Raw genomic sequence first — 72,089 nt, 5'->3', positions numbered from 1 at the left:
GAAAGCATGGGGGATTTGGAATCAGAGATCTGGAACTGAACTGTGACTATTACTTTCCCTCAGTATACCTCGATTTTTTTCCTCTGTAAAAGGAGGGGTTTGCTATAGATGATTCTTGAGGTCCCTTCCAGTTTTAAATCTATGATATTATGCTTATGTTCATACTATAACAACAAGCAGGATTATTGAGTTTTTTATTGCATAGAATCAATAATTTCATGAACATTGTTTTCCCCTCCCTGTAAGCCTGCGTACATCATTGCAAAATAAAACAAAACTTCCCTGAAAATAAAACCTATGAGTAATAGAATCACAGGGGCTAGATATAACCAGAAGAGGTCCTGTGACCTATCTCCTTCCTCCAGACACAGCAATAGTCAAGCCATCTTAGAAAGACACCTAACATTTTCACAAAAATATTGACAGAAGACAGAACTAAAGGATGGTGGTACTTAGGTATTCGTGCTGCTGGTTATATCAAGCAGAGCTTGATAAACAAAAATCTTTTCAGGTCCAGAAATCAATTCATTCCATATTCAAACACAGCTTCTCTTGGCAACTCATGACACAATTTCATAAGCCTTGAATACAGTGTTCTTAATAAGGAAATAAAGTAGTGCAAAGAAAACAAATCCTTTCCTTTAGGGCAATGGGTTGTGATAGGCATGCTTCTAATCACAGGGAAAATTTGAGGTATCTGAGAAACACCACAGAACACCATTTCCAGGTCTACAATCTCATTATGTCCCTAGTGGCTAGGGATTTAAACGAAATTAGGATAAAGCAAAACCCTTATAAGGATATGAACAGATAATTTTTAAAGGACAAACCCTCAAATTATTACTAATGACCTGAAAAAATATTCAACTTCACTAATAATCAAAGAGTTGCAAATTGAAAGAATTTTGGGTCATCACCCCATGCCACTTAAATGGTTACCAAAATAATTAAAAGCAGGGAAACTCACTGCTTGGGTGTGGAGAAAGGTATATGCATGCATTGTTGATAGAATTGCAAGCTACTAGAATCCTTTTCAAAATAATTTGGCAGTTTTCAGTTAAAGTTACAAAAGCTATTCTTACCTTTTGACCCAACAATCCCCCTTTACGAATATGCCTTGGTACTATAAACAACTCTGTATTTTTTTAAAATGTCATAGAAAAATTTGTAGTTACTCCTCCCAAACAGTAGGGAGAGAGAGAGAATGATTAAATAAATTGTGGTTATATAATGTAATTAAGATAATCAAGTGATAGGAATATAGAGAGAGATGGAAAGACCTTTATGAAATAACAAAAAAAAATGAAGAGAAAGCAGGACTAGAAGGACAAAGTAAGAACTAAGATCTTCAATCAATCACTGTACTAGCATTTATTAAATGCCTACTGTATGCTGATGGAATTGAGGGGATTAGGACAGCAAGTGGCTAGTTATGTTAATTGAGTGAACCATCCTGACTCCATCTTGTGACTCAATTCTGGAGCTAACTCAGTTCCTTTCCTATTCAATTATGGATCTAGTTCAATTTCTGTCATGAGAAAACATTATTCAATTGTGGGAATTGGGAGAAAACCTTATATTGTTTGAACCTAGCCCTGTGTGGCTAGAAAGTTGGACCATCTGTATTTGCTATTTAGAGACCCTTAACTAAGGACCTGGGTTATGCTGACCTTCTAGAAACTCAATCAGATTCAACGATTGGTACAAGGAATTTTCTCACATCTCAAACAACCCATATGGCCCCTGAAAAGTGGCCTCATGCTTGCTCAATCAGGTATTGTTTCCATGTCCCTTTGATTGTCCATAGACACTTGGAGGGAGTGGGTTACCTCTTTTTCTGAATTCAGGGAATTGCAACTGTTCTCTCTCCTCTTTCCAACTTGGAAAGTCCCTAATCCTTCATCTAATTAGAAATCAGATTACCTAATGTTGTATTGTTTTCTTTTAATTAATTGGTCTCATTTGAGTAATTGTTTTTAATGTATAAAAGTCTTTCTCCCTTTTCCTTTGACTTCTAGCCCTAATGTAGGGAAGGGGCCTGGTCATGATTTGTTGAGTAACTGCCATGAGCTGCTAAATAAAGCAACATGCTCAGAAGATGAAACCTTTATTTCCTCAGTCATTACATCTTTCACTCACCATGATGCCAGGAACTGTGTTAGGCACAAGGGATACAGTGACAAAGCAAAAACAATTTCTGCCTTCAGGAACCTTACATTCTACTTGGGGCTGGGGTGTAGTGAGGAATACAAGCTGTTGTTCATTCTTCATTTTCAAAGAGGACGAATGACATGGTGTAATGTCTTAACTCGTGCGTGAATTGGATTTAAGTAAGGTAGAGTTGAACAAAGTCATAACCTTACATTCTCTTCTAGAGTCATCAAAATCCAATGGCAAGATGAAAGTAAGGATGTCTGAAGGTATCCTAGGATGCAGTGGATGACCTTGGCATCTTCAATGTCTGACAAAGCTCTAAAACAGGGGTGTGGCCTCAAGGCCACATATGGCCCCCTAGGTCCTCAAGTGCAGCCCTTTGGCCAAATCCAAACTTCACAGAACTAAGGACCAGACTTGAGGACCTAGAGGGCCACATGTGGCCTCAAGGCCACAGGTTTCCCACCCCTGCTCTGAGAGCTAAGAAGCACCTGCTTCAGCTGCCTTCATGGTCTTTGCAACAAACTGTTCTCATTCCCCCATTCTGCTGAGAGAAGTCTTCATGTCCTTGGGGGTAGACATCCTGCCAACTCATTGACAGGTTTGAGGCCTACTGGTTACCCTCAACCTGGCTTAGCTCCTCTGCTAAGATGGTTCTATGGGGGTGTAGCCACTGAGCACATTATAGCATTATACTGATAGGTAAGTAGAAAATATATAAGAAGTGTTAGTAGAGTGAGAGAAAGCACCAATAACTAAAGAGACCAAAGAAGTCAAAAAGTGACTGGAAAGGAATAAAGAAAAGAATCCTGATGGAGATCTCCAGCAATATAAGATGCTGTGACATCTAATCTAATGAAACTATTTTATTTTAATGTAAAACAAGTTTAGTTGGTTGTACCATTTTTATACTATGTTTATAACACATAATATATAAAAAGAAAAGGTCATAATTAAACTATAGGCTTTGTCATTTACTCAGTTCCTTTGAAGAATGACCAGAAAGCCATAATTCTGAAATCAACTTCAGCCATTCATTCAGTGTGATCAGAGACTAATGCAGAATGGGGACAGAGCATGGGATACAGAGAATGGAAGAGTCCACAGGTACCATTTTCCTTTCACTTTTGGGATACTTGCAAGTGAAGGTCCAAACTATATAGGCTTCATTGGTTTTTAAACAATTAAAAGAGCCACCCCAGGCTGCTTTAATTAATGTGCTGACAGGATAACACACAATTCTCCTGCAATCTTAAGTGACAAATAAGTTATATAGAATTTCAATACAGCAATTATCACCTTCAATTTGTACTTCAGACTGGCCATACAACTACTTTGGATAGGGGAAAATGTGCCTGGATGATAATACAAAGCCACAGACGTACACATCCCCCTGGAAAAGGCCCTGTTCCATTTAACATAGCGCATTTCAAATGGTGAAAGACTGCTTTTAAAATCCAGTGATGTCATAAAGTATCATTTTATAAATATACTTGGAATGGCTAAAATAGAGCCGAGCCATCCAGTTCACAGAACATCGTTGCATGTGAAAAAGAAGGAAATGCTTTGCCAAGACTAGAGGGTATGCTAATGAATGTAGGCAACCTAGGAGGGCCCTTCCATTATGGTATTTAAGGGATTAATTTGTTTAGATTAGTAGAAGGTGACAGATCAACAGTTCAGAGTCTAGTCATGAGACCTTCCATAGTTTTAAACTGAATATTTGTTCATATATAGCTGTCCTGGTTTATGGTGCCTAAGAAATCTGTTTTCAAAGCTTGGACTGAGCAAGCACAGGACAATGCCAGTGTATGTCATTTGCATTATAATGAGGGTAAATAATAATAGAGGCCCGATGCCTCTAACTCTTGCTTAAGGGGAGTAGTGGGAAGGGAGACGTGTTTGATAGCCATGGGGATTGGAAGAGGGTCAAGTGTAGCTTGATAAATATGAAGTCCTGTGTTTCTCAGAGTAGGGTGTTAGTCTTGCTAAACACTGGTTCCCTATGGGGATCCTGCTTCCCATAGAGACTAGCCAGAACAATGTGGGCCAATTAAGTGGTTAGATAAATTCACGTCTCCTCTATGTGACTCCCAAGCCTGGAACACCACAGTAGGGAAGGGAACAGAGGTACCATCCACTGATTCATGTATTCATTCATTCAACAAACATTTGTTAAGTTGTCTGCTCTGTATGAGCCATTGAGCTAGCCATTAGGAATACAAAGAAAAAAAAATTAGTTCCCTCCCTTGAGGAATTTGAATTCTTCTCACCCTTGGTTGCTGATGGGTTCCAGGAAAGGGTTATTTTAGTTTAATAAACTCTTCTTAGAATTCTCACGGAGGTCTTAAATCTTCTCCACATCCCTGGAAAAGCTCCAGACCTCTTCCCTTGTAGAAAACGCACCTCCACACACAGGGACAGGAGGTTAGAGCAGTTCATTGGGCCAACATTGCCTCCAAGAATTTTTCTCCAAGATACTTTCACCATGGTGCACCAGAATTTCTTCAAAGTTTAGAGGCCCAGGATAGGAGTCCCTGACAAATACTTCCAGAGGTTCTATGTGCTTGGATGGGATAAAGGAGTTTTGAAGCACATAGAGATAGAGACAGGGATTGGGCCTATGATTTCATCAGTATGGGAAATCCCAGGTGAGGAATTTCCTTTCACCAATATAGGTCAGTACCTTCTTTACAACTTAACATCTTAGAAAGCTGTTTAGAGCACTGAGACATTCTTTGACTAGCTCAGGGTCACAAGGTATCATATGTCAGAGGCAGATCTTCTTGACCCTGAAATTAGTAAGTATCCACTACATCAAAAGACCTCTCTTGAGGCGCATAGGTAGTATTTTTAGAAGAGTTGGAATCACAGACCAGTATGAGGCTTAGGGGAAAGGTAGGTCTTTCTTGAGAAACTGGCCAAGGACCAAAGAATTAGCAAGCAATACTAAGAGACTGTCTGAGAACTTCCTCTTTACAGAAACTGTTTCTTAAGAATCTTACAGACAGTGTTCCCTAATTGGCCAAAAGAACCATCTGAAAAAAGTATATTTAATTGTTGTCTTTATATTATAGTTACTTCTTATCAAAAATATACTTCCAAACTGAATCGTATATGGTGATAAACACAATTAAGGAAAAACACTGGATACAGAAACCTTGACTGACAATGCACACTATATTATGTCCTAGGAGAACCCCCACACCATTTTGTGAGGGAGGAAGTGAAAAGGCCACTCTTGCGAATCATTGGACTGGAAAGTTCATAGTTCAGGGAGTTATGTCTAATCAGACATTCAGTGGGACAAAGAGTATCAAGAAATAAAACCATTTTCTAGGGTAGAATGAAAAGAGAAAAGAAGTTTTAAGATCTCCCCCAAGAAGCATTTCCTACACAGCATGGTAGTGAAGTATACGTGCGTAATAGGGAAGAAAAGGTCATATATGAACTGGGAGCATAGTTATGAGTAATAATAGCTCACAATAGTTAAAATTTATATAACACTTACTAAGAACTGGGCACTGTGCTAAATGCTTGACAATTACTATCTTATTGGATCCTTACAACAGTCCTCAGAAGTAAATGCTATTATCATCCCCATTTTACAGATAAAGAAACTGAGGCAAATAGAGCTTAAGTGACTTGTTCAGGTAAGTGTGTAAGGTCAAATCTGAACTCAAGTCTTCCTGATTCCAGGCTTGGAGTTCTATCTGCTACGCCACCCTGTAGATGATGGGTGGAGGAAAGCTGAGCAAAAACCAGGAATTATTTCACCTAAGGCACAAAAGTGGAGCTGGGGTACTGTGAGAGCCTCTGGGCTAATCCTCTGGGCTAATCCAACAAATGCTATTTTATTGTAAGTAGAGCTGGTTTATGCCATAAGGAGTATGAACCCCATCAACACAGGATATGGAGAGGAAAGACATTATGAAAGAGGAGAACCACAGGGATGGGACCTGGGACCAGTTTGGGGGCACAGTGGTGAAGGAATCCTGATAAAGCTGCCCCCAGCTCCAACATTCTAACTTCCGCATAGGCCCCACTGAACAGCAGGCTCACTGCCCCTACCTAGTCACTCACCTCCACACACACTCAATATCCTAACTTCTTCATGTATGTCTCACTGCTCACTAGAACAACAGGTGTGTCCACGAACTCATATTTCTCACAGAACAGCAGGCTTGTCCATGTGATGGGATCCCAGCCCCTGCCTCTAGCTAGCCACTGCCCACAGACCCATTCCTCATATTTCCCACAGAAACAGCAGGTGTCAACCACTCAACCACAACCATATCCGTCAGACAGGACCACAACAGGCAGCCAATCAGAAAGCAGCACCACCAGAATGCCCAAGCAGGATGTGGACCCCAAAACAACAGAAGGGACTTTACCTAGGTAGGCACCTGCACAGTAATAGCAAAGAACTGACCTACAGTGAACTTATGATGTAGAGAGGCTTATTATAATATCATCATACATACATACCCTGCTCCCCAATGGGTTTTTCTGTATGCATTGTGGGTAATTGCATATGTGTAGTTCCACTGTGGCTGGGACCCCTCCTCTGTTACCTAATCTCTTAACAAACCCCCTCCTGCCTTTTTAATATTTATAATTTCTGTTATGTGATTGCATCTTTACCCTAAAAAATCCATCTTGCTTTCTCTGAAGTTGCTGGTTCCTCCTGGAACTTAGCCTGCTTCATGAGAGGCATCAATCTCAATAAATGCCTATACCAGGATTAGAGGTGGTCTGACTGAATTCTTTGAGACGGTTCCACCACAACACATCATGAAACCACAACAGTGGTGCCAGAAAACCAATAGAGATGAGGCACTGGAATGGTGATATGGGGAGTAGGAAGGAGTTGTGCCCCTGGGGAAGAATCCCATCCCCTCCAAAGATCCATTCGCTCTCATGGAGGCAGCTATGTGGCTTAGTAGCTAGGGCACTGAGTTTGGAATGAGGAAAACTTGAGTGTGAATCCTGCCTCAGACACCTACCAGTCATGTGACCTCTGACAATTCCTTTACCTTATCTGGGTCTGTTTCCTTATCACCTGTAAAATGGGGATGACAAACATGACCTGCCTCAAAGAGTTACTGTGAGGATCGAATGAAACATGGGTAAGGTGCTTTGCAAATCCTGTGGTGCTGTTCAATGGAAACTATTATCATTTCACTAGTGATGACTGGAGAAAAGGGTGGGAGGTACCTACATGTGCTTGGGGATGGCATTCGATGCCATACAGGTTTCTTCAACAATGAACGAAACTGAAATTGGGGTTTAGGATAAACATTAACTCAATTCCCTAGTGCCAGGCTGCCCACCAAATAGTACATAAAACTGTACTAATCCTCCATCATAGGCATCTAAGTAGCACAGTGGATAGAGGACTGGGTTTGGAAGCAGGAAGACTCATCTGCTTGAGTTCCAATTCAGTCTTAGATACTTACTAGCTGTGTGACCCTAAGTGGGTCACTTAACCTTGTTTGCCTCAGGTTCCTCATCTGTAAAATGATCTGGGGAAGGAAATGGAAAACTACTCCATTATCTTTACCAAGAAAGCCCCAAATGAGTCAGACAGCTAAAACAACACAACAAAATCCTCCATCAGAGACTCTTCACATTATTCTTGTTCTGGGTCATGGCAACAGGAATGAGGGGCATGGAGGGTAACACTGTCTGAGAAGCAGCCCCTTGGCTTATCCTTACCAACCACACAGACACTAAAATGGTGACATCCAGTGCCGTTTGCATTGTATCTAGTCGTTCTCACATAATTCCTCCCAACAGTTTGTATACCCATTCCTCCTTTCTTCCCAGATTTGAAAAGTTTCTTCTCTTAAAGTGACAACTATGATCTCATCTTCATAAAGGGCCCAACGGCACTGCTTTAAGCATTTGGCCATTAAACAGACGACACTCAGTCAGAGAGAGAGCCAAAGATCATTAGAGGTGACAGAGCATTGAATTTCTAGGAAGACTGCTTCCCATCAGCATCAAATATCACCCCATTCTTTCAAGCCTCTCTTGGTATCTGTGTTATACATCATTTATTTAAAACAGCTTTGAAAGAAGGTCACTGAGGTTTTTGGATTGTAGATTCACACTAAAAGTGAACCACTGATTTTCATTCCTATTATTGTCCATTTACTGAACACATAGAGTGCGGTGGGTGGCTGAAGACAATGGCCTTATTTGAGAATACCAAAAAGGGCCATGCGCCTCTGCACAAATAAAGATGAAGCCCATAATATTAAGGCTCTAAAATGGCTCTCATTCTTGAGAGACAAATGATAATTTTTGTGCCTGTGTTAACGTCTGCAGCCCATCTAAACTCTGGTACTAATGCCCTCTCTAACACAAGCAGGGACGAATTGCCGCAGCGGGCCAGCCTTAGTGTCTGCAGCCGTGGTTCTTGGTAATGAATTGGAGTGATCAGACAATCCGATCAAGCTTGTTTTAGCCTAAGTGGCAGCTTTATGGGGAAGAACAAGAGGAGGTAGTGAGGGATACGGGGATGCATCATAAACCTGCAGGATTTTTACAAGGCAAGATAGATGTTAAGATAATGAGAATAGACTCACTTGTCAGAAGCATTGCTGAATTTTTTTTAAAAGCTAAAGGGTTTTTATTGTTGGTGGTGGTTTCAGAAGAGAATATGTGGTTAATATGTACAGAAAACAACAGCCCTCCTGAGCAGTTGATAAGCCTCGAGATGGGTATAAATCAATAACCACAATAAGCATCTGCCTACGGTCACCAGGAAAGCCTGTGGATAAAATGAGAAGGAGCAACTTGAAGTAGTAAGATATTTTCATGCATTAACTTTTGCAGGCCCATCTGGAGTTTTCTCTCATTACCCTGGATCTAATTGAAGGATCATACAGAGGATGAGAGAAGCCATTCATTTGGGATTCTATACTGGTTTTTCATGAAACATCCTCGTGGGGATGAGACTTGGGAAATTTAGTAACCATAGGGCAAAAGGTAAAAAGTTGCATCATTAAAACCTGCTTGAAAGGAAGAAGGCAGAGAGCAGAAATAAATGACTGATGCTCAGAATAGAAAGAGGTTAATGGTAGGGTGGCCCCAGAGTCCAATTTTAGAGCTGATAATGTTCAATGAATTTATTAACCTGGGAGAAGGAATGGTTAGTGAGTCGGAAAGTTTGCTAATGTTAAGGAAGTGTTTAAGGGAATTGAAGATGGGGAAAATTGGGAGGACTTCAGAAGACTCTCAGCCTGGCTTATGTAAATTCAACTTGGGTAAAGAAGTAGGATGGGAATAACTAGGGAATAGTATGGCACTAAGCCCTTGGACTCTGAGCAAAGTTTCAAATCATGTTCACTGAGTTCTGGGCTATCGTAAGCTGCTTGTGTCCATCAATGAGTTATAAATGCAGTTTCCCGATTTGGGAAAAAGATCAGAAGTATGGAGTTATGACAGTCTAAAAGATCTATAAGCCTTTCTGAGACTTATTAAGCTAATTTGGGGCAAGAAATCTCATTTCAGTTATTCCAGTATTGGAATTCTCCTTTCTTCCTGTCCTTTTCTGGAAATGTTCATATACCATATCTGTATGCTCTGTTTGACTCTGTAGATCTTCCTACTCATAACTAGTAACTCCTTACCTGTGACATTAGAGGTGAAAACCTAATCAGAAGTCCCTGAGAGAAAACCTGGCCTCCTCCCTATAGTAGTCAGGACTTTAAGTGTCCCTAGTGAAATAGATACCCTTGTGTGAAGGTTGTTATCAATTTACTGGGAAGGGTATTAAGGAGTTTATTGAGGAGCTTGTTAGAACTGAGTATGTCAAGTCTGGGGACATCCCTTCCAAAGGCCCATCACTGACCCTCTTCCTCCTTTGTCTAATAACCATCGTACCCCAGGTCTCAGAAAAAGTCCTGGTTGTATCCTTAGTTTGTTACCCTCGTTCTCTCATATGCCTGCCCTCAAGTTTCATTTTAGGTCTTCAGCCTTTCTTTTTGTGACTTAAAACAAAAAATAAAGACCTATTCCTTTGTGCAACATAGCTCCATCTGTCTCTTTTGTGAAAACCCCTCTTAGTCCCTGACTACTATTAAAGCCTGGGACAGAAACACTCAGCAAAATCTGTTCACAAAATATCAGTGAACAAAAGGGATTGAAACAATAGTTCCAAATGACATCAAAGAAAACACAAGCATCCATTCAACAAGCAACAATAACTTCGCCTACATTATCTCATTTGCATCTCGTGACAACTTTTTCAAGAGGGCACTACAGGGATCACTATCCTAATTTTACAGAAGAGGAAACTGAGTCCAGAGAATTAGGCTGCTTGTCCATGGTCACACAGCTAATGTCAGAAGAAAGATTTGAGTCTAAGAATCTCCTACCTCCAAATTAATCACTCTTGCCACCACATCATGGAGGAGTACCTCAAAGAATGGCTAGAAATTCACTGGACAAGGAGTGAGAAGTGAACAAAGAGTTGGAGCCAAGATACTGTGAGGTATGTCTGTGGGACAAGGACTAATCCAGGTTGGCTAGATTATAGACTTCATGGAGGGGAGCAGTTAGACAATCCTGGAAAGGTAAGGACCCCAGATGCCTCACAGGAAAATGAGAGTATTCCAGAACCAAGATTCCCCTCCTCCTTCCATCACCCAATACCTCCAGCTGCTCCAAATGGAGCAGCAAAGTGAAATTAACAAATTCCCTTGAAAATGTGTAATGGTTCAGCTTCAGGAAGCTTGTTAATTTCTCTTCTCCTGGGGGCTCTGAGTGAGGCCTTGGAGAAGAGCAGAGAGGTAGGAAGAGTGAAAGGAGAAATTAACAAGGCCTCTGAAGCATTGCTTCCACTGGCTTTCCAGGGAATTGCTCATTTCACTTTGTTGCTCTGACTCAAACCCAAAGTTTGAGGAGAGCTGCGAACTAAATTGAGAAGTAGAAGATGAAGGCAGATTGGGTAGGAAAGGGAGGGATTAGAAAGACTAAAAAAAAAATGACGCACTCAAACATTAGTTTTGCCTGAGAATGCCCAAGGCAGTTAACAAATACGTAGCATGAACTCTTCTACTGAACAAGGTGTGAAATTCTCTAGGCAAAGTCAATTGTTCATTCCTTGGCAAGGTGTAAAATGGCCCTTTTCTTGAGTCTTAAAAAAGTTTTGATATTTTTAAGGGAAAAGAGAATTTAAGAAGTATTCATGTGTATAAAATTACTTAAGACCCAACTTGAATTATGAGTTCTGGGGATAAGGAATTTTTCTTTTTTGGCATTGATAATGTCCCCTTGACAAAGTGTGGACTTGCTTTGTCCTGGGTACTTTGTTACATGGGTAACAGCACATTAATGACTGATGTTGGGCAACACTTGCATATATCTGGGGAATATTCTTGGACTTTGTCTTTAAAGGAGGGCTAGCCTAGGTGGCACAGTGAGTAGAGCCCTGGCCCTGGAGTCAGGAGGACCTGAGTTCGAATCTGGCCTCAGACACTTGACACACTTACTAGCTGTGTGATTTTGGGCAAGTCACTTAACCCCAATTGCCCTGCCACACCGCCTCCAAAAAAAAAACCAAAAAACAAACCAAAAAAAAAACCATAAAGGAGGGCTAGGAGAGCCAGGAATACAAAAAGATATTTTAAAATAATTAGTGAGCTATGTGACTGGTAAAGGAGATGGACCCATCACAAAGTGAGAATGGAGGATAACAGATGAGCAGCAGTGGTACTCAGATAAAATCAGGAAATATGGAGGAGACCCATCAGGACCCTGGGTGGATGTCCTGTGAAAGATTTATGAGAGAACATGAACAAGTATGACAGAGGATGAGAAAATATGTATGGATTGTAGTCTTAACCAACAAGGGAGGCTCCACATGGATCCCCTGATGTACTGAAGTACATGAATTATTAAGAACAATATTAACCTATATCATACTTGGAGACTCGGATTGGATCTGCCTCTGACACCATCAGGTATGACCAAAGCCAAATCACATGATCTTATTGAGTCTTAGTTTATTCAACTATAAAACTAATATAATAGTATATCTGTAAGACCCACCTCTTGAGTCTATTGTAAGGATAAAATGGGACATTTTACATGAAGTGCTTCAGAAACCTTCCAGCATTATGTAAATGTTGGTTACTGTTATAACAAAGGCAACATCTCCCAAGTTCAGGGAAGGCAGTTTAGCAAATCACATCTAATTTGATTACAATCTTATTATAACACTCCTCAGTGTAAATCTTCTTAGACATGATCTTAATAATATCTTTTTTATTTTAGCATTTTCTCTTTTTTTGCATTTAATAGTATTTTTTTCCCATTACATGTACAGATAGTTTTCAGGTTTCACTTTTGTAAGACTCTGAGTTCCAAATTTTTTCCCTTCCTTCCCTCCCCAGTCCCTATGACAGCAAGCAATCTGATATAGGTTATATGTGTACAATCATGTTAAACATATTTCCACGTTAGTCATGTTATAAAAGAAGGAATCAGAACAAAAAGGAAAAACCATGAGAAAGAAAATACAAAATACAAAAAAAGGTGAAAATAGTATGCTTCGATCTGCATTCAGACTGCATAGTTCTTTCTCTGGATGTGGATAGCACTTTCCATCACTAGTCTTTTGGAATTGTCTTGAATCATCATATTGCTGAGTAGAGCTAGTTAATCATTGCACAATGTCGCTGTTACTGTGTACAAGGTCTTCCTGGTTCTGCTCACTTCGTTCAGCCTCAGCTCATGTAAATCTTTCCAGCTTTTTCTGAAATCCACCTGCTCATCATTTCTTATAGAACAATAGTATTCCATCACATTCGTAACACCACAACTTGTTCAGTCATTCCCCAGTTGATAGGCATCCCCTCAATTTCCAATTCTTTGCTACAACAAAAGGAGCTGCTATAAATATTTTTGTACATGTGGATCTTTTTCCCTTTCCTATGATCTCTTTGGGATACAGACCTAGCAGCAGTACTGCTAGATCAAAGGTTATACAGTTTTATAGCTCTTTGGATATAGTTCCAAATTGTTCTCCAGAATGGTCACATCAGGTCACAACTCCACCAACAATGCATTAGTGTTCCAATTTTCCCACATCTTCTCCAACATTTATCATTTTCCTGTTTTGTCATGTTAGCCAATCTGATAGGTGTGATGTGGTACCTCCGAGTTGCTTTAATTTGCATTTCTCTAATCAATAGTGATTTAGAGCATTTTTCACATGACTATAGGAAGCTTTAATTTCTTCATCTGAAAACTGCCCGTTCATAGCCTCCTTAATGATATCTCTTAAGGTCAAACAGTTAAGTTATCAGTTTTATTTTTGTTTTTCTAGTTGTGGCTTTTGGATTCTGGCCTCCTATCAGGCTTCCTCCAGGAAGAGGACATGAAACCCAACCCAATTAAAAATAGAATAAGCAAAAAGAAAATAGAAAGAAGAAGACAAGATTTGAAGATAGAAGAAACCAACAAGGAGGAAACACTTTGGAAAAATAGGGATCACCACCAAGGGTAAATCACTTAATTTCTCAGTATCCCCAAACAGTTCCCTAAAACTATAAATTATAGTCATTGACTGTCTCCATTTGGTAACCCCCCACCTCTCTTTTTGAATCCTTCTTGCACTGGCTAACCTCTACCTTTCACCCTACTAGTTCCCTCCTACCTCTTGAATTTTCCTCTCTAATTTGCGAGAGAAGCTTTTCATGAAGCTTTTAATTGACCTCCACTAAAGTGCTTCCCTGATGGGTCATCATAATGTGGGACATGATCCTGGTATTTGAAAATTGTGTCAGAACACAAGATCAGGCAGGTCTAGCCAACTGAGAAGGGTTTTGAAGATAGGCCTGGCTATGGACTCTGAGGAAAATTCACCTGAAAGAAATGGGAACTGGGAGCAGGGAGGAAGCAAAGTAATGAAATAATATATGTAAAGTCTTTGGCAAAACTTGAAGTGGCATGTACATGTCTATTATCATATCATCACTATCATTATCATCATCATCACAGTCTTCTAAATGTTTTCAGTGGAATTCAGATGAAAATCATCCTAGAACAAGTCACTATTTCGTTTTATTCTTTTATAGTTAATGTTTGGTGCATTCCTGTCTAGGTAGGAAAAATAACTGCTTTTTGTCATTGAGTGAGAGTACATTGGTTCATCCTTTAGGCTTGCTGACATGACCATGAGAATGATAGACCCCTCCTCCTTTTCTCACATGTATTTGATTTCTTCCACTAGGTTTATATATTTTGGAAGTGTTTTTATTATTATCATTCTTATCATCTGCTTCTTATTTTTTAATGGGTTCAGAAAAACATGGTGCTGGGTTGCCTGAACTTCACTCCCTCTTCCAGTTCCTTCTGCTTCCTCTAATTATTAGATTCCTTGGAGACTCAACTTATGTACTGTCTCCTACTAGACACCAGTACTGATTCTCCTACAGCCTGTTTTCTCTTCCCCTCCCATCCAAATTGATCTTAAGCTCCATGAGGAAAGGAATTGTTATGTATACCTTTGTATAGCTAGTGCCTAGCATAGTGCCTTATACATAGTAGGTATGTGATAATAATAGTCAGTCAAGAAGCACTTATTATGTGCCAGGTGGGGCCATCTCCACTCATCCTGATCTATATCTGGCCACTGGACCCAGAAGGCTCCAGAGGAGAAAGGGAGGCTGGTGACTTTGCACAGCCCTCCCTCACTTAAATCCAATTCACTTGTAACTTATGGCATCACCTTCCTGATGTCATGGTCCTCTTCAAGAGCAAAGGACAAACAAAAATTATGTGCTAGGCACTGTGCTACATTCTAGAGATATAAAGAAGGCAAAGAAACAGTCTCTGCCTTCAGTAAGTTTACATTGTAAAGGAGGCGAAAGCATGCAAATAATGATGTACAGACAAGGTATCTATGTAGGATATAAGGGAGATCACCTCAGAGGGAAGGCATTAACATTAAGGGACACCAGGCCAAGCTTCTTGCAGAAGCTGGGACCTGAAGAAGACTAAGAAAACTAGAAAGCTAGGAAACAGAGGTCAGGAGAGAAAGCATTCCAGGAATAGAAAGGGGTGGGGTGAGAGAGGGTGGTCATTGAAAATGAATAATAGTAATCATAGCCAGCATTTAGAAAGCACTTTAAGGTTTACAAAGGGCTTACATATATTTGCTCATTTGATCCCTACAACAATCCTGTAAAATAAGTATTATTATTCTCTTTTTATAATTAAAGAAACTGAGTCACTGCTCGCACAGGGTCACATGGCTAGTGGGTTTCTAAGGCAGGTTTTGAACTCAGATCACTACTAATTGTACCATTTAGTCACCTCTAAGAAGTTCCTGTGGAATTGGAAGGAAGGTTGTAGCAAATAACCAAGTTCTACAGATCTAGAACCTTTAAGGAACTGCACCATAACTAAGGTATGATGATGGAAAATTTGCTGTCAAGTTGCCAAAATTTAGAGGATGCTCACTTAACTAAGATTAGCCATTAGTTAACAATACTCATTCATTTGCCTAGAAAGCTACTGGAAGTCTCCCTCTCTTCCCAGATGATCCTCTTGGCCTCAACTCAGGTAAGTATATTTTCAGCCTAGACCCCTCCCTGTCTGTTTTTTTATTTTATTATTTTTGTTTTTTGTTTTTTGTGTCCCTGCTACACAGCAATATCTTAAGGACTCAAGGACACGCTTCCTGCTGCTTGCCCCAAGCAGGATTGTGCACTGCTGTCCCAGGTGCAAAAATTGCTAGCTACAGCTCTGTTAAGGAGAGATCTTTTCCTACTTATTACCCATGAACTAGCTCTGGCCCCCTCCCATTTTGTGCTTGATGGCTGACAGCTGCAAAACCTCATCATAACAACATGGTCTCAACAGCAAATCCCTTCTCAAACTGTCTCAGAAGCAGGTGATTTGTGTTCCCCCCTTCACTGTAAGTCACCAATATATCAAGTCAAGGGGGAAAGAAGAAAATCAATAGAAGACAAGAACAGGAGGTACCATGATAAACAATGGGCTTGCCTCCTACTTGCTTGTCATGTATTTGATCTCTCCTCATTTTGTTTGGATTGGCAGATTACAGTGGGACCCAGCCTGTTATTTCAATTTTAACATCAAAGACCTAGAGGGATGAAAGGAGACAGCTCTGAGCACACATTCATAAAACATTTAGAGCACCAAGAAAGTTGGGGATCAAAACAGTAAAAGCACGGTCATAGTTCTAGAGCTGGAAGGGACCTTTGAGGTCACCTGGTCCAACTCCATTTTACAGATGAGGAAACTGAGGCCTGGGGAAGTTAAGTGACCTGACCAAAGTCTCAGAGATAGTGAGTATCAGAGTCAAGTTGAATCCACATTTATTAAGTACCTACTCTGTATCAGGCATTGTCATAGGATACAAAGAATGAAATAATTACTACTTTCAAGCTTACTTTTGTAGATTTCAATGATTCCAGAGTCAAAGCTCGTTTTTACCTCGCCATGTATTCATTTTAAGAATGTGGGAATATCCCAGAAGACGCTATATAAAAATTATCACTAATGATTAAAAGTTGTCCTTCAAACAACTTTATTCAAACATTTTTTAGTTAGTTAAATTTTTGTTGGATAAGAGTTAACTTTATCTCTTTATCTCCAGAATAAAGAATTCCATGCAGCTAAGACCTTGATAGAAGTCCATGAAAAAGAAAACAGGGGCAAAATGAAATTATTGTTGCTGTTGTTATTGACTGATTTTCAAAATAAATTTTTATTAATGTTTTTAGCTTTGACATTGTGGTCATTTCTGGATGCAAAGACCCTGAGTCCACATTTGTGACAAAGAAAAACAGTCACTCCAGTCAACACTAAGTGGTTACAACTGAGCATGTGTACCACTCAGTACTGGTAGTGCTCCATTTCTCTCCTTTCCTTATCTTTCTAGTCCAAGGGCAAGATGAAAATCCAATAACTTGTATTTCTAGAGAGCCTTAACTCTTCAAAAGAACTTAATCCACCTTTTTCATTTAAGCCTCATAACAGTGCTGTTAGGCAGATGCCATAAGAATTATAATAAAAATAATAATAATAGCTAACATTTACATAGTATTTTAAGATTTGAAAAACCATATATATCTACTATATGTATGTATGCATATAAAATTTCATTTGAGCCTCACAACAAACCTTGCATCATTGTCATTTCACAGATGAGGAAACTGCGAATCAGAGGTTAAGTGACTTGTTCAAGGTCCAACAATAGTGGTGGACATAGAATTTGGCCTCATGTGGATGGTACCATGATAACAACATGCTCTAGACTTGGAGAGTTCTGAGGTGTCGCTGAAGACATCTGCTCTTGAGAATGGGATTCCTAAGGATAATTCCTGACATGAAACAAGATGTTTTTCTTTTCTGAGGGTAAAGTGTCCTTACAGCACAAATGATTATAGATTACAGATTATGTTTCTTACAGTACATCTAGAGGCTTGCAGGAAGCAGGTGAGTCCTCAAATAGAAGCTACAAAAATTAATAATTGATATGATCATACCCTATAGTTATATAACATCTTTCTTCTGGGGTAATCAGAGTACTTCAGAGATCTGGGGGCCCTTCTTTTCTCCCCCTTCCCTCAACTCAACCCCATAGTTCCAAAGTAAAGCTGCCAGGAAGGAATGTTTGAACCTATAAATGATGAATTCCATTTTTATAGGGTTAGGATAAAGACAGGCTAGAGGCACACATTCTCCACCCCCACAATCCCAGTGAAGAAGTGACATCATGGAATATTGGAAACAGCTTAGGGTGCCCGAGGAGATTATAAAATAGTCTCCCTCCTGCCAGAACACAGCACTGAGACATGCCTTGGGCATCACTCAAGTAACTGAGCAGACCCCCAGATAATTATAGAGCTCACTTTCTTTTAAATATATGTTTCTACATGGCAGTAGCTGCAGTTTACCACCTGTTCTTCCAGCCTGCAGACGCTGGCTTGCTAAGAAGAGTGGGTGCAGGACAGCTACAAACCTGAAACTAATTATTAGCCCCGTTAACATATCATAATGTTCTCCTGAGACATCATTGTCTGTCAACCTCTATCAGAAAAAGAAAAGAGTGCATTCCTTAGCAAAGAAACCACACCTTCCCTGCCCCAGACGGCCAAATTAATAGCTTTTCTGTTGGTTCAGTGTTTTCACTCTCTAGTCAAGCCCTCCATCTAAGAACTGTGTTTTTAGACCAATTTGAAAAAGGAAGAAATAAAAGCAATCTGACTTGACCATAGATCAGGAGGCTTCTGCCAAAATTCTCTTTGTAAAACATGGATCAATAAGTCAATCAATAAGCACTTATTAATTACCTATTATGTTCCCAGTAGTATGCTGTCATCATGACAAGAGCATCCAGAGACAACATGGTTTTGTACAAGGTGCTAGAGTTGGAGTCAGGAGATGAGTGTTTTCATCCATACTATGTATGACACTAGCTGGGGAGAACTTTTGTGGTCTTGAACTGAATCATTCATTCATCTATAAAAGAGAAATAATGAGATTTGCACTGTATTTTTCACAGAGCTGTTGTGAGGAAAGCATCGTAAACTAAGAAGTTCTTTGTAAATATGAATCAGTATTATTATAGAGTAAGGCTGCCCTTTGCCTCTTCCCACACTACTCTCAGACCCAGAAACTCTGAAGCAAGCTCAAAAGATATTAGTGGTGAAGGTGTTGGACTTGGAGACAGCAAGAGCTGAGTTCAAATCCTTCCTCAGATACGTACTGAATGTGTGACCCTGGGCAAGTCACTTAACATCTCTCAGCATTAGTATACACATCAGTAAAATGGAGGGAATAATAACACTTACCTCACAGGGCTGTCGCAAGGATAAAATGAGTTAACATGTGTAAAGCACCCTGCAAACTTTAGAAGTGCTATATAAGAAGTGCCAGGCTAAATCTGGTCTCCTAACTTTCATTCTAAGCTTTAGGGAAAGGGAAGCAGCATTGTGGAACAGAAAGAGGCTCTGGTGTCAGAAGACCTGGGCTCAAATCTTACCTCGGACAATCTATAGCCATATGATCCTAAGCAAAGCATTTAATCTCTACTTTCTAATACCCTCAGTTTCTTTATCTGCAAAATGGGGCTAAGAATAGCACCTCTTGTTATCAGGGTTGTTATAAGGGTTAAATGAGATAAGAGATAGAAAGCTCTTTGTAAACTTTAAAATATCATATAAATGCTATTATCATTATAATAATAATTATCATTATTATTATAATTGCTCTTAACCTCTCTGGACTACGGTTTCCTCATCTGTTAACTGGAGGGGCTGAAGCCCCTTCTAGCTCTACATTTATAATTTCCTTAAGCCTAACCAACCCAAAAATTGGAATCTTTAGAAGACTAAGCTCCAGGAGGGGAGAGATTATTTCCTTTTCAACTCTTTGTGTTCTTAACCGTCACACACAGAGCCTAGCATATAGTCAATACTTGCTTAATATAATACAATGCATTAATGAATTAATGTTGTTGTTTAGTTGATTTTCAGTTGTGCCTGACACTCTGTGACCCCATTTAGGGCTTTCTTGGCAAATATACTGGAATGGTTTGCCATTTCCTTCTCTAGTTCATTTTACAGATGGGGAAACTGAGCAAACAGGGTTAAATGATTTGTTCAGGGTCACACAGCTAGTAAGTGTCTGAGTGTGGATTGGAACTCAAGTTCAGGTGCTCCAGGCAGGTGCTTCAAGTTCAGCAACTCCAGGTCAGGTGCTCTATCCACTACACCCCTAATTAATTAATATAATGTATTAATTAATATAATGTGTTAATTAATATAATGGTAGGTACATACTTAATATAATGCATTATATGCTGAAGAGCAGGGGAATAGAGCAGCCAAGAATAAGCACCAGTTAAAGCAAGCACACATGAATATTGCCTTCTGCTCTATATCCCTCAGCGATGGCATAATGGAAAAAGACCCAAGGCATTTCTCTCTTGCTTCTGTTACCACATACTCCCTGGCTCACGTACAACTCTCTAGCACCACTCTGCTCTCCCAAGACCTAGGCCAGCTTCTACATTCATCACCCTTCACCAGAGTGCAACACTGTGCCTGCTTTCTGGACAATTAATTACCCCCACAGAACCCCAATCAATTGTCCTCCCTAGCTGCTCTCTTCTACACTGTAAAGGGAACCTACTGAACCAGTCTTCCCTCTCCCAGCCCAGCAGAATCCCAATATCCTGACAAGGAGGTTCGTATATAATTTTAAAAGAGTGCCATGGGCATGGAAAGAAATGTGCTTTTGTAAGTTATGAAGCAGCCCCAGGTATCATTAGAGATTCCAGGGATTTAAGTCAATGCCGTGTGTGCACAATCTCATAGCCACATAGGTTCCCTAAGTCCTGCCTGGATTCTTTGAACAGTCCCTTTAATGAATGCATGGAGTCATGTGCAGCTTGAATGCCATAATTTGGGCCCAGCAAGGTGGCTCTTTATGCTGTGAAAATGAAAGCCCATTGAAGATGGAACATTTTTCTGCCATCTTTCATTCCTCAAGGTCATCGGTACAGGATACCAGCTCAACGGCAATTTAAGAAAAGACAGTATCTAATTTTTTTTTTATGGGAAGACATGAGAAAGCTCACCTAGCCACCCAAACCTTCCTACTCACAGGGACTTCCATGCTGCCATTAGTTCACCATTTCTATGCCAATCTCCTCAATATACCTTAGAGACGAGTGCCCTATATTGGGGATGGCTGGATAGACCCACATTTGCTGTTGTATAGGGGATCTATTCTAGTCCCTTAGCTCAGCTCAGTTTAGCTGATTCCTTTAGATGCCTCTGGAGTGACCCAGAGGGTTTCTAATTCACCACAGAAACCCCAAAATGCGATTGTATGCAGAAGCTTTTCATCATGAGAGTATTTTCTCCCTTTCAACTTCCCACCCCTATGAATCTGCTGAGGAAAGAATAATCAGTTTTCCAAAAAGTTCATCAGAAGGCAGAAGGCCAGGCTAACCCACAGGAAGACTCTCCCACTGGGGACAACCAACAGCCATCTCTACTAGGGTCCCTAATGAAGGTCTGTCGACCTCCTGTTCCTTCCAATAATTCATTTTCACTCCGGTGAACATTTGTTTTTAACTACGTAAGCCTGGGATTTTTTTTGGGGGGGTGGGTAGGTTGGGTTTTATAAACACCATTTAAGAAGGCCCATTTTATTCAGAAAGCAATATCCAGAATTCATGCTTCATCATTTCACAGTTAGTTGGGGCTAGACTTGGGATCCTGTGGTTCCTTTGCTTAACATTCAAGAGAACTAGATTTTTTCACCAGAGCTGGTATTACTGATCATCACGGTGACAGGCAGGAGCCCAGCGGGTTGCCGCTTTTGCCTGTCTGAGTTCTGAGGAGTGAAAGAAAGGCAGAGTTCCTAATTAAAAAAGAAACAGAAATTAGGGAGGGGAAATGCTGACCAGCAAAGGAACATATCCCACTGCGGGAAGGGAGAAGGATCTTGAAGCCAGTAGGAACTGCTTTTCAGAAAACCCTCTTCTCCTAAAGAAGGAAAAGAGAAGTCTAGCTAGCTGTCCAGCATTTCTTCTGCCATCCCCACCTCCCCCTAACTCAGAACAGGCTTTCATTTTAATTCAGTACAGCAGAAACAGTAACGGAGTAGAAAACTGAGTTCGCTGGGGAAGAAACAGGTTGTAGCAAAAGAAGACAATTGTTTGTTGTCGTTTATTACTGTATCAATAGTCTCCTTAATAACCATCCAAATACCTGGTTCTGCTATAGCACTTTAAAGTTTCCAAAGGGCATTGAGATACATGATTTTATTGGAGTCTCACCACAACCCTCCGAGGGAGACAGGGAAGATGTTTATTGCCCTAGCTTTACAAGCATAGAATCTGTTTGTAGAAAGGTGAATTATCTTGCCTGGTAAGGGACAAAGATAAAAATCTTCTCCTCCAAGCACTGGGGATGGTCAAGATGCAGTCATTAAGCTTATATTAAAAGCTTACAATGTGCCAAGGAATTGTGATACTGACAATACTGGGCAGCTAGGTGGTGGGCTGGACAGAGCCCTGGGCCTGGAGTCAGGAAGACTCATCTTCCTGAATTCAAATCCAGCTCAGACATATACTGTGTGACCCTGGTCAAGTCCCTGAACACTGTTTGCTTCAGTTTCCTCATCTGTAAAATGAGCTAGAGAAGGAAAAGGCAAACCACTCCTGTATCTTTGCCAAGAAAACCCCAAATGGGGTTACAAAAAGTTGGACACATTTGAAACAACTGTACAACACCAATACAAAGAAAGGCAAAAACTATCCTTGGCCTCAAAGAGCTCACATTCTAACGGAAGTTGGGGAGAATCACATATCTTGAAATAGTAAGGCTCATCACAAGTGATATAAGTTAATATAGAAACAACTGTACAAGCTGCTCTTCTTGGAGGCTTTAAGCAGTGGCAGGTTTTTTGAGGGTCTGGCTCCTTAATAAGTATTGGCACGGGTCAGAGGAGCAGGTCTAACCTGCTGAGGTCCTTGAACCTTTTGAAAGGTCAGGGACCTCAACAAAGCAGAAATGATTTAACCTGTGGCTCTCACCAACAACCAATGGGTGGTAGTGGTCCTGTCTGCCTGAAAGCTATCAAGAAGTCCTAGATTCATAAGATACTAGATTTATAGTGGGAAGGGACTTCAGAGCTCATCTCTTCATTTTAGAAAAGAGGAGAGGCCAGAAGGGTTAACTAATTTGCCTAAAGTCACACAGGTAGTAAGTGGAAGAATTGGGATTCAAACTCAAGTCTTCTGGCTCCAAATCCAGACCCATGATGGCTTCCTTAATTCTCTAAAGGATTCAGGTTAGTTACTATTAATTTCTAGAAGCAGGGACTGGAAAAGACCAGGATCTATTCAGCTATTGTCTGACAATGCCATGGGGAGAGGGTAAAGGGAACTTTTTTTTAAATATACAAGCCATTTTGGGATAATAGCTGATTTATTTGTGACCATTTCCTCACAGCAATTTATGGTTTAGTTCTCCTTCTCCTCCTCCTCCTTCTCCTTCTCCTCCTCCTCCTTCTCCTTCTCCTCCTCTTCCTCCTCCTCCTCCTCCTCCTCCTTCTCCTCCTTCTCCTCCTTTTTCTTCTCCTTCTCCTTCTCCTTCTCCTTCTCCTTCTCCTTCTCCTTCTCCTTCTCCTTCTTCTCCTTCTCCTCCTCCTGCTGTGAGTTCAGGTCACTAAAAATTAGGATTGTTTCTAACTGGTAGAACCACTTGGTCAGTTCCTTGGGAGGTAACATAGTACAGTGTCTTTGGACTAAGGTCCTAGGTTAAACTCCTTGCTCTGTTACTACCTGTATGACCTTAGCCAGTTACTTACCCTCCCTGGCCTCAGCTGCCTCATCTGCAAATGGAGGGGGTTAGACTGGAAGACCTCTGAGGTCGATAGAATGGCAGAATGGATAGAGTTCTGGCCTTCATATCAAGAAGACCTGAGTTACAATCCTGCTTGGGCAAGCCACAACTTATCTGAACCTCATTTTTCTCATCTCTAAAATAGGAATAAAATGCATATAACATTTACTTCATAGGGTTATTGTGGCATTCAGATGAGATAATGTATGCTCTGTAAACTTTAGGAGGCTGTATAGATGGCCACTACTATTACAAATGGCTCTAAGAGGTGGAAATGGATATTTTTCAAACTGAAATCTGGACCCTCATCAGTAGTCTTATTCAATCCCACCACCTCCCCATTTTACAGATAACACTGAGGTCCAAAGGCTTTACATGGCTTGTCACCTGTAACAAGAAGCAGAGCCAGGATTTGAACCTGGATCCTTTGATTGCAAATCCACCACTCTTCTGTCATGCCACATTGCTACTGAGTGCCAAGTCTTTCTAACTTCACAAGAAATGTTCCTAGAGGCATTCTCCTCTGTGGCTACTCAGAACAGGGTCATGGGCTCCAAAATGAAATGGAGACACCTGTTCTAGCTAAACTTGCTGTTTGTGTGTTGATAATGGAACAGGCTCACTGCTGAGACCCCACACAACTTCTTTTAAACTAATGATTATGAGAAGTGTAGACCTCCCTTTTTTACCATTTGCAGTTGCAATAAATGGTATGTGATAGGGCTCACAGAGAAGATAATGGCCATCTCAGTGTGGGAGGGGATGGCACAGCCTTTATGCACATCAGGGCTCGGAGGGGAGTGTTCTTGGCACCGCAAGAAAGAAACATCAACAGATTCCGTTAGCAACAGCAAATAAGAAGCTTTCTTCACAAAATTCCCTCGCATTGCCTCAAAGACACACCCTTGCTGAACAAAACCCACCTTGGATGCTGTTACTGATTCCTCCTCATCATACACTGTATTACAATTTCATTAGCAAAAAAAGTCAAAAACCTTGCATTTATCAATATATATTGCCTTGTCTCACAGAGCACACTCCTTCCAACTTGGTTTCCTGGGAGGATGTGCTAAGAGCAAGGATTCATTTGTTTCTCTCTTCCTACCCACCCAGAAAAAGTTGATGATGCCAAAGTAGGCACAAAACAATTCAAACATGACAAATGGTAGCTATGCCTGCAGCAGTCATAGGGAAAGGAACATTAATTAAGGCTGAGAGAGAAACAGCAACGAGGATTCTGCTGTTTTAGGAAGACGTCTTGTCAGGTCTAGCCCTGGGGGAGAGGAGAAGCAGGATGGGTCAGGTAGAAATGAACAGAGACCAGAGAGGCACTCCTACCCCGTTAGCAGGCAGCATCATGGTGGTCCACAGATGGCAGCTGATGAGGGCACTGGCTGGCAACCAGGCATAAACATGCAGTGTATCACAGGACTTCAGGATCAGACAAATGAAAGAAGCTCAAGCAAGTAGGCAGCTACTGTCATAGTAGACTGACACCGTGTGGGTAGCATGGTTGACACAGTGTTGGGCTGCAAGCAACGGGTAAAGATCTGAATAGGCAGTTGGCTGGTATTAGAGAGATGTTGATGCAAGTATTAGAGACCCTACAACGGAGGCCTGTGTCAGGGTCAGGGTCAGGGCCAGAGATCATTAGCAAGAATAGTGAGAGAAAGATAAGGATAAAATTGAGGTCCCAAGCAAGATTAGCAAGGCAGGAACATGTGAATAGTTACCAAAATAATTCAATCCAACAAACCTCTATTAAATAGCTCCAGTGTGCCAGACACTAACAGGAGCCCTTTGCAAGGTAGCAGCCCTTTGGGACAGTTGTCTCCAAGTGCTCCAAGCAAGGACAACAGTGACCCAAAGATCCCACTTTAAAAAAGTATGGAGAGAGGAGAGAGTTTTGCAGTGACTTTCATGGAGTGTGAGGTATTTCTTTTTCTGCCACAGCCAAATAATTGGTATCTATGCTTAAAGTATAGGCTTGTGTTCCCCCAGAAGAAAAGGTAAGAACTCTTTCCACTTTCTACATTATTAGAGAGAATGAAGTGTTCCTTTAAAAAAAATGGAAGAATGGCTTCAGTATAGAAGATAAAGCGGCTAGGGTGTAAGAAGAATGAAGGGTAAAATACTTTCCTAAATGACCCTTTAGCAATTTCTCCTAGTGGGTGATCTGAACCATTTCTTAACTTCTCAAGACTCCTGTAACACTTTCTTTCTCTAGCCTCTCAACAAAGGATCTTGGCTCAAACTAAAAATACTGAGAGATTAGAGGCCATGGATCATGAGATCCCTCTTCTATATCTCAAAACCCGTGACACCATCCCCCATTCTTTTCCTCTGTTTGAGTTGACCCCTGTGACCAAGGCTGATCCCTGTCCCTTGACCTTTGACCTCCTACCCTGCCATTTACTACAGCAGTTCAACCCTGGATTCAACCTCTCTTTTTAATTTTCAATCCGCCCCTGTCTACTGACTTCTTCCTGGTTGCCTACCAATATGGCTGACTTCCCCACCTATAAAAACTTTTCACTTGACCCTACCACTCCCTTGAGTCACTGCCCTGTGTTTCTCCTCTCCTGCATAGCTAAACTCAGAAAAATCTGTCCACACCTGTTGCTTCCACTATTTGTTCTCTCTCTCCCATCTCAGTCCCTTGCCATTTGGCTTCCAATTTCACATCCACTTTAAACTCCAAAGTTACCAATGATCTGTTGATTGGCAAATGTTGTGGCCTCTTCCCAGTCCTCATCCTTTTTGAACTCTGTAGTTTTTGACATTATTGAGCACAATCTACTCCTGGAGACTCCTTCTTGAGCTTTCATTACACACTTTCCTGTTCTTCCTCCTATCTTCTCTCTCCATCTTAATCATACTTTTTTCCAATCCAGTATGTGTGTCCCTGAGTTCTGCCCCACCTAGGCCTTCTCTTTTCCCTCTCTAAACTCCTTCTTGGTGTTCTCATTAGTTCCTATGTTTGCAACTATCATCTCTGTGTAGATAATTCCCAGATCTATCTACCCAGATAGAGTCTTTTTTCTGAGCTCCAGGCCCATGTCACCAACTTTCTTCTATACATTTTCAACTGGATGTCCCACAGGCATGTTAAACTCAACATGTTCAGCACAGAACTCATTCTTTTCCTTCAAACCTTTTTCTTTCCCTAACTTCCTTATTTCTATTGATTGGTACCACCATCCCTCCAATCTCCCAGCATCACTACCTCAGAGTTATCCTTTACTATTCCCTCTTGCTCACCCTGTATACCTAATTAGGTGCCAGATTTCATTGTTTCAACCATCACAACATCTGACATCCAATTCCTTCATCACCATTCACATAGCTACTAGTTTAGGCTTTAGCTGGTTTAGGACATAGCAATATTTACTTAATTAAATTACTTAACCTGCCTCTATTTTCTCCTCTCTCCAAATAATCTTCCACAAAGCTGCCAAACTGATATTTCTAAAGCATTAAGTCTAGCCATGTCACTCTCCTGCTCAAGGGACTATGATGGCTCCCAATTGCCTCAAGTATAAAATGTAAATTCCTATGTTTGGCATTTAAACTTCTTTACAATCTGGTTCTAACCTACTTGTAGGTTCTAATTTACTAATATCCCAACCAAACTGGCTTACTTGCTGTTCTGTCTACTATATTTCATTCTATCTCCCATCTCCATGATTTTTTAAACCTCAGCTCATAAACTACCTCTTATAGGAAGCCTGTCCTTATCTTGTTGGTGTTTAGTCATTTTTCAGTCATGTCCAACTCTTCATGACCCTCCTTTTTTGGAGAGTGGGTGGGAGGTTCTTGGCAAACACATAAGAGTAGTTTGCCATTTCCTTCTCCATTTCATTTTACAGATGAGAAAACTGAGGCAAACAAGTTTAAGTGACTTGCCCAGGGTCACACAGCTAGCAAGTGTCTGAGGCTGGATTTGAACTCAGGTCTTCCTGACTCTAGGCCTGGTGTTCTATCGATTGTGCCACTAGTTACCTATCTTGATCACTCTTCTCCTAATTTGCTTACTTTCTTCTCCCATCCACTCCCTGTAATTACTTTGCATTTACTGTGTATAGATTTTATACTTACTTTTCTGTGATCTCCAATGGAACTCTGATTTCCTGACAATCATAAGCTTCTTGAGGGCAGGGATGATTTTACTTTTGTCTGTGCCCAGGACAGTGCCTGGCTCTGCAATGTGAGCATCAATAAATGTTTGCTGAATTAATTAATTAATGAACTGAATGCTTGGAGCTAACAAACGTATAGAAAGCTCTTCCTGAAGAGGAGAGAACAACTGCTGTGGATCCATAGGTGTCGACAGATGGAAAGATCAGATAGTAAGAGTCAGAGAATAAGACCAAAATAGTGGAGCAGTTCCAGTGGTGCAGTGAATACAGCTCTGGGGCTGGAGTCAAGAAGACCTCATTTCAAATTCAGCCTCAAACACTTACCAGCTATGTGACCCGGGACAAGTCACTTAACAAACATCTGCCTCAGTTTACTCAACTGTAAAATAGAGATAATAGAGTTATGAGGATCAAATAAGATATTTGTAAAGTACTTAGCAAATAGTGCCTAGCAAACACTACACAATAAATACTTATTTCTTCCATCCCATGTTTCCCTCCTTCTTCTTTCCTTTTTGATGATCTACTGAGAAATAAGAAGGCTTATTTATGTGCTTGATAAATTTAAAGAGCTCCCCTAAGACATCTAACCAAGAAATGACACAGAAATTCTTTAAACTTGTCAAAATGACTAACTCCTGCCTCCTTCTGGTGATTCTTTTGGGTACAAAAGGAAGAATCTAGTAAGTATTGCTGAAGATTAAATCTTGGTAACAAAACATAAGGGAAACCAGTGGTGTTTCCATCACTACTTCTCATCAAAGGCTAGAGATGCAGAAAAGAGAGTCAGATTTGGGAAGCAAGCATCTGGTTAAACGATGGTAACTGAGAGGTAGCATTTGGATTTCTCGAGATGTCTTTTGGACAAGAATGAAGTTCACCTTACACGGGCTGGTAGCAGTGTAGTGACTCAGTCTTGCAAATCCAGTCAAAAGAGCTTTAAACCAGAAAAAGGGAAAAATCTTGTCTATCTGTATTTTATCAAGTTATATTCAACAGATAGTAGCTACAGTGTAGGAAGTAGAATGACAGTACAGATGTTGAGAAATGCAAAGCTGATAAAATATAAGAAAGGAACCAACAGTGACACTAATGTCCTCAGATATTCACAGATTCACGAAGAAGAGGTAACAAGCAAGCTGAGCTGGAGATCCTTATTCAAGGAAAGAAAATTGCCATTATAGGTATTGTTGAGACTTGGAATAACCCATGACTATCAGGTAGCTCTCAAAAGGTATGCTTGATTCAAGAGAATAGATAAATCAAATTGGGGGAGGGGGATAGTTTGTATATATGTGTGTGTGTGTGTGTATACATGTACACCTATATATGTGTGTGTGTGTGGGTGTGTGTGTGTATACATGTACACATATATATGTGTGTGGGTGTGGGTGTATATATGTATATATATATATATATATACACACATATATATGTACATATGGATAATATATCAAGAAGAAAAAAGCATATGAAGTACTCCAAGAGACAAAAGGTGGGGAGTATGGTGGAGAACCTTGGAGTGAAGTTCAACAGAGATATGAATCAAAGAAATAGTGTCATCAGACAATATTCCAGAGAACCTAAACAGAAAGAAGAGATACATGAGGAATTTGGGACAGAGATCACAAGTCTGTCCTAGTGGTATGTTATAGAAGTGATAGGGGGTTTCATCTATTTGGAAATGCTGGACTTCTCCTTTCAAAAAAAAAACTGAATTGCCTAAGTATTTATTGGTTTGCCTTAAAGACAATTTAATTATTTAAATGGTGGAGGAAGAAATAAGGGGAGCTACTATTCTGGAACCCATTCTAACCAAGTAGAAGAAATTAATTGTGGAAGTAGAAAGGGTGGAAACCTTGTGGGGAAGTAATAACTTCATTTAAGAATGTGTAATAGGGAAGAAGAGAAAAGCAAGTCAACATCTCACATGCACCCAAGGAATGTGGGAGAATGCATTTGAAAGGGTTCAGAGAAAGGCTACCTAGGAAGCATTACTGCACAGGGAAGTCTGCTGAGGAGGAAGAGAAAGTTCTTAGGAACCAAGTTCTGAAGATGCAAAGAAGCAGCTCCAGTTCAGAGGAAAAGGAGAGATGTTTAAAGATATTAATGTGAATCATAGGGAAGTCACCAACCAACTTAGACTTTTTAAAAACTTACAAGAGTTGGGAACAAGGGCAAGTAATTAGAGATGAATCCAAAATGGAAGCGTGATTCTGTAGGGGATACTGTCAAGAACACTAAAGCTCTAGATGAACTGAGGTTGAGGAGCAATACTAGAGACAGCAAAAAAAGGATATTTTAAATGAGCTATTTGGAGGCAAAGAGAAGGATCAAATAAAGGATAGTATCACAACACAGAAGGGATTGGGCAATGAGAATGGAAGGAAGACAGATCTGCTCAGTTCTTTAGTTTTCTTTTTTTCCATGCCAAGGACAACAATATTTGGACTTGAAAAGTTAGCAAACAAAACATTTAGAAAGGAGTTGAAATCCAATATAAATATCAAGATAGTAAGAAAGCATCCAGTTGCCCTTGAGTTGTCACAGGCTCAGACAAGCTATACTCTAGGGTACTATAAGAGCTGGTAGATACCACTGTTGGGCCACTAACAGTTGTCTTTGAAAGATAAACATTGGGAGAGCTAAGACAGTTTAATGGAAGAGTCTGTACACTCAAGGCCAATGAGTTTAACTCTGATTCCTGGCAAAATTCAAGCACATCAACAGGGCAATTAATAAACATGTTAATAAATAAGTTGCAGCCACAAAAAGCTAACTTTCCCTCCAATCATCTTGCATTTGCTTATCTGTGAAAATATCTTACCATTGTCTACCACTCCTACCTACCATATATAATATAATATAATATAATATAATATAATATAATATAATATAATATAATATAATATAATATAATATAATATAATATAATATAATATAATATAATATAAATGTATACATATATATATTTTTGGAGAGGCAATCAGGGTTAAATGACTTGCCCAGGGTCACACAGCTAGTAAGTAAGTGTCAAGTATCTGAGGCTGGATTTAAACTCAGGTCCTCCTGACTCCAGGGAGGGTGTTCTATTCACTGCACAACCTAGCTGCTTCTCTCCCACATCCTTTCAAACTAAAAGGTAGGTTTTTTAATGGTAGGGAACGTTTGGGGCAGGGATGTATTGTCTGTACATCCCCAAACACCTAGCAAGGTGCCTTGTACATAAGGGGTAATTCTGAATTAAATGATTGAATAATTAAATTGAATCAAGAATAGGTTATGCTACACTAATCTTATTGCCTTTTTTGAAAGGGTAACTAAACAAATAGGCTAGAGATTTATATACAGATAAAACTTACTTAATTTTTGCTATTTAACAAATAACTTCACAGACAAAATGGAGAGATGTGAACTAGACAATGTTCCCTTTGGGTAGATCTGGAAAAGGTTCTATCACTGGGACAAAAAAATGAGTCACTAATGAGTTGATGTCACTTTGGAAGGAGGCCTCCGGGGGAATGTCTCAGGGAACTGTGCTTAATTCTGTGCTGTTTATCTTTTTTTCAAATCAATAACTTAGATAAATAGAAAGCTTACTTCTATGCATCAAGGCATCTGATGCAAATCTACAAGAGCAGCTACCATATTAAATGGCAAAGCCAGAATTCAAAAAGATCTCAAGAGTCTATAGCTAACAAGGTGAAATTGGATGGGCAGAATTGTAAACTAAAAAAACAATGTGATAAACACAAGATGGCGGAGATGTAGCTAAACACTGCATAGTCTGAAATATAGGCATGTTAGTGGATCAAACCCTGATACAAGTAATGTAAGAACTCAAAAAGTGAGTGTCATCTAAGGCTGCACAAAGTAGATGGCAGTCCAGCTGTACCCTACCCTAGTCGGACTTCATACTGAGCACCTTGTTCAGTTCTAGGTGCTACATTTTAGGAAAGATTTTGTGCAACAAGGATGATGAAGGATTTCTAAATGTTATCATGAGAAGATGAGTTTAAGGAACTGGGAGAAGAGGAAATTAAGCTTACAAAGACAAGACAGGTATCTTCAGGTATCTGAAGGACTGAAATGTGGAAGAAAGATTAGACGTGTTCTGCTTGGCCCCAGAGGTTAAAATTCAGAATAACCGATGGAAGGTGAAGATAGACAGATTCAGGTAAGGTAAGAAAAATAAAACTTTCTAGCAATTAGGACTCCACAAAGATGGCATAGGCTGCCTTGGAACATGAAAGTTTGCTCTTTACTGGGATTCTTTAAGAACAGGCTAGATCATTACTTCTTGGGGATATTAAAGAGAGTTTGTTTGGGTTTTATTTTTGGTTCAAGTATAGTAGGTTAGACCTATGTTCTGTAAGGTCTTTTCAAACTCTGAGCTTCTGCGAGGCTATGGACAAGAAATATATTTTATTGAAAGAATGGCTGTTAAAGGTGTTAGGTTAACAGGGAAAGCCTTGACCCTTGGGGACAGGGAGGAAAGCAAGTTCAGCTGCAGTGCTGGGATGTACAGCAGTACTTCCCCTCTAGCAGGGATTACATTGACCAAGTGTACATAAATGATAAGAGACAACAATAAATCATATTTCCCTTAAAATAGCCCTCCTAATGAATGAATATAAAGGGAGAAAGGAGGAACAAGGCAGGATTTTCAATTCAATGAGATAGCTTGGCTTCTAAGGGTGCCTTTCCTGCCATGTGTGGCTTTGCGTCTGTCCTCCATTAGAATACTTGCTATCCAGGGAAGGCAGCTAGGAAGGCATGTCCCATGTGATTGCTTTAATATATATGTCTTATGCATTTGTGTCTACAATGACAAGAGTTAAATTATGAAGAAGGAATTGGCACTGTTGTTGTGTGCCTGATATTACCATATGAAACTACCACGTTTCTCACTTCAATGTTATTCTTTATTCTTTTGTACATCATTACCCAATACCACTGCCTCAGTCGAACCCTCTCTTGTAACAAGTAAGGGCAGCCAAGCAAATTAGGCTGACGTTGACCATGTCTGGCAGCCTATGCCTTGTTCCATATCTGCAATCCATTGCCTCTTTACTAAGGGGAAGGAAGCATGTTTTGTGCTACCTAGAGAGTAATAATTGGTCACAGAAACTCATCTCTTCTTCAGGGAATGCTCACTGCAGTGGTGAGAGACTGTCACCAGGCAAGAGCTCAGGGGCTCAAGCAGGAAGCACCATCACAGCTGGAATAACAGAAATATGAGCATGTCATTGAGCTACCAGAACCTATGGATCCCTAGTTCCTTATATTTGTTCTGCCTAAAGGGCCAAAATAGACCCAACAAGGCAGAGTTGGAGCTAAGCATGAAGGTGATTTTAAGTTGTCTCAACTGAGGGTACAGACCATAGGGTAAAGGAGGCAATATACCTTATTCAATTTTTACACCTTATGTACAACACTTTTTAGGTGTTGCAGGGGGAAAAAAACTATCAAACTCACCTCTTGATGTTTGATAATCAGAGAGAGAAAACTGATTATTGGTAATTTGTAGAAAGAATTAAATACCCACTGGAATTGTGTCTGCCCAGTCAATCAACAGTCATGTGTGAGTTTCCAAGTCCAGAGTGAGTTTCCAAGCCCATCTTCCATGCTTGCTGTCTAATAAACTAAAGTTTCACAGCCTCACAAAAAGTTGAGTTTTCTCCCATGAAAATAGGCTTGCCCCTGCTTTTAAAGGGAAAAGGAACTATTTGTTGCAAATGAGTCATATAGAATCCTTTTTTGGATTTACACATAACAATGATCCCAAATTGGCTAATGTGTCTATGAGCTAATTGGCTTAGCTCTTGTAAACAAAGCTAACTTCTCATGAGGTGGGAACATGTCTGCTTTGGGATTCTATCACAGGACACATGAAGTGAAAGGATTGAGGGGGATCAGAGAGGATTGTTTACACTGAACAAGAGTGCCTTTGCCTAATGATGATTTATGGCCTGTTGGTAAATAAGAATAGAGCAGCTAGGTGGCACAGTGGATAGAATGCTAGACCTGAAGTCAGGAAGACTCCTCTTCATTAGTTCAAATCTGGCCTCAGACAGTAGTTGTGTGACCCTAGGCAAGTCATTTAACCCTGTTTACCTCAGTTGCTCATATATAAAATGAGCTGGAGAAGGAAATGGCAAATCACTCCAATATCTTTGCCAAGAAAACCCCTAATGGAGCCCCCAAAAGTCAGACATGACTGAAATGACTGAACTACCAACATCACCACCACTACCACCACCACCACCACCACAACAACAACAACAATAACGAAAGGAACCACATTATAGCCTAATAAATTTATGAGCACTAAATGATGAGGACTGAAAGGAACTCCCATATTTACTTCTGACTATGAGCTATTTAGCCACATTTCCTCCATCCTGGATTTTTTAAAATTAAAAATGTAGTAGTTGACATTTTTCTCTGTTAAATTTTATCCCATTAGATACATACCAGCATTCTAGCGTTTTTGGATCTTGAACTTAACATTTAATGTGTTCTAGATTTGCATCTAAATCTGCCTTGATTCTATCCATTTGTCTAAATTATTGATTTTTAAAAATGATAAACAGCACAGAACTAATCATAACACTTGAATTTTACAAATGTGAAAAACTAAGGTCTGGAGAGGGCATATGATTTACCTAAGCTCTCACAGGTACTAAGTGACAGAACCAAAAATAAAATTTCTATTTTAAAATTACCTTAGCTTTTATTGACAATAAACTCCTCTCTCTCCAAGGGAAAAAAATCTATCAAAATGAATAAGCCCATCAGATTTTAACTTCTTACTGACTTTTTAGTAAGAAGAACTAAAAATATAATCAATGCTGATGTTGGGAGAAAACAGAAAGAAGATGCACCTGTCTACAACGAGGTCAAAAAAGAGTTCATTGCAGTTCTGCATGCCTAATCAGATCTGGCTAGAACAGAATGGAAAATTAGTTATCTGTAGTCCCATCATCATACTCCTAGGTTTTATAAGGTTTTACCTACCAATATAGGGTTAACAGGTACAGCCAAGGGTCAGAAGACATGACAAATACTGAGGTAGATATGAAGTGTGAGAGAATATGATCATAAGATTTAAAGCTGAAAGGAAACTTTGAGGTCATCTAGCATACTGTTGTCAAATATTACACACTGGGCAACACTCCCACATGAAGCAGAACCAGATTCTAATGTTATTGGGAAATACTCAACAAAATCAAATACAATACAACATGGATAATGTTGATATGTGGTTTTCTAAGTCAATATGTGCATCAGAGATCCTTATGGTTGGTTTAGTGATCCTGTTTCTATTTGAGTTTGATACCACCAATCCATATCATCCCTCTTATTTTATATGTCAGAAGAATGAAGCCTGGAGAGAGGATGTGATTTGCCTTGCAACAAGGCAATGAGAATCTGTATGTAACTGGGCAGTTTGGAAACACTCATATAATATCCCCAAAGTTATTACTACCCTCCTACTGTACCACTTCTAGCCAGAAAACAAATACACACACACTTTCTTGAAATAAGTAATTGAGGACAGTTTTATTGTTGCCTAAGTTATCCATTTTCCCACTTATACTAGCAGAATTAACTCCATAACTGCCAAATCTTTTGCTTTGTTCTCTGACAAATTGGCAATAATGATCTATTTCCTTTAAAATGCAGGTTCAGAAAGTCTGGATTCATCTTTGTACTCTGATGGAGACTAGTCACAAAAGAGACACATACTAAGGACTCATCCAAATTGATATAATGGACATGGTGCTGCATTTAGTAACAGACTATGTGAATTCAAAGTCTGGCTTTGCTACTTACTACCCAGGTAAATCACTGGGTCGGTTTCCTCATCTGTGGAGTGTAGGGATTGGACCAAATGTGCTGCCCAGTTAGGTTATGCATGTCTATATGAAATGGCTAAATGTATCAAAAGGTAGTTCACTTGTATGGATAAGTTTTTTCTGTACTCTTGTCTATGTTTCTCCAAAATAAATTATGATTTCTGCCTTGTAGGGAATAGAAGTCACCATAAGGTTAGATGACCTGTTCTCCAGTCTTTGAGAAAGGAGTACCAACCTAACTACTCCAATAAATATTTCTCATATAGAGAAATAGGTTCAGAACATAGCCACTTTCTGGCCTCTATTCCTAAAAGAGGAAAATAGTTACCCAAAATTTATACTCTCAGGTTTAAATCCTTTCCATTAAACACTGGCTACAAAAAAGACTATCATAAAGAGTAAATAGTTAGTAAATCCATTAATATAAGCAAATAGCAAACAGAAGTTGAAGAAGTTAAATAGAATATACTAGAAAATGAGTAGTAAATGAGCTCTTTAGATGAGAGTAAGATGAGATCTCAGCTTAAACAAGAGAGAGAGGTCTCAATCTCAGCCAAGGGACAACTTCCCCAAAGCCTCTAGGGAGGTAGTATGGAGGTCAAGGACATGTTGAAGAGCTAAATTTCTCCATATAACTGCAGCTTTCAAGGTCTTCCTGTCTCTGTCTCTGTGTCTCTGTCAATGTATGCTTCTGTTTCTGTATCTCTGTCTCTGTCTTTGTCTCTCTTTCTCTCTAGTTGGTCTCAGAGAGAGTCTGGAAACATCAAGCATGCCTCTTGAAGAATACTAAAGAAAGTCCTCCTCTTCAAAGCTCTTCTATCAACTTAGTCCCTCACTTCAGCATCCTGTCATCATTCTCTCCACCTAATTATAAGAGTCTCATACAAAATGTTCCACATTTTTGAAATCATGCCTACATTTCTAAAGTCTCTTACAACTCTGAAACCTATGAATTGAAGTGATACAATGAGAGTAGTAACTCTCATTTATTTTGTTGCTTAATACTTTTCAATTAAATCAGAATAATCAGAATGGGACAAAATTTAGAACCTGGGATCAAATCAATTATTCCTTTTCATCTTACTATTTTACCTCTTTTGTTCTGTTTCTCTATCTATAAAATGAGAGGGATGGAACTCTATATATTCTTTAATCTCTAAAATCTGTGATCTTTATGATAACAAAGTGACTTTAATCTCTCATGGCCTTGGTTTCCTCATCTGTAAAATGATTGAGTCGAATTACATGAGCTTTAAAGTCCTTTCCACTTCTAAATCCATGACCTTCAATCCTCTGATTTCAATCCCTCACCTTTCATTAATCAAAACCTAAAAGAAAGTGCTTCCTGATGCAGTTTTTTTTCTCTGATAATCTAATATCTATCCAGCTCAAAGATTTCTCATGTAATTAATAATTTAACTCTAGAATTTACATTGCTTCAAAATGTAATATTTATTTTTGCTGATGAATTAATTAATGTTCAGTATGTATCGTGCAAATGCTAGTTCATATCCATTTCTTATTTATAGAAAATTGTGATGCTTAAATCTAATTTAATTCAAAATGTTAGAGTGATAATGTTTCAATAGTTCAAAGGTCACTGATTTTTATTAGTGTGAGTCTTTTTTCTAGTGGACTACAACCTCTTTGATATGGTAAATAGTCTTTATAAATTGCTTTGGCCCCAAAATTTCAGTATTTTACGGTCAACCTGGAAATAATTTTTCTCACCTTAGCTAAACTAGTCCTCAAGTGACAGAAACACAGCCCACCTAAGCCCCTATCTGAAGCTTTTACAGCTTGCTAGAATTTATTAGAACTTCTCTTAAATGTAATCTAGTTTGGTACAGCCTTTGAGAATCCAATGTTCTCACCTCTCAAAATGAGGCCTGAAAGTTCTATGGACGCTGGTATCCTTTCACCTACTCTATATCTTAAATCTTCTATTCATCATTCAGACCCACCCCAGAGAAAAATGTGTCGACTATTAACCCGAGTAATACCAACTAAAAAGCTTTAAGGTGAATCAAGAGGAATTCTTGCATACAGAAGTGGAGGAAAGGAGGTTTATTTACAGCCAAATTTTACACTTGGATTCTTACTTCTCGTTGAGTATTACATGTGTCTCTATGACAGTAATTGCTGATTTGATTGTCTATGTATAACTTACAGTCTTAGGAAGTTGTCAGAGCCTCAGAGAGATTAATGAGATTTGCCCGTGGTCACATAGTAAATGTCAGAGGTGGGATTTAAACCCAAATCTTCCTAACTTCCTAACTCTGACTTCCATACTCCTCTAAGTTGGTTTTGTATGATGCTATATTCACTCACAAATGGCTATTGGACTTTTCTGTCTATCTCCCCATAGTTGAAGCTTATGTGTCAACATCTTTTGCAAGTGATAAAAGTACAGGACTTCTACAAAGAACTTGACAAAATCCCACAAACCAAGTCAACATAAGCTTTGAAGTTCAGTGTAGGTCACACGAGTAGTAAGGGTCTGAAGCCAGATTTGAACTTGGGCCTAGTGCTCAATCAGTTCCTAGATGCCTAAAAAAAAGAGAAAGAAAGAAAAGAAAGAAAAAAGACAGAGAGATTGAGAAAGACAAATACAAAGAAACAAAGATGGGAAGAGAGAGGATATCACTAAAGGTACCAACCCCTTTGCCTATTTTCTCATAGCTATAAAATCTCTATGACATTGGTCTGCATACATATTAAGAGTATCCTTGATAAAACTTAAGAAAGTTATAGTCAGGCTTCATAAATGATTTTTTTCTAACAGATCATACACACACACACACATACATATAGTTGATTAATAGTTATCAAGGGGCAACTAGGTGGCACAGTGAATAGAGCACTAGGCCTGGAGTCAGAAAGATCAGAATTCAAATCTGGCCTCAGACACTTTCTAGCTGTGTGATTCTGGATAAGCCACTTAACACTGTTTGCCTCAGTTTCCTCACCTGCAAAATGAGCTGGAGAAGGAAATTACAAATTCCTCCGGTATCTTTGCCAAGAAAACTCCAAAGAATCAGACACAACAGAAAAAAATTGAACGACAAAGAGGTATTGAAAATTCAATATATTATGTTACTTTTTTATTTCAAAAAGAGCAGTAAAGTAAAATGTGAGGAAAGCAAGCTATAGTTACGTAGGCTCCTTTTAGGAAGGTGCATAAGTTAAAATCTTATTAATATTCCTTTATATGTGCAAACATAGTGATAACTTTTCTCAATAATCCTCTAATTATTAATATTCATCAAAACATTCATTGAGTACTTACTATTTACAAATCCACAGCCAAATCCATGTATAAATCCCCTATCTTATCAATTAAAAAAAGCATTCGTTGAGTACTTACTATTTACAAATCCTGGAGAAACAAAAACAGAACAAAAATAGTTTAAATGATATTAAATAACAATACACAATAATACATATAATTATATGTAGGAGTTATCTTGATAATTTTCAAACTGGCTATTCTATGAGCTGATTAAGAAATATGGCATTTGTAGTCTTCCCAAATGGGGAAGATGCTGGGGATCTGTCCTAGAATGTGAGGGTACCATCTGCCTCAAATTCTTCAGTAGATCCTGTTTCTTCCTGAGTTAGGAAGACTAAAAATCTCATGATCCCTGGTGATCTCCTTTACCATTAGATTTAACTACACCTGCAGAGCAATCAGTCAGTAAACATTTATTAAGTGCCTACTATGAGCCAGAAACTGTGCTAAGTACTGGAGATGCAAAAAGAGGCAAAAGAAAGTACTTGTCCTCAAGAATTTACAATCTAATGAGGGAGACAACATGCAAACAAATATGCAAAAAGCTTTGTTGTTGTTGCTGTATCTGACTCTTTGTGACCCCACGAACTATATAGCACCACAAGAGGCCCTTCTGTCCTCCACTATCTCTCAAAGTCTGACCAGATTCGTGGTTATTGTTTCCATGACACAATCTATCCATCTCATCTTCTGCCCTCCCCTTTTCCTTTTGCCTTTAATCTTTCCCAACATCAGGCTCTTTTTCAGTGAATCTTGTCTTCTCATTATGTGGCCAAAGTATTTAAGCTCCAGCTTTAGTATTTGACCTTCCAGTGAAGAGCCTGAATTAATTAATTAAAGTATTGACTTACTGACTTATTTGATGTCGTGGATTTTCCAAGACAATTCCAAAAGACTCGTGATGGAAAATGCTAACCAAATCCAGAGAAAGAACTATGGAGTTTGAATGCAAATTGAAGCATGCTATTTTCACTTTTGTTTTGTTTTGTTTTTTGTTTTTTCTTTCTCATGGCTTTTCCCTTTTGTTCTGATTCTTCTTTCACAACCTGACTGATGTGAAAACGTTTAACATGATTGGACATATATAACCTATATCAGATTGCTTACTGTCTAGGGGGCTGGAGAAAGGGAGAAAAATTTGGAAGTCAAAATTTTACAAAAATGAATGTTGAAAACTATCTTTACATGTAATGGGAAAAATTAAATACTATTAAGATAAAACAAATTTTATTCGTTTCCTATTTTTTAATTATTTATTTGATACTTCTAGTTTTCAGCACTGATTTCCACAAGATTTTGAAAATGTTTCTCCCCATTTCTACCCTCCCCCCCACTCCAAGATGGCATATATTCTGATTGTCCCATTCCCCAGTCAGCCCTCCCTTCTGTCACCTCACTCCCCCCCCCATCCCCTTTTCCCTTACTTTTCTTGTAGGGCAAGATAGATTTTCTATGCCCCATTGCCTGTATATCTTATTTCCCAGTTGCATGCAAAAACAACTATTTTTTGAACATCTGCTTTTAAAACTTTGAGTTCCAAATTCTCTCCCATCTTCCCTCCCCACCCACCCTACCTAAGAAATCAAGCAATTCTACTTAGGTCATACATGTATCATTATGTAAAACCCTTCCACAATACTCACGTTGTGAAAGACCAACTATATTTTGCTCCCTCCTTATCCAGTCCCCCTTTATTCAATTTTCTCCTATGACCCTGTCTCTTTTCAAAAGTGTTTGCTTTTGATTACCTCCTCCCCCTATCTGCCCTCCCTTCTACCATCTCCCCTTTTTTATCCCCTTCCTCCTTTTTTCCTGTGGGGTAAGATACCCAAATGAGTATGTACGGTATTCCTTCCTCAGGTCAAATTTGATGAGAGCAAGATTCACTCATTCCCCCTCACCTGCCTTCTCTTCTCTTCCTACAGAACTGCTTTTTCTTGCCACTTTTATGTGAGATAATTTACCCCATTCTATCTCTCCCTTTCTCTCTCTCTCAATATATTCCTCTCTCATCCCTTAATTTGATTTTATTTTTTTTTAGATATCATCCCTTCATATTCAACTCGCCCTGTGCCCTCTGTCTATATATATATATATATATATATATATATATATGTATGTATATTCCCTTCAGCTACCTTAATACTGAGGTCTCATGAATTACATACATCATCTTTCCATGTAGGAATGTAAACAAAACAGTTCAACTTTAGTAAGTCCCTTATGATTTCTCTTTCTTGTTTAACTTTTCATGCTTCTCCTGATTCTTGTATTTTGATAGTCAAATTTTCTATTCAGCTCTGGTCTTTTCACTGAGAAAACTTGAAAGTCCTCTATTTTATTGAAAATCCATATTTTGCCTTGAAACATGATACTCAGTTTTGCTGGGTAGGTGATTCTTGGTTTTAATCCTAGCTCCATTGACCTCCAGAATATCATATTCCAAGCCCTTCGATCTGCTAGATCTTGTATTATCCTGATTGTGTTTCCACAATACTCAAATTGTTTCTTTCTGGCTGCTTGCAATATTTTCTCCATGATCTGGGAGCTCTGGAATTTGGCGACAATATTCCTAGGAGTTTTCTTTTTGGAATCTTTTTCAGGAGGTGACTGGTGGATTCTTTTAATTTCTATTTTATCCTCTGGCTCTAGAATATCAGGGCAGTTATCCTGGATAATTTCTTGAAAGATGATATCTAGGCTTTTTTTTTGATCATGGCTTTCAGGTAATCTAATCATTTTTAAAATATCTGTCCTGGATCTATTTTCCCGGTCAGTGGTTTTTCCAATGAGATATTTCACATTATCTTCCACTTTTTCATTCCTCTGGTTCTGTTTTCTAATATCTTGATTTCTCCTAAAGTCACTAGCTTCCACTTGCTCCAATCTAATTTTTCAGGTAGTATTTTCTTCAGTGGTCTTTTGGACCTCCTTTTCCATTTGACTAATTCTGCCTTTCAAGGCATTCTTCTTCTCATTGGCTTTTTGGAGCTCTTTTGCCATTTGGGTTAGTCTATTTTTTAAGGTGTTATTTTCTTCAGTATTTTCTTGGGTCTCCTTTAGCAAGTCATTGACTTGTTTTTCACGGTTTTCTCCCATCATTCTCATTTCTCTTCCCAATTTTTCCTCTACTTTTCTAACTTGCTTTTCCAAATCCTTTTTGAGCTTTTCCATGGCCTGAAACCAACTCATATTTTCCTTGGAGGCTTTTGATGTAGGCTCTTTGACTTTGTTGACTTCTTCTGGCTGTATGTTTTGGTCTTTTTTTGTCACCAAAAAAAAGATTCCAAAGTCTGAGCCTGAATCTGAATCCATTTTTGCGGCCTGTTCATGTTCCCAGCCAACTACTTTTCAGCAGGGTATGACTGCTTGTAGAGTAAAGAGTACTTTGTCCCAAGCTTGAGGGGCTGTGCTGCTATTTTCAGAGCTACTTCTACACAGTAAGCTCTGCCACACCAGTGCTCCTTCTCCCCCAAGGACTGCCAACCAGGATTGTGGTCCAGATCCAGGAAGGGCAGAGCAGGCTTTGCACTCCCACTCTAATCCTTGGCTTAATTCCTCCCACCAGGTGGGCATGGGGCCAGAGGCAACTGCAGCTGTAGCTCTGGAAGCAGCCTCCAAAGCCCCCAGTGGACTCCTTTCCTTCTGGCCCAGCAGCTTTTCCCATGAACCTTCTCTGTTGTCCTTGGCATTTGTGGGTTGAGAAGTCTGGTAACTGCCACAGCTCACTGATTCAGGGCACTACGCCTTTTCCGCGCAGCTCCTAGTCTGGTTGGTCCTGGTGCAGTCCACGCTGGTCTCTGCTCGGCTCTGCTCCCAGCTCCGTACAGATAGACCCTTCCCAGAGACCATCAAGGGTGTACTGGGCTGGAGTCCTGCTTCCCTTTGCTATTTTGTGGGTTCTGTATCTCTAGAATTTGTTCAGAGCCATTTTTATAGCTGTTTGGAGGGACCTTGGTGGGAGCTTAAGCAAGTCCCTGCTTTCTAGCCACCATCTTGGCTCCGCTCCCCCCAAAACAAGTTTGAAAAAGTAAAAAAGTAAAAGTGTGGATTTCCTTACATATAATACAACTCTCATAGCCGTATATTGCTACTGGAAAAATCATAGCTTTGTCTATAAGGACATTTGTTGGCAAGATGATATCTCTGCTTTTTAGTATGCTTTCCTCTCAAGGAGCAAACTCTTTTAATTTCATGTCTGCAATAACAATCTGCAGTGATCTCTGAGCCCAAGAATATATAATCTCACACTGCTTCCATTTGCCAGGAAATGATGGGACCATTTGCCAAGATCTTAATTTTTTTTTTGATGTTAAGCTTCAAACCAGTTTTTTTTCACTCTCTCCTTTAACCCTCATCAAGAAGCTTATTAATTCTTTGTTTGCTGTCATCAGAACAAAGCAAGCTATGTACAGGATAAATAGGAAATAACTAATAGAGGGAAAGCAATGGAACTGAAAGGGTGTGGGGAAGACTTCCTGTAGAAGGTGTAATTTTGGTTTTGACTTGAAGGAAGCAAGAGAAGTTAATAGCTGGAGAGAAGAAGGAAGAGTGTTTCATGCCTGGAGGATAGCCAGAGAAAATGCCCAGAGCTAACTAACAGCTGGAGTGTCATGGAACAACCAGAAGTCCAGTGTTACCACATCAAAGAGTGTGTGTGGGAGAGTAAGGTGTAAGAAGACTGGAAAGGTAAGAGGGGGCTAGGTTATGAAGGACTTTGGATGTCAAACAGAGCATTTTGTATTTGATACTGGAGGCAATAAGCAGCTATTAGAGTTTACTCAGTAGAAGGTTGATGTGCTCAGACCTGATAATTTTAGTGGCTGAATGGAGGATGGATTAGAAATGGGAGAGATTTGAAGCAGGCAGACACCAACAGGCTATTGCAGTAATCCAGGTATGATGTGAGCATCCAGAGACCTGTCTGAGTATACTGTTACAAATAAATAATGGCATAATTTATTATAAAATATGATAATAAATGCTTGGTTAATGAAAGATTCAGTATTAAATGAGGCATATATGTATGTTTATTAAATATTTTTGCCATTGTTAGAATGCTATCTGCAAAATCCAAATTAAAGAGGAATTCCCTATAGATTACAATTTTTTGGAGATGCTTATATTTGCTGATCATATTTTGCTGATTGCACCAATCACATGGCAGAGCCTCATTAATTATCTGAAGATATTTTTCAGACCTATGTAAGGTTAGTCTTCTACATATTGTTATTAACATATTTAAATTTTTAATGATTTAACAATAGACCATCTAGCATTTTTTTTCCTTCAGATATAGGACAGCTACTTATTTCCTTTGCACAAAGGAAATTCTCAAAAGCAACCAAAATTCACAGTGCTCACTGACAAACACTTAAAACAGTATAGAATAATATAATTACTATGATGTTCTTCCATGGGGTTGAGACTTAGATATCTGAATATTAGGCAGTTGTAGGACTAGATGAAGAGGAATTTTACATTTCACCTTGGCTCTGCACTGTCCAAACAATTCTCTTCAGGTCCATGCCTGTAAGAGAAGAGTTGGGCTCACCCTGTGCCAATGGTTGTCTTGTCGTAGTGGATATAATGAGAATACCCTCCTTCACCAACTAAGGACCCAGGATCTCTAAAACTCACAAGGTAGTGAAATGTTCATCTCAGGATCATGGTTTGGTCACCTATGATAAAGCAAAGAAACACAAAACAGGAAGAGCATCTGGTATGAGCTCACAGACACTATTGGCATGGGATGCATGAGGATGGGGGAGGGATTAAGGGTAGTTCTTCCCCCACCCTCACCAGAGAATTACTTACCACACAGCCCATAAGACTAAAGCAAAATTTGGTGTCTCTTAATATCAGACTAGGCTATGAGCCCACAAATGCCCCACTGGGCAGCCTCTGTGTCAAGACTGTTTGGATAGCAAAGTCTATATTCTCTCTGACGAATTAAGCTATAATCTACCACAGCTGTGTAATTGAGGGAGTTCTGTGGCAGAAGGCTGGACAACAAGTTATTTTCAACCAGCAGAGCTCAGGGTATTTTCTTTCAGAATAAAATTGCTGAGTTTGGAGCTATAATTGTCTTTCTTCTGACTACAGAAACTCTTAGGTTCTTTAGCAAAGTTAATAAGTTTTTCAAAGATGAGCCTTCTATTAAAACAGAGAATTCAATAAAATTCACTACCCACAGTTGAGTCCTTGTTAGAGTAGTAATGATGACTCAATTTGTGTTAAGTAAACATCCCAAAATTTATTGGTAGCTATAAATGGCATGGACCACTTTGTTAGCTTCTTCTGTGGATGTTGCTGCCATTTCCTGTGGCTGCATAACAAAAAAAATGGGGTCTATTCTATTGGCTGCTTAAATGTAGAGCTCTGAATTCAGTCATGGAGAACCTTACACAGGACTCTATGAACGGCACTCATCACAGTCTCTGTTTTCTACGTGTTTATTCATGTTTACCCACACACGTGCATGTTCACGTACCCATCCAAGAATCAAACATTGGTCTTTAATTTCGTATCAAGCTTGTCTCTATTTTTCTGGGAATAATTTTACCTTCTGGGGTATAACTATGGAGCCTTCTCTGATTCTTATACTTTCACCTTTGGAAACTTCCCCTTCTCAGACCTGATAATACTTTGTTTATACCTCTTTAATATACTTACCATGTAAGTGCTAATATTATTTTTATTGGCGTTTTGCTCCTTACTGGACTGACTTTGTATCTTCTCCAGTATTGCATTCTACATACAATAAATGTTTAATAAATGTGTGTTGAAAGAATGGGTGAACATATAAGGTACATATTAATAATTCAATAATGTAGTCCAGAATGCATAGAGGCACCTAGTGTTGTTCCTGCAGTCATTAAGATCTATGTTCAAGTGTAGCTTCATACATTTACTAGCTATATGACCACGGGCAAGTCACTTGACCTCTGCTTGCCTCAGTTTGCCTCAACTGTAAAATGGGGATTAGAACAGCACCTGCTCCACAGGGTTGTTGTGAAGATCAAATGAGACAATATTTGTAAAGCACTTAGTACAGTGCCTGGCACATAGTAGGTGCTATGAAAATGCTCATTCCCCCCTCCCTCCCCTCATGAATCCACTTAAAAGATACACAGCATAGGGGACTACAGAGAACTTCTTAATTGGAGCATACAGATGTACCTCAAAAAGGAATTTCATAACAATTCTGAGCACTATTCTGTTATGAAAGAACATCGCCTATATTTCTAGTTGGGTTTTCTGGAGAATCCATACTGTATAATTTTATTTTTATAGAAAACTCCTTCCAGACAACTGATTTCCAAATAAATTAATGGAACACAGTTTATTCCTAGACCAGGGGTTGCCCATATAGAGAAACCGAACCATTTCAAACTGACCAAAGCTAAACCATGCATTCTCTACTAAGGGTCCTTTTTTTAAAAAACAGGCAGTCCCCATTTTGGATCATCCTATTTGATTCCAGCTGCTTGTGCCCAATTGTACCCAGCAGAAGAGGAGTGAAGGTCAGAGTACCGAAAACAGATCATCATCCTCCTAGCTTCCCTCTGGCAACAGATTGAAGTAGGTCGATATTACCCATCATAATCTAAAGCCTGGAAATTTCTATTAGCAGAACACTTACAGGCATTAACAGAAAATGTGTTTTTCTTTAAGGATGACTGGCTGCAAAGCTGTTGTCTGTCAGTCAGGCTCTGAAACTCTCACTCTCTCTCTGTATGGATGCCATGCTCAGCTCAGTCCTTTTCTGTCATGTGAATGGCACTGTCATATAGTCTCAATTAGGATGAACAAACTAGGCCAATGAAATAACTGCCCCATTTTTTTAAGGTAAACCTTGACCAATGTTTGAAAATGTTGAATTAAGGTAACTGTGACTCTCTAGGAATTAATAGCCCATAAATGCTTTCACATTTTGTGGCTTAACACTGTCTGTAAAAAGAGAGGACTGGATTTGATGACCTCTAAGATTCCTCACCCTGCCCCAAGTTCTGAGGCGCTGAGCCTGTGAGCCTATGCTTGGTCATTCTTAACTTAGTTCTTAGGTATCCATGGTTTCTTGACTAATCTCTGCAGTGCCAAACCACTAAGCAGAACTCATTGGCCTATAGCCACCCCCTCTTCCCTCTGCCTCTGCCATTCGATTATCTTCAAAATGCAAAAAGTGCAGAAGAGATTCTGACCCCTGGAAAAATATCTGAATAACCTCTCGAGCAGTCCAACCCTGCCGGTGTCTTCCTTAGTATATTTAAAATTCTTCAAGAAAAAAAACTCTCATTCCCTGATTTGCATAGCACAGGGTCAACCTTTAATAAATACTACTTAAGGGGGATATTTTAGGTAGTAGTAGCTAGGCACTGTGGATTTGTTTTCCCCAAGAGGTTTTGAAAGGAAAGCTGTAGCTTTTTCAGAAGTTCATGTCTGGTAAGCACACTTTCCACTATCTGCCCCTCAGAATCCTAAGCTTCCCTCAAAGAGCAGCTCAGGTACCATCGGCCTTTCCTGACTCCTCCCAGTTATTAATATTGTCTCCCTCTTGAAATTACTTTGTAGATACTTTGCATTTATTTCCTTTTCATTTATTTATTGCAGGTTTTTACCCAGGAGAACATAGGCTTCTATACAGCGAGGGTTATTTTGTCTTTGGCTTGCTATCTCCAGGGCCTAATACAGTTCCTTCGGCATAATAGATGCTCAGCCAATGTTTGCTATCTAGGCTGGCTCTGAGGTTCTAGGAGTATAGTAGGGTACATCCTAAAAGTAATGCATACAATCACAGAAACATTCCAAACTAAGTGAAGCAGCCTCCTCTGATGTGGTAGTGAAGTTAAGTTCTATGCCTTGCATTAAAGTATGGAAGCCACACTTACGGCTTTGTGTAAAACTGAGAGAAATAATGCTGAGAAGAAGGCTGAGCATCTGGGAACTGAATGGGAGGTCAAATTACTTATTTGGTCATTACATAGACCATTTCCTAGGGTAATATAAGTGCTTGGAAAATGAATTCATTGTTTGAAACCAGAAATTCTAATCTTACAATGGCAGATAAAGTATGAGATTTGATCCCAAAAAACGAAATATGCATGCTGTCCATATGCTAGTTACATACACAAACAAATCTAAATGACATATGCATTTAAATTTTTAAAAAAAGCAAAAGAAAGAGGAAGGAAAGAAGGAAGGAAGGAAAGAGGGAGGGAAAGAAGAAAGGAAGGAGTGAAGGAAATGAAGAAAGAAGAAAGAAAAAAGGAAAGCAAGAAAGAAAGGGAGGAAGGAAAGAAGGAAGGAAAGACAGAGGGAGGGAGGAAAGAAAAGAAAAGAAAGAAGGAAAGAAAAAGAAAGAAGTGAAAGAAGGAGGGAAGGGAAGAAGACTGACAGAAAAAAAGAGAGAAAGAAGGCAGAAAGAAAAACACAAGTCAAATCGTGTAATGCCTTAAAAGACACAATTATGGTATTATACTTTAATTAGAGCCATCTGGGATTTAATTGCACACTCAGGTTATAAATGATGCTCATTGAGGCAGATTTCAGAAAAACCTGGAAAGACTTATATGAAGTGATGCTGAATGAAGGGAGCAGAACCAGGAAACATTGTACGTAGTAACAGCACCATTGTGCATGATTAACTATGATAGACTTAGCTCTTCTCAGCAATACAATAATTCAAGACAATTTCAAGAGTCGTGATGGAAAGTGCTGACCACATCCAGAGAAAGAACTATGGAATCGGAATGCAGATTGAAGCATACTATTTTCACTTTTTCTATGTTGTTTGGTTTTTTTTCTTTCTCATGGTTTTTCCCTTCTGTTCTGATTCTTTCACAGCATGAATAATGTGGAAATTTGTTTAATGTGATTGTAATTGTATAACCTATATCAGATTGCTTGCTGTCTTGGGGAGGGGAGAGGGAAGAGAGAGAGGAAGAAAAATTAGAACTCAAAATTTTTACAAAAAATAAATGTTGAAAACTATCTTTACATGTCATTGGTAAAAATACTATTAAGGAAAATAAATAAGTAAATGATGCTTATTGGATAATTTCCCTACCATTCAGTCTTTGGCTGGCACAAATAAAATTATGAAATTTCTAGGCAAAAGGACAACTACCACGGCTTGTGATAGGAGGGCCTGAAGTCCAAAGACATGAAGTGACTTCCTTAGGGTTATGTTGCTATTAGTGACAGATTTCACACAACACTAATTAAGTTTCTTGTTGGGAAGCCCTTCTAACCTCTGACAAGGTAAATCTGAGTTCAGGTAAATGAGAAATGTTTTTCTTATCTATCTTTCAGGCAGAAAGAGGAAGAGAGTAGGGGAAGGAGACAACTTCTAAAAGGCAGAATCTAAGTATAGGAATTTATTGTTCTTGAGCTATTGCCAGGGATCTGACTCCAGTAGAGATATATTACATATATGCTCACACTGGGTATTGGTATTCTATGACTGAATCAGCAATTCATTTTACTTTTACTAAGCTAAAGACTATCCTAATTAAGCCTGACAATGAATGGAATGAATTTAATGATCTTCTGGTGGTTGCTGTTTTTCATATTAAATGTTTTAAACAAGCATTAATATCTGTGGCTAGGTCACTGCCAGGAGGTGGTGGAGTACAATGGAAAGACTATAGAAGCCTGGAGTCAGGGGATGTAAATTTGAATCTCAGCCCAGACACTTACATGATGTGTGATTGTAGCTAAATCATAGCTAAATCAGGCCTCTTTGGGCCTGAGCTTCCTAATCTGTAAAATGGGGATAATAATACACACATAATGGGGCTCACGGTGTTGGGGGACCTTGCAAAACAAATTTTATATTTACTGCTGTTCTCAGAACCATGTGTGTGGTATGATTGAACAAATTCTGTTGAGAACTTAGGATGTTGCAAGTGTAGGAGAGGGAGAGAAAGGCACAGAGGCTGCTATTTTCATGGGAAGATTTCATTCTCTTCTTTCTCTCTCAGCTGAGGAGGGGAACAGTTGATTTGCAGCTCTGCAGGAAGTATTTAGAGTCATCAGGAAACTGAAAGATTGCTGGAATATGAGACAAGGCACGGTAGATGTGAAACCTACCTAAGTGCAAAAAGCACTAAAATAAGGGCAGAAGGTAAGTGGTTGTGGTGTCAGGAGTTTCAGTTTAATAGCAGGGGGGAAAACTCATACAACTCTGGAGCAACAATGAGGAAAGCTCTAAGACCACATCCTGTCTAATGTAGTTTATCTAAATCATGGTAAAGAAAGCTAAGCTTTCCTCTAGTTCTTATATCCTTTGGAGGAGAGGGAACACTACTGGCCAAGTTAATAGAACTTGTGCATGCTCTCTTTTCTTACCACATTAATGTAAAGTAAGGTTAAAATCATTAAAACAGACCCAGGCTTTTCAGTGCATGTACAGTACATCTCACTTCAGGGATTTTTAGTGGATCAGATTCACAGAATGAATTGCTTAAGCAGCCATGGCTGTAGACAAACATCAGGCAGGAGAAACTAATCTGTCACTTGACACAGCCTCAGAACAACAACCCTTGACCACCCTTAATACTGTAATAGTGTTTTCTTTAATTTCAGGTAAATGTGCACTCTACACATACCTCCCAAGGTCTTCCAACCCTACTAGAGAGATGGGATATTCAGATCAGTTAATTAAACTTGAATTCAAAGACAGTTATAAAACTCAAAGACAGATAAAGGGTTTAAATTTTTCAAACATATTTTTATGTCATTAAATATTTCCCAATTACATGTAAAATTTTTCAATAATCATTTTTTTTAAAAATTGAGTTCTAAATTCTCTCCTTCCCTCCTACCACCCTCCTTCATAAAGCAAACAATTTGATGTTGATTTTACATGTGAAATCATGCAAAATATATTTCCATATTAAACATGTTGCAAAAGAAAACCCAGACAAAAAATAAAACAAGAAAAATAAAGAGTTTTTAAAAGTATGCTTTGATCTCCATTCAGAGTTCATCAGTTTTCTCTCTGGAAGTTGATAGCATTTTTTATCATGGGTCCTTTGGAGTTGTCTTGGATTGTTACCTTGATCAGAGTAGCTAAATCTTTCACAGGTGACCCTCCTTATGATACTGCTATTACTGTGTACAATATTCTCCTGGTTTTGCTCACTTCACTTTGAAAGAGGTCGTATAAGCCTTCCCAGGTTTTTTCTGCAACTGTCCTGCTTATCATTTCTTACAGCGCAATACTATTCCATCACAATCATACACCACAGCTTGCTCAGACATTCCCCAATTGGTAGGCATCCCCTTGATTTCCAATTCTCAGACACCATAAAAAGAGCTGCTATAATTTTTTTTTTTTTGTAAATAGATTCTTTTCCCTTTTCTTTGATTTCTTTACAATATTGACATAGTAGTGGTATTGCTAGGTCAAAGGATATACACAGTTTTTTTATAGCTCTTTGGGCATCGTGCCAAATTATTTCCCAGAATGGTTAGACTAGTTCACAATTCCACCAGCAAGCAGTACATTAGTGTCCCGTTTTTTCCACATCCCCTCCAGCATTTGTAATTTTCATTTTCGGTCAATCTGATAGGTATGAGATGTTTTCTCAGAGTTGTTTTGATTTGCATTTGTCTAAACAGTAGTTATTTAGAGCAATTTTTCATATGACTATTGCTAGCTATGTTTTCTGCTCCTGAAAATTGCCTATTCGTTATCCTTTGATCATTTATCAATTGGGGAATGGCACTTATTTTTATAAATTTGGCTCATTTCCCTGCATATTTGAGAAATAGGCCTTTATCAGAGAAATTTGCTGTCAATTTTTCCCCTCTTTTCCTTCTAATTTTGGTTATAGTGGTTTTGTTTGTGCAAAAGCTTTTTAAGTTCATGTAGTCAAAATTATCTATTTTACTTCTAGTGACCTTTTCTATCTCATTTGGTCATAGCTTCTTCCCTTATCCATAGAGCTAACAAGTACACTATTCCTTGCTGCCTTAATTTGCTTATATCACCCTTTATTTCTAAATCATTTATCCATCTTGTTATCTTGGTATACAGTGTGAGATATTGGTCTATGCTTGGTTTCTGCCAAATAGCATTCCAGTTTTCCCAGGTTTTTTGTCAAATATTGAGTTCTTATTCCAAAAGCTTAGATCTTTGGGTTTATCAAATATTAGATTACTATGGTCATTTGTGAATATGTATTACATATCTGATTTGTTCCACTGATCCACCACTCTATTTCCTAGCCAATACCAGATTGTTTTGATGATTACCACCTTGTAATGTAGTTTGAAATATGGAATTTTTAAAGTCTTTTGACACATTTTTTAATTGATCCCCTGGATATTCTTGACCTTTTTGTTTTTCAAATGAATTTTGTTAGTTTTTTCTCTATAAAATAACTCTTTGGTAGTTTGATTGGTACAAATGGAACTGAACGAGTAAATTAATCTAGGTAGAATTGTCTATTTCCTCTTCTATTAATCTGATCAGTTTATATTTTTGTAAATATTCACCCATTCCAGTTAGATTGTCAGTTTTTCTATCATAATTGGGCAAAACAACTCTTAATAATTAGCTTAATTACATCTTCACTGGTGGTATATACATCCTTTTCACTTTTGATACTAGTAATTTGGTTTTCTTCTTTTCAAAAAAAAATCAAATTAACCAATGGTTTATCTTTCTTTTTCATAAAACCAGCTTGTAGTTTTTTCAGTTGATTTTCTTTTACTTTCAGTTTTATTAATCTCTCCTTTAATTTTCAGGATTTCCGTTTTGGTGTTTTATTTGGTATTTTTAATTTGTTCTTTTGCTAGGTTTTTTTTTAAATTTATGCCCAATTCATTAACCTGCTCTTTCTCTCTTTTAATGATGGATATATTTAGAGATACAAAATTTCTCCTAAGTATTGTTTTGGCTACATTCCACAAATTTTGAAAAGTTGTCTCATTGCTGCTATTCTCCTTAATGAATTTATTGATGGTTTCTACTATTTGTTCTTTGACTCACATATTCTTTAGGATTTGATTATTTAGTTTCAAAATAGATTTTAATCTATGCTTCCACAGCCCTTTGTTAAATGTAGTTTTTAATTACATTATTATCTGAAAAAGGCACATTTAATATTTCTGTTTTTCTGCGTTTGTTTGTGAGGTGTTTATGCCCTAGTACAGGGGTGGGGAACCTGCAGCCTCAAGGCCACATATGGCCCTCTAGGTCCTCAAGTGCAGCCATTTCACTAAAGTCAAACTCCACATACCAAATCTTTTTTAGCTTCGGGCAAAGGGACACACTTGAGGATCTAGAGGGCCACATGTGGCCTCGAGGCTGCAGGTTCCTCACCCCTGCTCTATTACATAGTCAATTTTTGTGAAGACACCATGTACAGCTGAGAAAAAAGGTAAATTCTTTTCTATTTCCATTCAGTTTTTTCTAAAGGTCTATCACATCTAACTTTCCTAAGATTCTATTTATTTCCTCGACTTCTTTCTTATTTAGTTTATGGTTAGATTTATCTAGTTCCTTTTTTTATTCTCTCTTTTATATTTATTTGATATTTTTAGTTTTCAGCATTGATTTTTACAAGAGTTTGAATTACAAATTTTCTCCCCATTTCTACCCTCCCCCCACTCCAAGATGGCACATATTCTGATTGCCCTGTTCCCCAGTGAGCCCTCCCTTCTGTCACCCCACTCCCCCCCCCATCCCCTTTTCCCTTACTTTCTTGTAGGGCAAGATAGATTTCTAGAAATCTATGCCCCATTGCCGGTATATCTTACTACCTAGTTGCATGCAAAAACTTTTTTTGTGAACATCTGCTTTTAAAACTTTGAGTTCCAAATTCTCTCCCCTCTTCCCTCCCCACCCACCCTCCCTAAGAAGGCAGGCAATTCAACATAGGCCACGTGTGTATCATTATGTAAAACCCTTTCACAATACTCATGTTGGGAAAGACTAACTATATTTTGCTCCTTCCTATCCTATTCCCTTCTGTTCAATTTTCTCCCTTGACCCTGTCCCTTTTCAAAAGTGTTTGTTTTTGATTATCTCCTCCCTTGATCTGCCCTCCTTTCTATCATCTCCCCTTTTTTATCTCCTCCCTCATTCTTTCCTGTGGGGTAAGATACCCAATTGAGTGAGTATGGTATTCCCTCCTCAAGTCAAATCTGATGAGAGCAAGATTCACTCATCCCCCTCACCTGCCCCCTCTTCCCTTCCAATGAACTGCTTTTTCTTGTCACTTTTATGCGAGATAATTTACCCCATTCTATCTCTCCCTTTCTCCCTCTCTCAATATATTCCTCTCTCATCCCTTAATTTGATTTTATTTTTTTAGATATCATCCCTTCATATTCAACTCACCCTGTGCCCTCTGTCTATACATACATACATATATGTGTGTGTGTGTGTGTATGTGTGTGCGCATACATATATATGTATATATATGTATATGTATATTCCCTTTAGCTACCCTAATATTGAGGTCTCATGAATCATACACATCATCTTTCCATGTAGGAATGTAAACAAAACAGTTTAACTTTAGTAAGTCCCTTATGATTTCTCTTTCTTGTTTACCTTTTCATGCTTCTTTTGATTCTTGTGTTTGAAAGTCAAATTTTCTATTCAGCTCTGGTCTTTACACTGAGAAAGCTTGAAAGTCCTCTATTTTATTGAAAATCCATATTTTGCCTTGGAGCATAATACTCAGTTTTGCTGGGTAGGTGATTCTTGGTTTTAATCCTAGCTCCATTGACCTCCAGAATGTCATATTCCAAGCCCTTCCATCCCTTAATGTAGAAGCTGCTAGATCTTGTATTATTCTGATTATGTTTCCACAATACTCCAACTGTTTCTTTCTGGCTGCTTGCAGTATTTTCTCCTTGATCTGGGAGCTCTGGAATTTGGCGACAATATTCCTAAGAGTTTTCTTTTGGGGATCTTTTTCAGGAGGCAATCAGTGGATTCTTTCAATTTCTACTTTACCCTCTGGCTCTAGAATATCAGGGCAGTTCTCCTTGATAATTTCTTGAAAGATGATATCTAGGGTTTTTGTTTTTTTTTTTTTTTTGATCACGGCTTTCAGGTAATCTAATAATTTTTAAATTATCTCTCCTGGAACTATTTTCTGGGTTATTGGTTTTTCCAATGAGATATTTCACACTGTCTTCCATTTTTCATTCCTCTGGTTCTGTTTTATAATATCTTGATTTCTCATGAAGTCACTGGCTTCCACTTGCTCCAATCTAATTTTTAAGGTAGTATTTTCTTCAGTGGTCTTTTGGACCTCCTTTTCCATTTGGCTAATTCTGTCTTTCAAGGCATTCTTCTTCTCATTGGCTTTTTGGAGCTCTTTTGCCATTTGAGTTAGTCTATTTTTAAGTGTTATTTTCTTCAGTATTTTTTTTGGGTCTCCTTTAGCAAGTCATTGACTTGTTTTTCATGGTTTTCCCACACAACTCTCATTTCTCTTCCCAATTTTTCCTCTACTTCTCTAACTTGCTTTTCCAAATCCTTTTTGGTCTCTTCCATGGCCTGAGACAAGTTCATGTTTTTCTTGGAGGCTTTTGATGTAGGCTCTTAGACTTTGTTGACTTCTTTTGGCTGTATGTTTTGGTCTTCTTTGTCACCAAAGAAAGACTCCAAAGTCTGAGTCTGAATCTGAGTCCATTTTCGCTGCCTGTTCATGTTCCCAGCCAACTATTTTACCCTTGAGTTTTTCGTCAGAGTATGACTGCTTGTAGAGTAGAGAGTACTTTGTCCCAAGCTTGAGGGGCTGAGCTGTTGTTTTCAGAGCTTTTTCTACACAGCAAGCTCTGCCACACCAGAGCTCCTCTTCCCCTAAGAACTGCCAACCTGGACTGAGACTCAGATCTGAGCAGGCTCTGCACTCCTGCTCGCATCTGCCCCTTAATTTTTCCCACGAGGTGGGCCTGGGGCCAGAAGCAATTGCAACTGTAGTTCTGTAGCTGCACCACCTCTGCTGCCCTTGGGTCATGGCCAAACCGCCAACTCCTTTCACTCTGTCCCAGCAGTTTTTTTTTTCCCACTGATCTTCTCTGTTATCTTTGGTGTTTGTGGTTGAGAAGTCTGGTAACTGCTACAGCTCACTGATTCAGGGCACTAGGGCCTGTTGCACCTGTCTCCCAGTCTGGTTGGTCCAGGCATGGCTCACGCTGGGCTCTGCTCCACTCCTCTCCCAGCTCTGTGTGATAGACCTTACCCAGCAACAATCCAGGCTGTCATGGGCTGGAGCCCTGCTTCCCTCTGCTATTTCATGGGTTCTGCAGTTCTAAAATTTGTGCAGAGCCATTTTCTTTAGGTGTTCGGAGGGTCCTGGGTGAGAGCTTTAGGCAAGTCCCTGCTTTCCAGCCTCTGTCTTGGCTCTGCCGATTTATCTGGTTCTTAAAGGGGAAAGTTGAGGCCCCCCACTAGTACAGTTTCCCTATTTCCTCCTGTAATTCATTTAACTTTTCCTCTAAGAATTTTGATGCTATGCCACTTGGTATATATATGTTTAGTAATGGTGTTACTTCATTTTCTATGAGTCCTTTTAAGAAGTTTCCCTACTTTAATTAGGTCTGTTTTTGCTTTTGCTTTGTCTGAGATCATGATTGCTGTCACTGTCATTTTTACTTTGTCTCAAGTATAATAGATTCTGCTCCAGCTTCTTATTTTAATTCCACCTGTGTCTCTCTGCTTCAAGTGTCTGTTTCTGGTAAACAACATCTTATCGGATTCTAGTTCCTAATTCATTTTGCTATCCCTTCCATTTTATGGGTGAGTTCATTCCATTCACATTTACAGTTGTGATTACTAACTGTGCATTTCCCTCCATCTTATTTTCTTCTGTTTATCCTTTCTATCCTATCCCTCCTCAAAAGTCTGTTTTGCTTCTGACCACTGCCTCCCTTAATCCATGCTCCCTTTTATCATGCCCACCCCCTCTCTTTTATCCCCTTCCCCTCCCATTCCATGTTGGGTAAATAGATTTATGTTAACAATTGAGTGAGTGTGTGTGTGTGTGTGTGTGTTCCCTCTTTGAACCAATTTAGGTGTGAGTTTCAAGCATCGCTACTACCCCCCATATTATTTTCCCCTCCACTATAAAAGCTCTCCCTTGAATGCTTCTTTTATGTGAGATAGTTTTCCCCATTCTTCTCCCTTCCTCATTTTCCTAGGGCAGAGGTGGGGAACCCATGGCCTCAAAGTCACATATGATCTTCCAGGTCTTTGAGTGCAGCCTTTTGATTGAGTCCAAGTTTGCATTTAGTCAAAGGGCCACACTTGAGGACCTAGAGGGCCTCACCCCTGTCCTAGGGAATCCCTCTTTCTTGTTTATCCCAACATAACTGACTCACACCCATGCCCTCTTTCTATATAGAATCCATCTAACTGACCTAATAATGATAGAGTTCTTAGACATTACATGTATCATCTTCCCACATAGAAAAATAAATAACTTAACCTTAATGAGCCCCTTATGGTTTCTCTTTCATGTTTATTTTTTGTCTTTTTTTTTGAAAGTCAAATTTTCTATTTGACTCTAGTTTTTTTTCGTCAAGAACACTTGAAAGTCCTCTATTGGATTAATATCCATTATTTTCTTGATGGATTTTAGTAAGTTTTTCTGGGTAGTTTATTTTTGATTGTAATTCTAGACTATCATATTATAAGCCCTCTGTTCCTTTAACATGGTAAATGTTAAGTCATGTGTGATCTTGACCATGACTCCATGGTATTTTAATGGTTTTTGCTGGCTATTTGAAGTATTTTAACTTTGACCTGGGAGATCTGGAGTTTTCGCTATAATATTCCTGGGAGTTTTCATTTTTTTGATCTCTTTTAGGTGGTAATCAGTAGATTCCTTCCATTTCTATTGTACCTTCTGGTTCTAGGATATCAGGGTAGTTTTCCTTGATAATTTCCGGAAATATGATGGCTAGTTGATTATAGCTTTTAAGGTAGTCCAATAATTCTGAAATTATCTCTTCTCAATCTAGTTTATAGATCATTTGTTTTTACAAATTTGTTTTTGCTTTATTGTTTCTTGATTTCTTATGGAATAATTAGCTTGTATTTGTCCAAATCTAATTTTTAAGGAGTCATTTTTTTCAGTGAGTTTTTAACTTGCTTTTCATTTGGCCAATTCTGCTATTTAGGGAGTAATTATTATCAGTGAGTTTTTGTACCTTTTTTTCCATTCGACCAATTCTGTTTTTTTAAGGTATTATTTTCTTCAGTATTTTTGTACCTCTTTTACCAAACTGTTAATTCTTTTCATAATTTTTTCCCTTTGTTTTAATTTTTTTACCTAATTTTTCCTCTATTACTCCAACTTGAATTTGAAAATCATATTTTACCTCTTCCATAAATTTTTGCTGAGCTTGTGTCCAATTCACATTTTTATTAGAGGCTTTGTTTTTTTTTTGTTTTGACTTCTTTGTTCATCTAAATTTGTATCTTGATCTTCCCTGTCACCATAGTAGATTTTTATGGTTGGTTTTTCACCCTATTTCTTGATTTTGAAGTCTATGTTAGTATTGGGCTGTATTCCTAGTGTCTGGGGTTCAGGGGAAGGGAAGAAGAGGACACTATCTCAAGCTTCAGACTTTTTTGCACTTTTTTTTCAGAGCTAATTATAGGGGTTTGGAAGTTTTTGGTTCTTCAAAGATGGTGTGATATGGGGAGAAGCGTGGTCACTGCTCTCCTGGGCTGTATTCTAGTCTTTTCCTAGGAGGGGCCCAAGATCTCTTGGGATTGAATTGATTTTGTTCCACAGGGCCCCTACTACTTTGGGACCAGAAACAATACTGCTACTCAGGGTCCCTGATTCCTTGGGACCAACAGATTCAAGTTTCATGACACCTTGGGTAGTCTCTACATGAGTGTACTCTGAAAAAAGAAGAAAATGTTCCCAAGCTGGGATAAGAATGATAGGGAAGAATTGGGGAAGGATCAGAGAGGATAGAAAGTAGGGCAGAACAATGATGGCGGGGGTCTGTGTTCCCAACAGGAAAAGCATAACACATTGAATTTTTGACAAAACAAAAAAATTTCAAAGCAACTGCTGATCTTTCAATGTTTTGAGTACTTCAGATGTCTATTGACCTGGTGCTGGGAGTAAGCAGGCATTCTCAGCAGCTCAGTTCCAGTACTTGTTTCTCAACATGGGGTTGAATACCATAACTTTGATTTATTTGGAAACAAAACCTCTTTCACTCCCTTAGTTGCCATCACGTCATACTTCTGCATTTTCCACTGCAGACCTTTGGTCTTTATTTCTTGCTTGAGGAAAGAAAAAAATTTATGAGGCCATTGAAGTCATCTTTCCTTATGAACCTATTTCATGGGTTAGACTCAATTGATCAATTAACTAATAATTATTAAGTGCTTACCATGCCCAAGGCACAAAGAATAAACTCAGTCATTTTATAAGTCTCACGTATTTAACAAACAGATGCAGAATCATAATTAGTGTTTCTGGAACTTTGGGCAAACACAATAAAAAGGTAGGGAGTTAGGAGGCATGGAAAAAACTCAGGCCTCGGAAAACCTTGAATTTGGTAGAACAGCAAATGGAGAAACCTCAGTTCTCAGGATATATGGCCCTATATAGTGATAGAGTCTCTGTGACATCACAACATAGTGGAGAGACAGACGCCCTGAGAGCCTCAGAGATACCACAAGTTAGTGAGATCCTCCCAGCAGAAGAAGAAGCAGGATAGGAGAAGGCATGGGAAAATTCATCTGGATTTTGGCAACCAGAGAAAGGTAGCATCATCTGGTAGCTTCCTGTTTTTATTAACTATTATTCCTAACTAGATCAAAGGTTCAGTTGTTTCTAGTTGTTGCTGCTAAAAGAGTACCAGTATTGTGAGTGTCCACTAAATTTGGGTCACCTATAGTAAAACCTTGGTTGCCCCAGAACCATAGTTCTGGACAAGTACTTGTGTTAACAACTTGTTTTTTCAAGGCATCTATGTCTTAGGGAAATACTACAATTAGAAGAGGGGAGGTTCTTCTTGGTGATAAGATTTACTATCATGTGTTGTGCAATGAAATTGAAAGATACTATTTCCACAGCCAAGGAGTTAAAATGGCAAAAAGGTCACATTAAGTTGTGTAGACCAAGGCAAGAATAAACTGAAAGAATAAAATGGACAACATGTAAATTGGGGAATAGTAATAAATTGGAGAACATTTCAAATCTGAATAAAACCTTGGACACAACCAGGCACACAGAATGTTTCAGTGTTGAGAAAGAATTAAGATGTTGGGACTTGGGCACAAGGATCATACACAGACAAAAGCTAAACAGGATACACTAAATGTCTGTTTCTAGAGAAGCTTCATCATAAGGATCATATCAGTGAGTGATATTCACTGATTGGCTGGGACTCCTACTGATTTAAAAGACTTGGACCGTATGATCACAGTACGAAGAATGGCTCTGGTTTGAAATTTACCTGAGACAAATGACATGAGAAAGAGAGAAAAGAAGAAAACCCACCAAGTACAGCAAAGAGTAAGGGAGAAAAGGCTTAGGAGCTTCTTGCAAAGGGTATTTCCTTATGCAAAGATGAGGATATATGTTACTAGTTAATTAAGCTTGATTATAAGAGAAAAAGTATTATGTATTTGATATTTATATATACATATATATAACTTTATGCAAATATTTTATATATTTATTTTTGTAACTTTATATATAGATGATATATGTGTATATATTTATACATACATGAATCGTGTGTGTGTGTGTGTGTGTGTGTGTGTGTGTGTGTGTGTAAAATAGTTAAGAAGGGAGAAAGATCATTTGAAACAGAAGAGATGCAAAATTACCTACAAGTATTTGGTAAGGTGCCTAATAGTATCTTATACTTCCATCAAAAGAAATATTTTTAAAGCACTTAGTGCGGTGCCTGGCCCACAGTGAGGCTTAATACATGCTTGTTCCTGTCCCTTCCACCCCCCTTCTTACATTAGTACCAACAAAGTTGGGTCAAGTTTAAAGACTACGCTCATCCATCTACTTCCTTGGTAAGACATTCATCAAATGGCTATTGCAAATGCTTGCAATGCCCAAGTTGCTCTGCTCCCCTCAGGGACCTTCTCATTATGAAGAACTTTATCTGTGCCTTTCTATACCTCATCCACAAGAAATCCACCCCATATACTGGCATTCTTTCTCTAGTATCCTTGACATGTGCATACCATACTAGCATGATGTCCATCCATTGGGAATCCCTCTTGGTTACTACATGACCAGCTCATATCTCTTATTCTGTCTTAAGTAGAGATGGGAAAAAGTGTAATAACAGACCTTTATCTATGAAATGCTGGGTGGAACAAGTTATATTAAAGGAGTTCTTAACGATCCTTTTTGGATCTCAAGTTCCAAGACTATTAAGCCTTATATTTCCTAAGAATGAATGAATGAAAATTAGCATTGAGATCCTATGAATAAAAACAATATCATTTTGTAAAGGTCCAGTATCATTAACCCATTTTCCAGGGAAAATATAAAGAACAAAGAAGTGATTAAAATATCAAAGCAGGGTCCCGCAGATTAGTTTGGAAGAAGTCACAGGGTCGAGCATTCTATACTTAAGCTGGTTGTACAGCACAGGTGACTTGCAGTATTTATGGAACAACTTCCTTCTGCACCCCTGACCTCTCCTTATAAACTCTCATACCATGTTCCATTCAGGGGCTGCCAAACTATTGTCAGGGACCACAGTGTTCAGCACAGGTGGCCTTTATTATGAAGAGCAATTCCTTTTCTAAGGTCTTTGACCATGAGCAAATTCCACAATGGCAAATCTATGGGTTTCCTTAAAATCTTCCCCAAGAAATCTTTGGACAGAAAATAAAACTATAGCCACATTCACAACTTTGGGGACATCTTTTCTTAAATTACCCTGAGTGGCAGATGTAACAAACAGTAGGAAATACTGAAAACTTGCGTCTCCCCTCCCCCCACAGTAACCATAAAATTCATTCTGTACTCTTGGATGTGAAATTAAATCTCATTCATGTCAAATAATTCGGTGCCTTTGTGTAATGATTTTGAAAAAAACAAAACTCTTCTCTGTTCTTCCTACAGAAGGCTCTGTACCCTCTCTTCCTGGTCAACATTTTTTCACCTTGACTTTTTTTCTGGAAACTTCCATGTTCCACACAAGAGGCTTCTTTGTCCTTTGTGTACTCAGGGCTTTTGCCTACCATTCTCTACTGTCTCCCTGCCTGTGGCATCAGAAACAGGAGACTAATCAGAGGTACTTGAGCAAAAAACTGCCTCCTCCTTACTAAAAAAACCTACGACCCTTGGCTACCCTAGTGAAGGGTCCTGTTGCTCAGGTGAATGAGACCCAGTCACACCCATCTTTGACTAGAATGTGCAACGCAGAGCTGGCAAAGCAGAATGTGCAGTCTGACAGAGGTGTCTCCACAGGAATGAATGAATAAATGAACGACCAAATGAATGAATGAAAATGTATTATTAAAAGCTAAGCTCTGGGGATTCAAATTTTAAAAAGTGAGATAGTACCTGTTCTCAAAGAGCTCACACTCTAGTTGAGGGAGAAAACACATAAAATAAAATTTGGCTATAGGATGATTGGAAAGTCCCAGGAATCTTGAGAGTATAGCTATGGAATCTACGGCAAGTGCCAGAGGTCCTCTATAACCTATCCCCAGGGGAATGATGCAATAGTGCTATTGCTTTAAATTTTACTGGGTTGTCTGATTCTTGCAAAAAACCTTCCTAAGTTCCCAAAATATTGGGCATTGCAACTCAGGAATGATATTTTTAAACTTCCTTAGTCCAGAAAGAGTATCACTGAATCCACCCTCCATCCCCATTCCACCCCAGCCTTTCCTTCCACCATGAGTATGATGCAAGGCAACTACGTAGGGCAGTGGATAGAGCTGCTGGGCTTGGAGTCATGAAGACCTGAATTCAAATCAGGCTTCAAATAGTTACTAGATGTGTGACCCTAGGCAAGTCACTTAACTTCTGTCTGCCTCAGTTTCCTCATCTATAAGTGACAATAATAACAGTATTGATCTCTCAATATTGTTGTGAAAGTAATATTAGACAATATGTATAATGTGCTTTGCAAATCTGACAGTGCGACATAGATGCTAGTTATTATTACAAAGGCCAAGTGCATGAAAATCCATCAGTACTTCAGGGCTTTGATTTCCTTATTGTGAGACGACGTAGCATGTGCCATGGGTTAGCTCATCACGACTCCTTTGAAAAGCGTTGTACCGACCAAGAACCAAACCAGATGGAAGTATCTCCTTCTGTAGGTTGAGGGTACAAAGAAAATATCATTGGGAATCAGAGAAGTGAGCTAAACCTGAACCCCAACCCTTACCCCTTGGGTGACCTCGAGCCAATCACTTAAGCTCTCTATTCCTCGATTACCTTGTCTATAAAATGATGGTTTACACTAGATAACCTCTGAGATGAATCCCAGCTCTAAACTTATGATCCTCTGAATATCATTTAGTGGCAGACAAAACAGCAGGCCATTTCACTGTATTCTCTACCTATGTCTAAAAGCCCCAATAAGGTTTCAAAGCAGACTCAGGGGAAACATTAGAAAAGTAACATCGGGCCAGTGTCACTCTGGTAATCCTCAAATTACTGTTCTGACTTTGAATTCCAAGTAGAGCAAAGTAACCAAAGATGAAACACTGTTGAACAGGCTATGAATTTAAATTTTCAGTAGACAGGAAGATGTTCACTCAGCCTAGTGAGCTTATGAGTCAAATGTGAGCCACCAAAGTGAAAGTGTTTTCATGAAGAAGGTTGTTTGTTTGCAAGTGTTTGCTGGTGGGTGAGGGTTTGGTTTAGTTTTCCAACCATTCCAAGTTTCCGTGCAAGATGTATTCACAGACGCGGCCACCGTTAAGACTCCAGACATCCTTATGGGCTCCCCTGACCCTGTTCCTCACTATTTATCTGACCTCAGGGCACGTCGCTGCACCTCTGAAGGGCCTAGTGAGTTTCAGCAATGGCAATTACTAAGAATTTCCAGGAAAAAAGGAGTGAGTTAACTACCATATTCATGAAAAGGCACCAAGAGGTGATACAAGTGATTCACTGACATTTTCTTCCCAGAGGACTGTGACCATGAGTATTATCATTGCTGCTACTGCTATTCCCCCTCTTCTCTCTGAGATTACCATCTACTCTGTAGCTATGTTGTATGTTTTCAGTTGTTATATTCTGTGTCTGTAATTAGGTCAATCTCCACCAGAATGTCAATCAACCTTCAACAAACAGATACTGTAAGCGCTCTCTATGAACCAGGTGTTGTGCTAAGTGCTGGGAATACAAGTAGAAAGAAAGACGTTTCCTACCTTCAAGGGGTTTACATTGTAATAGGGGAGGACAACACATTAAAGGAAGCTGAAAAGCTGGAGGAGGAGAGAGACAAAGGTGGGGTGGCAGGAGGGTAGGCGTGTTAGAGGAAGTCCAAGTACAGCCTAGAGAGGAATGAGACATGGAAGACCTGGGGCCCTCTATGAATGGAGATTCTGGGAGAAGCCATCAATTCAGTGAGACTTCTTGGACAGAGAGTACTTTCAATTTGTGAATTCCAGGGCTGGAGTGAGCCTTCAGGATAAAGATCTGGGTCATGGTAGAGGAGGTATGGAGTGCAGCCTATAAAGGAATGAAGACTAGATACAAATGTGACTTCTTTGAGGGCGGAGACCATCTTTATATCCCTAACACTTAGCACAGTTCTTGGAACACAGCAAGCACTTAGTAAATTCTTGTCGATGGTTGACTAATGGACTGACCAGTGGGGTACCCGGACAGTCCATTGAAAAAAAGAAAAAATTGTCATTCTTTTATAGAGTATGCCCAACTTGAGATCAAAGAAGAAGGCAGTTTTCCATTTCTCTGGTGTGCCCCAAAGAGTCCATCATGGTAGGCACTTTGCAAACATATTAAACAAGCATTAGGCACTTAAAATGTTGTATAAATGAATTATCAGTGGTGATTGTACAAGTCCTGGGAAGCAGGCACATAAGACAAATGAGGTGTTTTTGGTGGGGTCAGCACACTAATATTGACTCTGCCTCTAACTCTCAGTTGCTTAAGCTTTCTGGTCCTCATAAGGAATATGGAGAAACTAACAGTCCTTACTCCCTTCACCTACCTTACCTGAGTAGAGTACAAGTGGCCCTGATTTCTAGGCATGTTCTTTTATTCTATTGCAGATCTAATCTAATTACTCATAAACATCTATAGTGTACCTTGTCCACTGTATTTTGTTGTGTCCTATTCACATGATGGTATGTGATAGTTCTGGGAGTCCCACGTAGCCTTTCCTAGCACAGGACTTGTATCTCAACCCTGCCCTCCTCCCCAGCCCATTGTTACAAAGTTTTCTCTCTCTAAATGGAATACCAATTATGAGCCAATGATATATTTCATAGCTATAACAATAAGCTCCCCTCTCCAATCAATGCGACTCTTGCAATTCTAGGGTTGAGAGAGACAGTTTCTGCATCAGTTCCATCTTGGCCCTCACGACTGAGGTGGCTTCCAAGTGGAGTTCATTAATGTCATATGTGGTGACAGCAGTATGATTCCAACAGAGAGTCTGCTCAAAAATTGAACTGACTATATGAAGCCAATTCCCTGAAATCACTATTCAACTGGCATCAGGAACCATTTGGAAAAAAAATCAAAATGAAGCAAAGTGCTTCACATCTTTTAAGAGCAATAGGGACTGAGGCCATTCAAAAATGACAAGTGTCTTCAAGTGCACTGGATTATTTAGTCCAAAATGGTAAGGGAGGGAGGAAGCCTATAAGGCATGGAGCACATCAAAATGGACCTAGAATGAATAAATGTCTTGCATGAATGGCCTTTCTTTACTGCTAAAGTATTTGCTAATACCTACTTCAAAACTGTCTCAATTCCTCTGGGTCGAGTCATAGAATCTTAAAATATTTTTTGGTTTTGTTTTTTTAGAATCATAGAATTTTAAGAGAATTTTAAGAAAGGGGCCTTGAAGATCATTTAATTAAGCATGCTCATTTTACAGATGAGGATACTGAGGCCCAGAGAACTTAAGCAACCAAGCCAAAGAGGCAGAGTCAATATTAGCATGCTGACCCCATCAAAAACTCCTCAGTTTTGTCTTGTGTGTCTACTTCCCAGGCTTTGCACAATCACCACCGACAATTCATTTATACAAAGGTTTTAAGTACCTAATCCTTGTTTAATGTGCTTGCAAAGTATCTACCATAATGGACTCTTTGGGGCACCCCAAAGAAATGGAAAACTGTGTTTTTCTTTGATCTCAAGTGTTACATACTCTCTATAAAAGAATGACAATTTTCTCTTTTCTCCCATGAAACACAATGTGGTATATTGGAAAGACTAATGGCTTTGGACATTTACTAGCTGTATGATTATGGGCAGTTCTCAATATCTTGGGACTCTCAGTTTCTTCCTCTGTAAAAAATTGGCACGATAACTTTTAAACAATCTGTGTCACAATGTTGTCATGAGGAATATGATTTGAAGGCCTTAAGGTGTCATGTAAATGTGAGTTATGAGTATGATGAAATTATGGGAGAGGGATTGGACTTCCTCTCTGGTCATCACTTGGTACATTGGGTGTAAATTGAAAAAAAGCCAAGTGTATATTTGATTTAAGGAAAACCTTACTAAGTATCAGAGCTATTCAAGAGTGTAGTAGGTTGCCTCAATGAGGTACTGGGTTCTCTTTCACTGTAGCTCTTAAAGGGATAATTTGTTGGCTACTTATTAGGTCTTATTCAAATCTAGGTTGGGTTACACACCCACTGAAGTTCCCTGAAAGTCTAAGACTTTGTGATTATGGAATTTTTGTTGCCTCAAAAGTCTATTTAATTAAACACTTGTATTCTACCAGTCAAAATCATGGAGCCACCACAATGGAAATTGGAAGGGCCCTCACTGTCAGTCCAATCCCCAAAGGACCACTGGCAGTAATATATCTGAAAGGTGTTTATTCAAGGAAGGGGATTGGCCATCTCTTGAGGCAGCTCATTGCTGTTCTAGAAAATCTAATTATTAGGATGGTTTCCTTGACATCGAACCTAAATTTGTCTCTTTGAAACTCCTTATCTTCCTCCATTGCTCCTGGTTCTACCCTCTGAGGTCAAATGGGACAAGGCAAATTCCTCTTCCATGTGACAGCCCTTCAATTATTAAACAGAGTCATCCTATCCATCTTTCTCTCCACCCCCTCTTCCCATTCTTCTCCTTTTCAGGCTAAACATTCTCAGTTTGCTCAATTAATACTCATATAATAGTGTATGTAAGCAGGATTTTGTTATTCTTTTTAGAGTTCAGTTTTTCAGGATCCACGGCCATGGCGATGTCTAGCTTCCAGGTGTTACATAATAACTCCCAGAATAGCCCCAAGGATATTAGATAGTAATTCCCAGAATCATAGTGACAGATAGTCCTACTGAGGCTGAGGGGTGAAATAAGTGACATTTACTATACTTGCACAGAATGACAATATTGCTAAAGTTAACCTGTGAGGCTATTGTCGGCAAGAAGTCTTCTTTGTCTGTTGCCCTATAAAGCAGGTGGGCACTGGTCAGTAAGTGGAGGAAACCACATGTAATCCATAGATGAATGTATGTACCTACCTCAACCAGCCCCCATTGAGGGTTGAGGGGATTTAAGGTAGTGCACAAGCAGTGCCTGTGTCAATTGATCCCATCAAGATGTAGGGGTAGCTGCTCCCAACTTCTTGCCAGCCCCTGCAAGAAGGGTGATTAGGAAACTCTGTAGGAGCTGGTACTCCCATTATTGGCAACACTTTGAGAAGACTAGACTAGAATAAAGCTGATTATTAACCCCTCCAAAGGTGTCTGCCTGTCTAACCAGATCCAGAGTGAACCTGTTAGTGGCTGGAGTCTGAAAACTCAGTGCCTCCTGTGTGTTATCTGTGAAACAAATAGTCAGTACTCTATGGATATGGATCATGGAACACGAGTGTCTTAAAAGAATCAAAACTATAAATAACACAAAGGGCAATGGAAAAATTCATTGTGGTCCAAGTGGGTTGTAACATGTTACCTTTGATGATTTGAGCTCAAGAATTGGAATAGAAGTTGCTGGCTTTTAGGATTTCAAGCTGGAAGAGATTTTAGAAGTTGTCTAATCCAATTTAGATTGGCAAATTGAGGAAATTCTGGTAGTAAATAGAAGAGATAGGATTTGAACTCAGTTCTTTTAATACCACATCCCATACCATACAACAGTTGCTATTACTAAGAACATGTCTGATTAGAAAAAGAGGCTTAAGAGACACCACATGGAAAATTTTAGTACTACATTATTTCCCAGAGACAGCAAAAGAATCAGAGGAAGGCCTTCAGCAAGCACAATGAATGGATTCTCCATGGAGATTTGTGGAAAGAAGTGGGCTAAGTAGAATGACATGAACTAGGAAAACATGGGGCATTTTCAATATTTATCAGTGGATGGAATGCAGGGAGTATTCACACTGGTGACATCATGGTAATAGAATGATGCAGTAAAATGACTATCAGATGTATAATGAGAGAATATGGATTTGAATACCCACTATGCCATTTACTAGCTGTGTGGCTTTGGACTTAACCATTCTGAGCCTCAGTTTCCTCATTTATAAAAAAAAGAGGGCGTTGGAAGTGCAAAATCCTTCACAACTCTAAATGTATGATCTTACGGATCCATCAGGGTTAAGTAAAAATTTAATGACAGGATCCTAGAAGACTAACCCCTTTTATCTGAAAAGGAAGGAGACTAATAAGTCCATATCAAAGACAGCCTAGAGAAATGGTCAGTTTGTTTTCTGATCTGGGAGAAGTATTTTAGTTTGATAGGTATTCCACCAAAATCCTGAGCTCTGCGAATGACTGGAAAGCTGGAGGTGTCCTTCTGACCCAAATCAGTGTGAGATTACACAGAAAGAATAGGGTTTCAAAGGAGAAAGAAAACATTTGTTTTTGCCATGTGAGGAAACTGATGTGATGTTCCATTTGCCATCGAGGGTACAAGTAGCCTACAGTGTTGATTCTTGGACAAATGATGAGGCTTTCTTAAATAATGGGACTTTCAGAAGGCTAAGATCACGCAGATCTCCAAAAGAGGATTGAAGAAGGGAAAATATTATTTTGATTGTCCAAAAAGGAGGAAAATGGAGCCTGAAAACTAATGGGCAATAAGCTTGACTTTGTCTCCTGACAAAATCTAGAACTAATTAAAGGGATAGCTAATAAATATTAATGAAAAGAGAAGTCATGATCATGGAAGCCAAAGTGATTTTATCAAAGTCTCACTAGACTTAATTTTCTTTTTTTTTCTACAGTTACTAGACTGAAAGGTCAAGGAAATGCTAGAGAGTTCACATTTTTGCAAAGAATATGACAAAGCATCTCTTGTTATTCTTGTCAACAAGATGAAGGTATCAGGGATGAGTGATAGTACAGTTAGGTGGATTGAGCCCTGGGTGAAAGGTCATACCCCAAAAGTAGTAATGAAATTATGGAAGTTCAGAGTTCAAAGAAATCTCAAAGGCCACCTAGTCCAAACCATGCTTAAATAAGAATCCACTTAACATCACGCCCTATGAATAGTATCCAAGCTTTTCTTGAAGGTCTCTAAAGAAGGGGAACCCATTTCCTCCCGAGAAAGCCCATTTAACTTCTGGATCACTCTAATTATTAGAAAGTTTTTTTCCAATATCAAGTCTAAATTAGCCTCTTTGCAACATCTGCCTGTTGCTCCTGTTCTCTGAGGCCAAGAAAAATAAATCTAATCCATTTTCCCAATATGGCAGCCCTTTGAATGCTTGGAAACAGCTACCTCAATCCCTACTAAGTCTTCTCTTCTTCTGGATAAGCATGCTCATTTCATTCCACTAAAGATATGGCATACAGTTGAGGCCTTCACCATCCTAGTTGTTTTATGTTAGACACTCTCCAGTTCTTCCTAAAGTTAAGAATCTAGAGATAGGTACAATACTTACAGACATGGTTCACAAAATCAAATAATATGTCTTCTAGGTTCTAAAAATGTAATAAATCTGACCTCCAATAATTACATTAGATTTTCATAATATAAAAGGCAACATAACATGGTGACTAGAAAGTCAGCCCTTTAGCCAATAAGATGTGGCTTCAAGTAATACTTCTAGCCCATACCAAATACGTGACCTTGGGCAAGTCACCTAACATTTCAGAGCTCTAGAAAACTTTCTAAGACTATAATTCCCAGAAAATTTGTAGACCAACAAAAGTAGAGACAGTTTCCTCTTCCAAGGTTTTCCTATATTGATGAAATGACCAGTCCATTTCCTCATCTGACATGTCTTATTCAATTCAGCTCATAGTTCTAGCCTCTTGGTATCTTTCTGGCTCCTGGCTCTGTCATCCAGTGTGTGAACTCAGCCTGCTACCTTTGTGTCATCTGCAAATTTGATAAGCTTGACATTTATTCTTTTATCTAATACATCAATAAAAATGTTAACATAGGCTGTGAACAGATCTGTCATCAAATAATTAATGATTCCTCTTTGGGCCTAGCCATTCGAACTATTCAATGTCATTAGAGTACTTATGGCTATGTTCTAGCAAATATTCAGTGGCACAATGGTAATGAATTCAGAGCCAGAAGACCTAGGTTCAAGTCCAGAATCAGCTATTTAATCTCTGTGTAACCCAGAGCAAGTTATTTAACTTCATGGACTCAGTTTCCTTTTCTGACAAATTAGAGAATTAGACTAGATAATTCTTAAGTTCTCTTCTAGCCAAATTTTAAATACTTTCCAATCAAGGTTACTATCCCTTTTGTTTTCATTATGGAGTTTAAGGAAAAATACATGCACACACATTTGTGTGTATGCATGTGTGTGTGTGTGTGTGTGTGTATGTGTGTAAATTTAAATTTATTTGGGTTTCTTTTCTTTCTTGAGAGCTGATTACTAAAGGACAAAATGTTTTTAAAAATAGGAAAGAAAAGAAAATCTTGGAACCTGTGAAAACTCATGACTAGAATATATAATATTATTGAGCCTATGCTATATACCTCAAATGATAGCATAATTTTCCAGCAGTTTGTGATTTTCTACTTGCATTCATATTACAGGTCTGGTGGGCAACATGAATATAAGAGAAAAATGTTGTTATTATTTCTGTCTGATGTTGTTGTTTTTTTAAACAATCCATCTGTTACTAAACCTTAAGGTGAATTCATAAAAAAATCCATTTAAGTATCTATTATGTCTAATGGGACATTACATTTGTTGAATCCCACACAAAACTAGCAAATGCCTGACAACGCAAATGACTTTTGCACTGGCATTATGCCTTAGAAAATAAATTATTATTATTTATGAGCATAATAATGTGCATTTACATAATACCTTTCTCTAAGGATTTTGAAGCATTTTCCATTTATTTTCACACCAACTCTCATTTATGTATGTCAGAAAACTGCAGTTCTCTTGTACCCACTGAGAGAGTAGGTTATAAAGGCACTGACCCATCAAAGGAAAAATGAGTCTTGGGGCTGTAGCCCATAAGTCAGCGTACACTGATGAATTACAAATCATGCAAGGTTCAACATGCTCCTTTACTGTTTCAACTATTTTTTAGAGTAAAAAGACCAAATTTTTAGAGATATTTTTAAAAGTTTTCCTCTTAACATATATAATAGGGGATATGAGTTTAAGCTCTCCAACAGTCTTCCTGTCACCCCCTGAAACTTTACTCACAATTGAGGTTCACTCTGTTATTGACTTACTGACATCCTCTAGAACAGGTATTCTTGATCTTCATTGTGTCATGGAACCCTTTTTGCAGTCTGGTGAAACTTATAGACTCTTTCTCAGAATAATGTTTTTAATGCATAAAATAAAACACATAGTTTAACCAGGAAATCAATTCTATTGAGATACAGTTATCAAAATCATTTTTAAAAGTTTATGAAGGGGCAAAATGGCAAAGGCAACAATCTACCTGAGCTCTCTCAGATTCTCCTCCAAACAACTTTAAAATAATACCTCAAATCATATTTGAGGTGGCAGAACCAACAAAAGGTCAGTGTGAAACAATTTTCCATCCCAAGACAATTTAGGAGGTCTGCAAGAAAGATGGGAGTCCAGCCTGCAGGGCAGATCCAAGCCAGCCAGATGCCACCCTTGGAGGCAGCAGCAG

This window comes from Trichosurus vulpecula, chromosome 6 (genome assembly GCF_011100635.1).
Source record: "Trichosurus vulpecula isolate mTriVul1 chromosome 6, mTriVul1.pri, whole genome shotgun sequence".
Taxonomy (NCBI): domain Eukaryota; kingdom Metazoa; phylum Chordata; class Mammalia; order Diprotodontia; family Phalangeridae; genus Trichosurus; species Trichosurus vulpecula.
The sequence above is the reverse complement of the archived record's forward strand: the minus strand, read 5'-3'. Positions refer to the sequence as shown.